The following is a 72,089-nucleotide window of genomic DNA, read 5'->3' on the forward strand; positions in this document are numbered from 1 at the left end:
CCATCCAAGATGCTCTCAGTTACCTAACCCTGGCAGGTGTCCACTCTGGTCTGGGTGAGTGTTCATCCTAGTGAATAGGGCCCAGGAAGTGGTGGGAGACACCAGGTGTGGAGATTGGCTGGGCTAGGAACCCCCCAGGACTGAGGAACCCCCCCTAATGGGGAAGGACTTGCATAAACGTCTGCACCTAGTGGGACCCTAATAAATTGGGGTTGGGTGAAGGAATGCATTCAGAGGTCACCCCAACCGCCATCTGATCCTGGCTCCGCCACTGTGCTGTTGTGGGTCCTTGGAAGTGTCACTTCTGCTCCCTGAGGGGTGTGTGTGTGTGTGTGTGTGTGTGTGTGTGTGTGTGTGTGTGTGTGTGTGTGTGAGAACAGGTGGGTAAGGCTCCATACACCTAATGAGGAAGAGTTAATAGGAAGCTCTTGCTGGCATCCTGCAGGCGGCTTTGAACCACTGCCACCTACTGGTCACTGCCTCTCATTACACCTCATGACTTGCAGGGGGATCTGTCTTGGAAATAACTCCTCAAATGCATGGTCCTTTCCAGGGTTCAAAACCCACCCATGTCAAGTAAGTTCTCTGAACCTTCAGAACAACCCTGTGAGAAAAGCATGTATACCTATATCCATGAGAACATTTGAGGGCCAGAGATGTTAAGTTACTAACTCAAGGACACACAAAATTTTCTTTCTTTCTTTTTTAAATTTTAGATTAATATGCGGGTATAAATGTATAGGTTGCAATGTTTGCGTTTGTTAGGTAAGGTGCCTGTTGCAGTGGCACACAGGATTTTCACGTGGATGTCTTGGGTCCCAGTTCAATGCCCTTTCTGCTCATTCCAAGTATCAATCCCCAGCCAGCTGGACAGCTAAAGGCCGGGAGAGTGGAGTAGGGATGAGGTCCTGGGACTGGTCAGAGGGGTAGCAGGTGGAGACAGCTTGTTTCAGTGGCTCTAAGAATTACTATGAAGTATAGCACAGTCCTGCTTTGGGCACTCAGGTAACCTAGGTAGAGAAGAGATTTCAAAGAATGATATTGTCTGGCCATTCTGCACGAGGTGTTTTGAAGATGTGACAATTGTCAAGCAATTTGATCTGTGTAGACAACAAAACTTTCTTGCTTAGACCCTGGCAGGACCTGATGTGTTTTCTTTCAATCAACAAACAGAGGTGGAATGAGATGGTGGCTAAAAGTCTGGTTCTGGTGTCATACTTCCTGGGTTCAAATCGCAGCTCTGCCATCTGATTCTCCATGCAACCTTGGGCAAATTACTTAAACTGTTGGTGAAATGGGGATTCTCAGTTCCTTGTCTGTAAAATGAGGATATCAATAATGCTTTATCTAATCAGCTGTTGTATGAATTAAAGGGCTAATATAGACAAGGCATTAGAGGTTGCCAGGAACATAGCAGGCACTTAATAAATATCAAGAATAGTTACACCAGCCTGGATTAAAATCCTGATTTTGTCACCATTTTTTGACCTTGGGCCATCCTTTCCTTTTCTAGGTCTTCCTCATCCAGGTCGCTATGCTACTCTGCTGGACTGTTTTGTGGCCCCTGTTCCCACTGCATGGTGATGGCTTCACTGTCCAAGCCTACATTCAAGGTCAGCAGGGCAGTGGGTTTGGCTGGTGGAGGGAGGGCTGGCCGGCTGGGACACATCTGTTCTCTTAGTTAGGACTGCGCTCTTCTTTCTTCCCCCACTTGGAACTATTTTATGCACCAAGGTCAAGCGAGCAGGACTACAAATCAATTTAAACAAAAGTGCTGAGGCAGATACCCTTGAACTCCAGTGACTTAAAATAGACTCATCGTCATCCTTAGTCCAACACCCAGTACCTGCCTGAGTTCACTTTGCCTGTCATCACCAACTAATAAACTGTCCCCCTCGTGGAAACAGAACAGAATGAAACCTTTGAGTCAAAGTGGATGTGAGGCCTGCTTGGATTAATAGAGCTGGGTCTGCCTGGGCTGATGCATTCTCAGGGAAATGAATATCTCATTCATTAATATCAGGAAGACCAGCCCAGCCATCTTAAGCATGACCCTGGCTGCTCCGAGAGTAGCCAAGCGCAGCGCAGCTTCCTTGTGGGATGCCTCAAAGTCCTACCTTAGAGACTGGAGTGGAATTGCTGAAAGAGGGCTGGTGGTGAGGGAGGAAAGGCTGGAATGGGGCAGTGGCTAAAAGGCTGGTTCTAGTGTCATACTCCTTGGTTTCAAATCCCATCTCTGCCATCTGACTCTCCATGCAACCTTGGGTAAATTCCTTAAATTGTTGGTGAAATGGGGATTCTCAGTTCCTTCATCTGTCAAAAGAGGATATTAATAATACTTTATCTCATTGGCTGTTGTATGAATTAAAGAGCTAATATTAAAAAAGCATTAGAGGTTGCTTTATTTATTTGGAAAGGAAAGAAAACGAAGACTTACCAATTACTTACTGGGTGCCTTTCGCTGTGCCAGGTACTTTATTCATTTCATCCCACAGCTATTCTGCAGGATAGATGTTTGACACCTGCTTTAAAAATAACAGCTTTACTGAGATGTAACACACAAAATGTCAATTCACCTTTTTAAATCATACAAGCCAGTGGTTGTACTATATTCACCACGTGGTGCAACCATTACCTAATTCACAATATTTTCATCACTCTGTGAAGAAACTTCACACCCCTTAACAGGCAATTCCCATTCCCCCTTCCCCTAGCCCCTGGCAACCACTAAGCTATTGTCTGTCTATGTGGATTTGTCAAATCTGGACATTCCATATAAGGAGAATCATATCACGTGTGGCCTTGTGCGACAGATCTCTTCCACATAGCATGTTTTCAAGGTGCTTCAATGTTGTAGTATGTATCAGTACCTCATTGCATTTTCTGGCTGAATAATATTTAGTTGTATGGGGAAATACATCTTACTTCTCCAGTGATCTATTGATGGTCAATGGAGGTTTTCATCTTTTTGTCTGTGATGAACAATGCTGTTATGAACATGCATGTAGATGTTTATGAACACAAATGTTTTCCATTCTTTTGAAATTGGGAGTGAAATTGCTGAGAATGGAATTGCTAGGTCATATGGTAACTCTATGTTTAGCCTTTCTTATTTAAATTTTTAAATTAAAAAAAATTTTTTAGAGACAGGGTCTTACTCTGTCGCTCAGGCTGGAGTGCAATGGTGCAATCATAGCTCACTGCAACCTCAAACTCCTGGGTACAAGTGATTCTCCTACTTCAGCCTTCCCGGTAGCTAGGATGACAGGCATGCACCACTGCGCCCAGGTAATTTATTTTAAATTTTTTGTAGAGGGTCTTGCTACGTTGCCCAGGCTGATCTTGAACTCCTGGGCTCAAGCAATCCTCCCACCTAGGCCTCCCAAAGTGCTGGGATTACAGGCAGGAGCCACTGTGCCCAGCCTCCTAAGTTTTGCCTTTTGAAGAATTGCCATACTGTTTTCCAAAGTGGCAGTACCATTGTATTCACCAGCAATTAATGAAGGTTCCAATTTCTTCACATCTTCACCAATCCTTGTTATTGCCCATGTTTTGATTGCGGCCATCCTAGTGGATGTGAAACTGTATCACACTGTAGATCTGATTTGCATTTCTCTAGTAACTAATGATGTTGAGCATCCTTCATGTGTTTATTGGTCATTTGTACATCTTCTTTGGAGAGATGTGTATGCATATCTTTGGATATTTAATTAAAAATTCAATTTTAATTGGATTTTTGGCTTTTTATTGAATACACTATTTCTTTATATATTCTTTGTACAGTTTTCTTTTTGTTGTTGTTGTTCTTTTTTTTTTTTTTTTTTGCAGTTTTTGGCCGGGGCTGGGTTTGAACCCGCCACCTCCGGCATATGGGGCCAGCGCCCTACCTCTTTGAGCCACAGGCGCCGCCCCTATACAATTTTCTTATCAGACACACAATTTGAAAATATTTTCTGCCATTCTCTTTGTCACTTTCTTCATAATATTTTTTTAATTAAAAATTAAAAACTTTTATTTTTTGATGAATTCCAATTCATCTGTTATCATGTAGTCACTTAAGTTTTTGCTGCCATGTCTAAGAAACTGTTGCCTAATCCAAAATCATGAAGATTCATGCCTATGTTTTTTTCTAAGAGTTCTATAGTTTTAGCTATAGATCTATGAGCCATTTCCAGTTAATTTTTTATAATATGTGAGGTAAGGGTCCAACTTCCTTCTTTTTATTTGTGGATAGGGAATTGTTGTGGCACCACTGATGACAAAGACTAATTATTTCCCCATTTAATTGTATCAGCATCCCTGTGGAACATCGATTGGCCACTGATGTCTGAGTTTATTTCTGTACTCTCAATTCTATGCCATTGATTCATAGGTCTACCCACGCCAGTACTATTAATACATTGTTTTTGTTACTGTAGTTTTGGAGAAAGTTTTGAAATTGGGGAGTGTGAGCTCTCCAACTTTTTCTTTTTCAAGATTGTTTTGGCTGTTTTCAGTTCCTTGCATTTCTGTGTGAATTTCGGATCAGCTTTTCAATTTCTGAAGAAAAATCAGTTGGAGATTTGTAGGAATTGCACTGACTACATTGATCAACTTGAGGAGCATTGTCATCTTAACAAGATGAAGTCTTCTATGAACACAGGTTGTCTTTCCATTTCTTTGGGTCTTCTTTAATTTCCTTCAACAATGTTTTTAGTTTTTGTGTGCAAGTCTTGTTAAATTTATTTAAATATTTTATTTTTTAAAGCTATTATAAATGGAATTTTTAAAAAATGTCCTTTTGGATTTTAAGTACTAGTGTATAGAAATATAATAGATTTTTGTATATTAATGTTGTATCTTGCAACATGGCCATTGATACTATTGCCCAGATCAGAAAATAGAATCAGACAAGAGTAAGTGATTAGGTTGAGATTACTTGGTTTTTGTCCTCCCAATCTCCCTTTATTTGCAGAAGCACTCTTCTCTGCTGCTTGGAAGTCCTGCTCAGCCTATGCACTTGGCTCATTCCACCTCCTTTCCCTCAACCCAGGGATAGGCCACCTCCATTTTCCCCACCGCTGGTGAAACCCTGCTGGAGAATGAATATAGAAGCTAAGAGTTGGAGAGAAAAAGAGGGATCGGTCACCATTGTGGAGCCCCTGCATTCAACCATACCTAAAACTATTAACACTAGAGTTTTCTGATACACAAGCTAAAATGTCTTTTTATGTTTTTTTTTTGAGTCAGAGTTTCACTATGTCACCCTTGGTAGAGTACCATGGCGTCACAGCTCACAGCAACCTCAAACTCTTGGGTTCAAGTGATTATCCTGCCTCAGCCTCTCAAGTAGCTTGGACTACAGGCACCTGCCACAATGCCTGGCTATTTTTGTTGTTGTTGTTGTTATTGTTGTTTAGCAGGTCCTGGCCAGGTTCGAACCTGCCAGCTCCGGTGTATGTGGCTGGCGCCCTAACTGCTGAGCTATGAGTGCTGAGTCATTTCTTTTTATCTTAAGCTCATTTGAATTGAGTTTCTGTCATAAGCAACAAAAGGATCCTGACTTACAAGCTAGAAAAGGCCAGACTATGAGTATGAAATCAGGCCTGTGTGATTTCAAAGTTGTTCCCACTCCACTGTTTCTGCATTACCCCTTCTTTATATTCACAATGGTTGAATGGATGTTTTAGAGGCTTCTAGGGCGAAGTAGAACTTGTAGTAGGTAAGCAACAGGGGGACTGGAGTCTAAGACCTCTAGGACCTGCAGGTGCAAGGAAAGGCTCAGGAAACCAGGCACAAGGACAACTGGGGTTGGAGGCAGACCCCAACTCTTACTACCTGCGGGATCTTGGCCAGTCTCGATGGCTTTGAGACATGGTTTCCTGGATTGGAGCAACCTTTCCTAGATGTGTTCTGGGCCCACCCCTGGCATACAGGCCCTAGGAGCAATCATAATAACTCCTGAAATGTACCTGCTCAACCATCTCATGCAATTCCCAGTGACTTATTTAAGGATTTCCAGCTCCTAAAAGACTCACTGGAACCTGGGTCTCATGTCTTTGTGTCTAATATTCTCACAGTAAAATGGGGAGGCAGCAGTGCCTCCTTGGGATTTGCCTGGGGCCTGAGACTTCCCATAATCCAATTAATAAATTGTCCAAGATGGAGGGCCAGCTCCCAATTAGTTCTCCTCCCTCCCTGGTGCCTCTTTGAGCTTGTGGATAGCAACTCCCTGGAAAGGGAAGAGGAGCCCCCACTCTGCATGCCCTCCTTGGGAATCAGGGGTCTAGAAATTAGCTGATTCTTGATAAGCCCTAATTATAAATTAGGTCTTATTATCTGTGGCTCCTGAAACTACGCTGGATGAATTAAAACTCTAGGAAAAGGAATATTTCAATTAACCATATGAACTCAGGTAATTGCCTACTGAGGAAAAGCCCTTACAGAACAAGTCTTGGAGCAGTTATGAGGACATCAGAAGGGGAAGGCAAGGGCCAAGGAGTGGGTGGTCTAAGTGAGATGGAAATGAGGGGTGGGCCCCCCTATGGCTGCTGCTTTCTGAGGAAACAGTCCTGGAAATGGCAGTGCTTGGGATGTGTCATCAGCAGCACCTCAGTCTTGAAATCAAGACCAGGGTCGGGCTCCTCTCTCTGCTACCTAGTGACCTGGAGACTCTATGCCTCAGTTTTCTCCCCTTAAAATGGGCAGATCAGATGAACTGATAGATATGAAAGGGCTTTTTTTCATATCAACTAGAGAGTGTAGCAAACACACCAGATGTCATAGTTTGGGTGCAATTAGATATTCAAATAAGGAAAAGAGAGAGGAAGAAAGGGACTGATTGAAAGCTATGTTGTAACTAACTTCAGGAGGTGAGAGGGAGTGGCATTTGTTCATTCATTCACAAACATTTCATGGGCACCTACCAAGTGCCAGGCACTGAGCTAGGCAGTATAGGGCACAGAGAGCAAAGTAGAGAAGCCACAGTCTGGTGGGAGACAGACAGGACAGTGAGTAGACAGGACATCCCTCCAAGACAGAGATGGCATCTTCCCTGCCTGCCAGCTCCGGCTCTCCCAGCCTTGGCCCTCAGTGGGGATGCTGGATGAGGGACGGCAGAGCCTGCGAGGGTACTGAGGCCCCTTGCACAGAGGTCAGCCTGGACTTTTCTAAAAAATGAGCCCTACTTACCTTGGTCATTCACTTATGCAGTCAGTGAACCACTGAGAACCCTGAAATTGCTTTGAGGAATTTCCAGAAATCCTTGGAGTGGTTTTCAAACAATCCAGCATTTGCTGGCAGTTGACTGCTGACATACAGAAGGAGGGAGAGATGGTACTCGGAGTTCAGGTCACTCTGTAGCAAACAGAAGGGATAGACGTCACAGAGTCCTTGCCAGGTCTCCGGTCCACATCCCTATGCCACTCTCTGGAGGCTCTTCTTAGAAACACTGAGGAAAGTTGTTGCCAAATTTCACTGAGCTTGGGAGGGCCCATCAGAAGAGCAACAAGTCTGAAGTTTAGAATTGGGGGAAAGAAGAGTCAGCTTTATTACTCTGAAGTATATACTCAGAAATGACTCAGAAAACTTCCTCACATTGCCATCCCTGCAGGAATTCATGACTGGAAAAGAACAGAATGGATGAGTCAACTAAGAGGAGCACATCACTGGTTACCAGGGAGGTGCCACTAAAGTTCTATAAATTGGTAACCCCCCCCATAACCTTCTTTTTATCCCATGCTAGAAGATGCTCCTGGGCAGGTTGTATCCTCTAATTCCTGTACCTTGAGAATAAGACATCCTTCTCTAACGCTAGAATTCCCTATATAGCTCCTCAGTTCATAAGCCATGCTTGAATACCACCAGCAATGGGGAACTCACCACCTCAAAAAGAAGTTTGACATATTGCCAGCTCATTGTAATCATCATAAAGTTCCTCATTGTAAATGGGCTGAAATCTGACTTGCACCATCGCTATGGGTAAAGCAATAGTAGCCATTTTAATTTTCAGGGCCAGGACTGATGTCAGATGAGTATGGGATGGTCCTTTCTTTCCATCCTAGGAAACTTCCTTCCTCTTATTTGCTGGTGCAACCAAACATTTAATTATAAAAGCTTCTCCAAGGCAATAGATGTAAAAAATGAAGATGAATACACTCATTTTGGCCAATAGCGCAGACTGCTATTACTCTGCTAGTCCCAATTCATTACTGTATATTGTAACGGAACATTAACACTTGCATAACGACCTCAGGACCTGTCTTGCATGCACAATCAGTAGGCCCTGCCTGAGCTCCTTTATACTCAGGAAAGAAAGAAAAAAAAAACAACAAAAAAAAAACAGATGCCCTGGGAAAATTGCCTTTCCAGTGAAAACATTGACAGACCTTTAATTACAATTGCTCACCAGGCCCAGTCTGATGCGACAACTCAATTCCTGCACCCACTCATGTGCGATGGGAATGGGGTGTGAAGCAGAGGGGGGATTTGGGGGCTCCAGGTTCTTCAAATCTCCCAACCCACCTGCAGCTCTCCAGATGCTGCACTCGCTCCATCCACCAGGGGGTGCCTAAGTCTCCCCCACCCCGAAATATCCGGGAGCGTTGGCTAAAGGTAGGCAGGTTTCCAGAGACTATTCTTCATGGACTGCTGTCCCCCACCAGGGACATCCAGGCACACTGGAGACCAAGAGTGGCCCTGAGTGGACTATGTCACCCTCTACTTGAAATCCTTCAATGGCTACTTGGTCTTTGGGATAAAATCCCCTCTTGCCTCTGGCCACCTCACTACCTGGCCCTTCCCTTCCTGCCCCCTGAACTATCCTCTCTCTGCCTCTCTGAGCGCCTTTCTAACGCAGCACCCTGGCCTGAATCCTGCTGTTCCCTCCACACCACTCTCACTCCTGAGCTGGCTCATCCCTCTGCTCTTCAGATCTCAGTTCAGAAGTCCCCCCTGGAGCTGAGGACCTTCCCATAGGCCCGAGTTCTTTTCCCACCTAACCTTTGGCACAACTGGTTACTACCTATTTTTTGGTTGTCATTTGTTGATTGTCTGGTTTCTTTGCCATCTCATACTGAATTATTCTCCTCTGTAGCCCCACAACTGGCATAAGCACAGTGCCTGGGCCCAAGGAGATGAGCAGAAATGATCTGCTGAATGAATAAATGAATGAAGGAATACATGTTCCATATAATATCAGATCATTCACAGAGCTCCTGAAACCTAAATATGGCCTTGACTGACTTTGGCTTTCTAATTCTGCCCCAGATTTCACATCTACCCACAGGCTTTTGGAACAAGGTTGTATAGGACTCATCCTGCAATAATCCCTGTCTTGAGAGGAGGACTGGGAGCTACTGAGAGAAAGGATAAATTAGTCAGGGTTCTCCAGACAGAGTCAACAGGATGGCTAAATAGGTGGTTGGAGATAGGGTAGGGGCAAAGATTTCTGCTAAGGAATTGGCTCACACAGTCGTGGAAGCTGGCAAGTCCGAAATCTGCAGGCTGGAGACACTGAGCATGCAGTGCTAAGCCTGTTCTATGAACTTCACCTGGCTTTTACCCAGTTACCCCTCCAATAACACTCTGGCCCATAGTACAGGTTCATTCTTTGATCACAATGCAAGAATTCGGAATGATCTTAAATATAAAGCATTTAGAATATAGGATAAGTTTTCAATAAATAGTGGCTATTGATAATAGCAATAGTATTACTGGATATAAAGGCCCTTTGTAAACTCTCAAGTGCTCTCTAGATATGGCAGTGGAGTCACCCTGATTTTCCTGGGACTTCCTCAGTGTTAGCATTGAAAGTGCCATGTCCCTGGAAACCCCCAAATCCCAAGCAAATCAGGTCAGTTCATCACACCAGAGGCCTCAGAGGCTCTGTTTCCTCACCTATAAAATAGGGATAATGTTCTAAGCCAATAGTACCTGAGCCAGCAGCATCAATATTGCTTGGGAAATTGGAAATGCAAAGGCTTGCACCCCAGCCCAGATCTACCAGGGTCAGAAACTCTAGGGGTGTTTTACATATCCTCTTGGTGAGTCCAATGCCTGCTAAAGTTCCCAAGGCACTGCGACAAAGCATCACAGGGGATACTTCAAAAGTGTAGTGGTGCTAAAACCAGGCCAGGCAAACACCCAGAAACCATTAACAGTCAGCAGCCAGGGGCTACTGGGGAGGCATCATTACTGTGAGCGTGGAAATCAGGGTGAACTATAGGATCTTCCAGCCCAAGACCTCTTTCCAACTTGGAGCCTACATCTGCTTGGGTTTTGCTGTCTGCAAGCTGGATTAACTTCCTGCTTTCCACAAACTCAATTCCTTCATTCTCATTGTGAACACAAGGCAGTTAAAGCCCTGATTCAATGCCTCCTAGTTGGGGCTCAGGGAATTTGGGGATGTGTAGTCACCCACATGGTGTTTCTTCTATGTTCTGTTCTGACCTCTTGAGTTAAATGGATGCAGTGATAATGATGACAACTATCATGGACCTAAACTATGTGCCGAGTACTATATAGTCATGGTGGGGCCTGGGTCTGCCTCTCCTTCTCGTAGACTCCCTTTGCCCAGTACACTGCCTGGCATGAATCATGGTGTCATAGCATTGGTTAGAGCTTATTATACACATTATCATATTAAACTCCCATGATATCTCAATGAATTAGGTACAATCATCATCCCTGTTTTTCAGATGAAGAAACTGGGGCCAGAAAGCTCCGATGACTTGCTTAAAGCCCCTAACCATAAAAAGCAGGCCTGGGATGAAAAGCTTAGTTTTCCTTTCAGGGTGGAGGGGGTATAGATCTACTGGGGGCCCAGCCAACATACCACCACCTCCAAGAAGCCTCCCTTGACTCCCTGCCCCCTCTCCTCCTTCCCTGATCACATATTTTGTGGTCCTCTCTTTGGACTTCCCTAGGCTGACACTGCTGTTCCATTGCCTGTTCAGGCATCCAGCTTTATGTCTCCAAGGCTGGTCTGTTTGTCTTTGGAGGTGTCTTTGTAGCTGAGTGGAGGCCCAGGCCCAGAAACTCTTGGTAAAGCTCAGGATGAATGAACCTGCAGCCTCTGAAAAGGAGCCAGAGTCTGGCCAGTAAGTCCAGAAAGTGAGCACTCAACTACCTAACTTCCTTGAAGGGAAGGCAAATTGAAATCTGGCCAATGAGCCCTCGGGTTTCATATGGGTAGAGGTCGTGAGGCACTGAGCTCTCAAGGTCACCTTTGCATGTTCTCAAAACTCACAATCCACCCAAGGCGCTGTGATACCCTTTATGACTTAGCTCTCCCAGAAGACATCAGAGCCAAGCACCAAATTGGCTTCCTTGGGTAACACTCCATCCACATGCTGTGTTTCCGATGATACATCACTTTACCTCTGACTTTTTAAAACAACGAGAACGTAAAAGTGAAGGGCCCAGCTGCAAGGGTAGAGGTGAACAATCAAGACTGCTAAGTTTGATTTGTATTCATTTCTAAGTAATTGGGGTCGTGCTGACATTACCCAGAGCGCCCTGGATGCAAATTCCTTTTCATTCCCAGGATTGCAGGGAGCAGAATGGCAGAACAGCCTCCACCAGCCCTCTCATGATTTACAGGTTTTCCAATCTGTAAACAAATATATTTAGAACAAGATCCCCAGTGGGAGAACTAAGTCAAATTCCTTTTTGTCAAGGAAACTCTGGTTCGACATAATTTTCCCTAAATTTCCAAAGCCAAACGCTTAACCTCAGCTATCAAGATAGTGGGCCTATAAAGGACTGTGAATGCTAATTTTTAAAAAGCCCAACCTTATCATCCTTGGGGAAGTTAGATTCGCCAGATGAAGAAACTGAGCCCAATTTCTCCAATTTCTCCCTTGTGTCATGGTTGTTACTGTACACGTGTTTCATATCTTTCTTGTAGATCGTCAGCCCTTTGAGGGAAGAGTCCATGAAAAACAATCCATCTTGGTCCTCTGTATTTCCCAGTGCTGACTGAGTCTGGAATGTAGTAGCATTAAAATAGCAGCTCCTTGCTGAGCAGGGTGGTCATAAAGAGTCAATGAAAACATCTACCCCCCATGCCTGGCAGTATGTGGCAGTAAGTGAAGATTAACTTGTATTATTTTGGCAATTGGTGATTAGTTAGGGTGACCAACTATCTTGGTTTGCCTGGAGTGAGGGGGTTCCCAGGATGGATGGTCCTGGGTACTCTGGGATGAGCTGGTCACTCTAGGGACAGTGGTGGTTTACTGATTGAATGTATGTCTTGTCAAGCATGGTTGGTCTTGGATAAATACACAGATTAGCTCATTTAAATCTTAAAATAGTCCTGTGAGCTAATTGCGATTATTCCCATTTTACAGAGTCATAAACTGAAGCCTTAAGTCATGTCCCTCCAGCTGCCAGTTCCTTCCCATCAAATGCTGATTTTTATTTTTATTTTTTTTTAATTTCAGGTTAATATGAGGGTACAAATGATTAGATTACATTGTGTGCATTTGTTAGGCAAAGTTCAAGTTGTAGTTGAGCACTTCACCCAGGGATGTGCTGTCTACCCTTTCTTTGTGCCCATTAGGTGAGAGCTTACCAATCTCCCTCTCTCCCCTCTCTCTGCTCTCCCCTCCCTGCCACTTGAATTTAATTTTTTTTTTCTCTTGTGTGGAAGTGTAGTTGTTTATTATTGGTCTCATATTAATATTGAGTACATTGGATACTTGATTTTCCATTTTTGTGATACTTTACTAAGAAGAATGCTCTTCAACTCCATCCAGGTAAATACAAAAAATGTAAAGTCTGTGTATAGCTATACCATCCTGAATGTACCCAATCTCCTCTGATCTCAAATACTGATTTTTATTTTATTTTTATTTATGTATTTATTTTTTGAGACAGAGTTTTACTATATCACTCTCAATAGAGTGCTGTGGCATCATAGCTCACAGCAACCTCAAACTCTTGGGCTTAAGCAATTCTCTTGCCTCAGCCTCCCAAGTAGCTGGGACTATAGGCACCCACCACAATGCCTGGCTACTTTTTTGTTGTAGTTGTCATTGTTGTTTGGCAGGCCTGGGCTGGGTTCAAACCCACCAGCCCCGGTATATGTGGCCTGTGCCCTAGCCGCTGAGCTACAGGCACTGAACCAAATACTGATTTTTAAACAAGAGCATGACTTCATTGTTGTCTTATCACACTGTGGTAACTTGAATGCCCTTCCCTCCCAATTATTCGCTCCCCCCTTGTATCCTCACCCTTGCCATGTGACTTGGGTTTGGTCATGAGACTAGGCAGGTGGCATGTGGCCAGAATTGATGCTGTGCAAGACCCAAACCTAGGCCTTCTTTGCATGTTTCTGCTTGCACTCCTGAGCCTCTGTCAGCTCCATCAGGAGATTCTATCCTGGGCAATCTGCTAGTGAGGGGCTTAAGAGACACAGGGAGTAGGGCTGCCAGGCGGAGCCACAGACCTGCAACGAGAAGAAGGGGCACCCAGCCCAGCCCAGCCCAGGTCAGCCAAGCTCCAGCTGACTAGCAGATGAGTGAGTGACAAAACACCATTGTTTTTAAGCGCCTGAGTTCTGAGGAGGTTTGTTACCCAGGCGTAGTTAACAGATACATCAACCAACTTGACATATGCTTTGGGTCAGTAGATTTTACTGCTAAAGACTTATGATGAGCCAAGCTTGTATATTATGTCTGGCCAAGTATTCCTAACTGCTGGGTTTCTAATTTAAAGAGTGGTTGCTATCCCTTTCAGGGTGTTTCTAAAGTTTAGAAGAAGGAAAGAGAAAGGAAAATGCTGACTGTGTTCCCAGTGCAGTGCTGGGGCCTCACATGTTCTCTTGTTTGGGTCGTGTCACATAGAATCTGTTGACCCTGAAGCCATCTCAGGTCTCCCTCTCCCTGGGAACAAGGATCTCAGAGCTAACAAAGCAGTTCCAGGGAAGATGGAGTCACCAGAGAAGTCGTTTTTTGGTGGTTTGCTCCAGGTATCACTTTCCATATACACCATAGGGTACAGTGGAAAGGGCCAAATGGTGACAAACCCGGACTCTAGGCCCCTCTCTGCTCTGGAGCTAGTGCATGGCCTTGAGCAAGCCCCTCCCTCTCCATACTTCTCTCTTCCCATTTCCTAATTTGTGTTTGGAGAGCTCTTGAGAGCTCTTCCAGGTAGCACACACAGAACAGTGTGCAAGGTGGCTTTGTGCAAAGGTTTTGGAATTTACATTCCTGCTGTGTGCCTTGTGAGCCATGCGGCCTTAAGCAAGCCATTTCTCCTCCTGGACCTCAGTTCCTCATCTCTGTGAAAAGGCCATTATGAGAACTGGATGCGGTAAAGTATGTAATGGAGTTGGCACAAGAGAAGCCCTCAGGAGGTGGCGTTTGTTATTACTAAGGTGGCACAACTAGTTAGTCTCCTGAAATCAGTCATCTCAAAATAGCAATCAGTTACTTTTAATAGAGTAAATATTTTTCTTCTTTTGCATCATTTCAAGCATTTCCTCTTTAATTTTACACTTGCATTTACAAAAGAGTTATTTACAGTGCAAAAGGACAGGATGGGCTGCCTCCTTGAAATGGTTTCACCAATTTTCTCCTCTTCCTGTTAACATATTAGCGCCCAGTAATTGTTGCTCTATATAAATGTGGAGTGTCGGCTGCAAATGTACGCCCTGTAGTAATTGTGAGTTGTCTTGACGCTAATTACATAGGGGAGCCTGTTTAATTGCCAGTTAAATTGACTGTGTGTGTTTTCTCTAATCTGTGTTTCCGGGCTAGTTGGATGACATCAGCTCCTCATTGGACTGAGCATGAATTTGGGAGACCCCAAGAGGCCACTGCAGGAGAAAGTGAGGCTTATGGAAGACAGGTGGGGGTATGGCAGCCAGTGACCATAGTATTGCATGTAATTCAATATGTGGCCATCATGGAATCCAATCTGGGATGTCCTGGAAGTTGAGGAAAGTGAGATTTAGCTTTAGCCAATGTGCAGAGATGACCTGGATGAAACTGGGGGTCTGGACAGGGCAGAAGTGATAGCTTGGGCCTATCATCTGAACTGTGCTCAACTAATCCCACCTGATGGCACCTCGAGCTGCCACAGCATCCCTGATCTGTGTGCTCCCTGCAGGTCCCCTCCAGACCTCTACTCCACTGATCTTTGGACTTGGAGTGTAGGTCCCAGTTCTTGCTCCCCCAGCTTCCTAACTCTACATCTGCATTGTCCGTCCATGTCCAGCTACAGTACACGCTTTCCATGTAGCCCGTCTTGATTTCCTCTCCGGAAGAAGGAGGCCCTTCTAGTTTAAACCCCTAGCTCTCTTCTGTATTCTCTTCAGGTCATACTCATTCCACCCTTGTCTTTGAACTGATTGTGAACCAGGGTATGGGTCTCTAAAGGGAGGTCAGGCCTCCTACAGAGTGGATGCTTGGTAGCAGAAGGTGGGAGTCAGAGGAGAGGAGGGAAGGAGGCAGCTCAAAGGGAGATAGGAAAGAAAGGAGGAAAAAAAATTGAGGGCTAACAATAGCAAGCAACACTTTTTGAGCATTGGCGGTATGTGTGTACACGCACACACATCAAGCACCAAGTATTAACACTCAAGCATACACCAAGTATTAACATTCCATTCTTGTCAATTCACTTAATCTTCCCTCATTCCTGGGATAGGCACCATTGTCGTCCCATTTCACAGATGAATAAACTGAGAACACAGAAAGACCAAGTAACCTGTCTCCACAGCCTTAAGCAGTAGATCCAGGAGTCCAAGTTTTCAACCACTGGGCTGAGCTGTCTTGAAGGAAAGAAGGGAGGAAGGGTGGGAGGGAAGAGGAGAGTTGAATTCCATAGCATGAGTTCTCCTGATGTTTAAAAACCTCTCCAGCCTTCCACACACGCTTTCTCCTTAGCTCAAAAGCTAAATTAGAGTGGATTGCACTCTCCTCACTTTAGTAATTTAGATAAAAGTAAAATTTTGTCTGAGAGCAGAAGCAATTATAGTGCGGGTTTTGTGATTAACTTGATTAACACTGTTTCACTCTAAAAGTGATCCCCCCCCTCCCTTGGCTGGTGACTGTAATCAGAGCCATGTCTTTCAACTGTGCTACAGCTGCTCTCTCCCCCCTTCCCCCGCTCCCCCAAAAAAGGATTTTGACATAAATACTTATTAGGGAGGACTCTAGTCTCTGGCTGGAACAGTTGAGCAAAGAGGAGGAAAATGTCTCTCTCTACATTAGCATCTGTAGCCGATTAAAAGGCTGTCGCCTGCTACCCCAGTTACTGACAAAGATCCCAATTATGCAGCAGTGAAATATACATACACGATACAGGAGGGTTTATACATTTTTAATTTTTTTCAAAAAGAAAACGTTTGGAGGAAACTCTAATTAGAGATTTCGTTTCTTTAAGAGGAAAACGATATGTGGTTTCAAGAAAGATTATTTGGGGCTTATCCTTGGGCAATCGTGAATATTTCCAACCCCTGGACTCTGCTCCTGAGCAAGGGACTGGCACCCACTGGGCACTTGTGGAAATGCCAAGGTCTTCTGTCCCACAGAGCTTTGAGATTTGAATTCCCAAAGGGTTGGGGTCTGAGCTGGCACCCTGAGGCCTCCCCCTGGACACTCCTCCAGGCTTCTGAAATTTATGTTCTTGTCTGTTCCTTCCATCCTTGAATAAACCTTCTTGATCAGCAGGACAGCCCTGCTCTTTCTGGAATCCCCACTCCAAGCCGGGCGCTCTAAAGAATCTCCTTGTTTAACCAAACCTACCAGCCTAGAGGGAGAACTTATCCCTACCCCATCGTGGCAGATGAAGAAATGAATTCCGAGAGGTCAGGTCACCCACCCAAAGTCACACAGCTGCTTAGTGGTGGAGCTGGATTAGAATCCTAAAAGATCAGCCTGGAGCCCCTGCCTGTTGGCCCTCACTATGCTGACAGATGCGGTGATTACAGAATGGCACGGCCAGAGGGACTGGGCAGAGAGGCACTCCAGCCACTCAGCAGACAAGGAAACCGAGGCCCCGGGGGCGGCGGGGGTTAGTCAGGCCTGCTCTGTCCAGGACCTCTGTACAGACTGCCAGGACTGACCAGCTTAAATGTCTGGTGCTCAACAAGCCAAAGAGGCATTTGGAATCCAGAACTTTTTCTTTTTCTTTCTTTTTTTTTTTTGTAGAGACAGAGTCTCACTTTATGGCCCTTGGTAAAGTGTCGTGGCATCACAGCTCACAGCAACCTCCAACTCCTGGGCTTAAACGATTCTCTTGCCTCAGCCTCCCGAGTAGCTGGGACTACAGGCGCCCGCCACAACGCCCGGCAATTTTTTGGTTGCAGTTCAGTCGGGCGGGGTTTGAACCCGCCACCCTCAGTATATGGGGCCGGTGCCTTACCGATTGAGCCACAGGCACCGCCTGGAATCCAGAACTTTTTACTAGAGATGTAATTGCTGTGGACAGCTCCTAGGTCCTCTTTTTTAGAACCTTTCTGGGGACTCCTGACATTTCTGTATGTGCAAAAGTCTCAAATACTACAATGCCCCCTTTTGATATCTCTAAATTATCTAGATTCACATTGAAATCAAATTCCATGTCATCCATGGGCTCAGATACTGCAATTCATCTCCTTCTCTCCCATTTACTTCACATGGGCAATGGCATCTGGAAATCTAGAGCCTTCTTTCTCCTGTGCATGGTGGCAGTGTCCTCCTGGGAAAGGTGACAGAAATGATGACATGGTATGTCATTGAGAGGCACTCTGGGGCTAGACTGAGTTGAGATACCAGCTCAGCACTTCCATACATTGGGGGGCCTCTAGCAGGTCCTCTGACTCTCTGGGCCTCAGTTTCTCCATCTGTAAAATGAAGATGATCATGATGGTACAGACCTTACAGGACTGAAGTTTAAAAGTGGCTATTTGTTGGAAGTGTGCAGACTAGAGCACATAGCAAACTCTCGGTGTTAGCGCTCGTGACCTTCATCAACACTTGCCTCTGGTCTCCTCTGAGCGATTCATGTTCCGACCTGGCATCTACTCAGCACTCACTGAGGGCAGATGCTGCACTTTGCACGTACAGGCCAGGCAGGTGCATATTGGTGCAGACGCCAGAGCAGAGCAGAGGTTGAAACCCAGGCTACCTTGCTCTCAATGTCCCAGACATGCAAGTGGTCGCTCAGCAGACTGAGTCGCATCTCTGAGCCCCAGCCCAGCTCTCTCTCCAGGGCACCTCCCTTTCGGTGCTCAGAGGGAGGCAGACAGCCTGCAGGTGGAGAGGCGGAGGCCGGCGGTGTTCATCTTCTTCCTCAACAACTCAGCAACCCGGAGGGCCTCACAGGGGTCCGTCTCCACGACCAGGGCCCTCTGGCCTCATCCGCCCCCTCCCCTCCGCCCTCAGCTGGCCTCCTGATTTCCCATCCTGTGCCACCAGCCTCCTTCCTGCCTTTCCTGGGGCGGGCTCAGGCCTGGCACCACTCCAGAACGGCTTAATCAGAATAAATCCTGAGAAAGCACATGTATTATTTATTCCAGCAAAGGTTAAATAATTTGATGAATTTCTCAGGATGCTGCCAGAATGCTGATGTCCTCCTAGAAAAAACACAAACACAAACAAACAAAAAAAAAAAAAGCCACACACGCGCAACAAATCTGTCTTCATACACACACTCACAGCAGCTATAGCCCCTTGGCCCACGAGGAGACCAAGTGGGCAGGCCTCGGGGACACTAGCACCAGGCCCAGGAGAAGACATAGATTTTCCCAATGGCTGAGTGGGGATGACAGCTCCCACTCCCTGGCCCCTCTTGCATGATGTATTTTCCAGAGCTGATGATGCCTTTCATTCTGCAAATGGCCATGGAACGCCTATTGATTTACGGGCTCAAACGATGACCTTGGCTTAAATGGATTTGTTTATGGAGCTCCTTATACTTGGGGCTCTGGGGGCTGTTGGGATGAAGGAGGGGGCTGTCATGGGGGGAATGGGGGAGAGAGAAGCCCCCACCTGGGAACTGTGGGTGACTGGGACCTTCTTGTCCTTGGCTCACAGCAGATTGGTTCACCTAAGCCAAGCGGAAGGCCAGAAATAAAGGCCAGTCAGAGCAGGCCATGGCTGACCACATTCCCTTCTTCCTCTTCTCCTCCTCCTTGTCTTCCTCCCCCTCCTCGCCATCGCCACTGCTGCTGTTCATTTAGCTCTTAACATGTGCCAGGCATGGGGCTGAGTGTTTTACCTACACTGTGTCCTGAAATCTCCCCAACAGCCCCAGTGAACTGAGTACTTGCATTTAAATCTCCATTTGAGTGACAAATAGTCCCAGAGAAGCTCAGTGAGTTGCCAAAGGCACAGAGCTATTAGGCCAAGCCAGGCTTCTAACTGCTTACCTGGGCACCAGGACTGTGTGTTCTTTCTGCCCTGCCATGTAGCCTGGAGTGGGAAAGAACTTGGGCCCTGAGGCAGATGGCCAGGTGTGGAAGCTGGTTCTGCATTTGCAGCTATAGGGTCCTGGGAAGGTCCCCTAACACCCTGTGACTCTGTTTCCCCACCTATACAATGAAGGCAATCATAGTCTATTCCTCCAGGTGATATGGTGATGATTGAATGGGTTCACATCATGAATGGTGCTCAGAGCAGTGCCTGGCCCTTAGGAGAGCTACACCAATGTTGTGGAGTTATGCTGCCTCTAACCAGCAGCCACACCCCCCAGACTTGCACAGTGCACCCCACTTGAAAAATGTTTCTTTGCCACACTGATTTATTCAACGCATTTTACAGACAAAGACGTTGACATTGATCCAGAGAGGTCTGATGGACGTGTGATATTTTCAGAGCACCCCTTGAGAGCAGCGGAGCTGGGGATGAAGGATACACTCTTTGGATCACTCAGACTTGGACAGCGGGGATGGCTCTGGCCAATTCATGGTAGGACAAGGGGCTTGAAACTCTGGCACTCTAACATTTAATCTTAACTTAAATGAAAAAAAATAGGGGAAATAAGCCCATTTTATAGTGTTCTTCTTTCCATGGACCTAGCACTGGGCTGAATGCTAGTCCAGCATTTTCAGACCTGATCTAGGGCACGTGGAGTGTCACACGTGAGTATGGCACTCAGTGCCCAGCAGCATTACTCTCTTCTGTCTCAAGGGTCCTCCCACCTACCCCAATTCTCTGGTGCTCCAAAATGTGGCTCCCTCCCTCCCTCTGCCTGCTTGCTTCTTTGGGCCCTGCCTCCCATTCAACTTCCTCATCCCTACCCTGCCAATGCCCTACCCCTGCCCCTGAAAATAACTTTGCTCTAATTTTTTGATCCAGTGTTTTCTCTGCATTTCTCTTTCTCCTTCAGCCCTTTGGACATGACCCTTGAGAAAGTCCTTTGTTTTGAAGGCTGCTGCCCTAACCCTGCCCTCTCTTCCCCTGCATTTAGTGCTCTGTTCCCTGTGCAAGGAGGGCAGGGTCTCCCTGCTGTTCACCTAGGTGGGTGGGCAAAGGATGTGGGGTCAATAGAGACACTTTGTGGATAGAGGCAGAGCATTCCTAAACCTTTTCCACACCGGGTGTTCCTCCAGGGCAGGGATGAGGTCCTTGTCATCTCTGGGCCCCCAGAACCCTCACAGGGCCCGACACACGGTAGGTGTACAGAATGTTTTCCAAGCCCCAAGCTAAGCTGCTGAGTGTGGTCCCCACAGCTGTTAATCTTCCCAATCAACATCCTGCCCTGAACTCAGGGGATGTGATTTATAGAATTGAAAGAATATGTTGGAGTAATTTGAGGATGAGGTTTTTCTGTGTATTTGTGTTAGAGTTCTCTGGGGGTGGTGGTGGGGAACTGATGTTAATCTGCTGATCATGCAATCAGAGCTGCAGCTCCCTGAGAAACATCCAGGTTCTTTGACACCCAGGAGGGCTCTTCTCCACACTCTCAGTCATCCATGAAAATTGAGAGGCAAGGGTGGGAAAAGCTACCAAGATGGATTTGGAACAGTCCCCAGAATAGTGATGTCCCTAACTCTGAGTGAATGGCATGTACACCCAGCTTTCCATCTGTCTGTTTATCCATCCATCCACCCACCCATCCCACCCACCCACCTGTCTACTCTTGTACCCATCTCCCTGTCCATCCGCCCAAACAACCACCCACCCATCCATCCATCCATCCATCCATTCATGCATCCATCTGTCCATCCACAGGATGGATAGTAGGTCAGACATAGTTTCTGCTTTGCCACCATGCATTGATCTTAATGCTTCAAACAGATTAGAAAAATACCATAGACTGGGTGACTTACCCAACAGAAATTTACTTTCTCACATTTCTAGAGCCTGGAAGCCCAAGCTCGGTGTGTCTGCTGGCTGTGTATTCACAGGGCCTTTCTTTGGTGGGTGTTCATGGACAGAGAGAGATCAAGACCAAGGTCCCCTCCTCCTCTTCTTATAGGGCCACCATTCCTATTGGATTAAGACCCTGTCCTATGACCTCATTTAATCCTAATTACCTCTTAACGGTTCTGTCTCCAAATACAGTCACATGTATTTGTGGATTAGGGCTTCAACATATGAATTTGGGGGGATACAATTCAATCCATAGCAACTCTCAAGAACAAGAGCATTTTATTGGGTCGTCTCTTCCTGCACCCATACTCTTAGCAAGATACAAATGGGAAATATTATTGGTCCACTATTTGGCCTTCAGATTTTCACAATTGGAAGTAAGAAATGCAGGATGGAATATTTGGAGACAGGTAGCTATGGATCTGATGCCAGGCTCTGCTTGGCATTTAGTCTCCAAGAGCCTCAGTTTCTCCATCTGTAAAATGAGGATAATTACAGAACAAGCTTCATAAGACGAAATCTCCCATGTCAAGCACGATTCCTAGAACAGAGTAGGTGTTTAACAAATGGAAAAGCTTACTAGGAGGGCCCAGGCTGGGAAAGGGGATTTCAGAAAGTGAGAGGCAATTGGTTAGAGCGCACTCCCCAAGTTTAACTTCTAGCTTCGTCTCTTAGCTGCAAGACTGTGGGTCTGGGCCTCAGTTTCCTTATCTGGAAAAACAGAGCTACCCGTGGTTGCTGTCTCATGGGGTTATTATGATTCAATGGCTATAAACATCTCACAACAGTGCCTGGAACATAGTAAAAATAAAAGACATTGGCTGTCATCATTTGAGAGCCAAGAAATTGTGACTAATCTCCAGGGGACAACGTTTTATCTCCTTGGCACACTTTGTTATTTTATGAAAATCTTTGTTAACTTACACAACTTCCTGGTGGAAGAGATGGATCACTAGCCAAGGTCCAGGGCTATATGTCCCTATCTTTTCTCCCTTCCTACTTCACCTTGGGAAACCTCTGTCCAGGGCAGGAGCAGGCCCCAGGGAAGACCCCCCAGAAGTTCCCCAGATCCTACCTGTCAGCGTCCCAGGCCTCAGAGGGAAGATACATTGGAGAGATTGCACGCTGTTCCCCCTTTTTAATTACCGCTTCCTTAATTGAGTCACAAGTGGTGTTTGTGTTGCCATCAAACCCATGAGGACCTCGTTGTTTATGTGAATGACTCTCAGTGGAGTGACAGTTTCGAAATGTGAGATGTTCTGTTTGTACCAATTTTAACAAAGTGGCTACAGATTTCCTTCTTAATGCGTGGCCTGGGAGCTAAAAAAAAAAAAAAAAGTGTGTGTGTTGGGGGTGTTGGCATTTCTCTTACATAGAATGATATGAAACATGGAATGGAACCCCGGTGTCACAAGACCCTGGAGCCATGGGACATTGGAGCCACAGAAAGTCTCCCATCTGCTGCTCTGAAGTTCCTAGAGATGATGAACCTTGTGTCTTATAAAGCAGCTCATTCCCTGAGGGAATCACTGGCTATTGGGAAAATCTTTCACACGCCACTAATGCTGGCTGAGACCTCTGGAGAGGCAGCTGGAATGGGAGCCAGTAGGAATGACCTTGACACATTGAGACTTCAGGCTGGCTTCCTTTCTCTAGATTTAAGTCAGTAGCTGTACAGAGACTTACTGGCCAGGGCTTGTGCTGGCTGCTGGAGAGGACAAGACAAGGTTCCAATAGGGCTTTGTCCTTGAGCAATTTGCGCCCAAGCTGGCAAAGGCCACCTGCATAGAACAATGGGGAATCACTTGAGAGAATTAAGAGCCAAGTCAGGTGGCTCATACTCTACAAGCAACCAGAAAAGGATGCAGTTAAGGAAGGCTTCCTGAAAGAGGAGTATTCAGGTGAGCTAGGCCTTGACGGATAAACATGATGTGGCAGGATGGGAGGGGGAGGAACAGAAGAACCAGCAATATCTCCTGCACTCTGTGGGGTCAAATCCAGCCCCAGCTCAGCCACCCTTCCCTCATGCACCTCCCTAGGACCCTTGGCCAGGCATTAGCCCAGGAAGACACTGTCTGGGGAACTTCCCAGTTAGTTAGTTATTTTTTCAGTTTATGAAAAGATAATTCAGGAGACATTATTTCAATCAGACCCCTCTACCGTTTAGGAATGCTAATGCTTCCTCTATTTAAAAGGTGTGGAATAATTAGGATGCTGATGAAGACGGAGCCAAACCATTACCCAGCGCTCGATGCTTTTCCCCGTCCCCTCTGTATCCCCAAGTGACAAATTAACACATAACAGAACAACGGCTGCTAACACTTAGGGCATATTTAGCTCAGACTAGAAGCTGGGATTTTTTTAAGAACAGGAAGGTTTTCCTGGCTCAAACTTGGAACAATTTGGGATCACAGAAAGGAGCTGGAAGAGTGTGAGCAGCATGTGGAAGGATCAGGCGGGAGGCCCCGAGCGGCAGGGCAGCAGGGACCCGGCCCTGGTTTCAGGGGAAGAGGTGGTGGTGGGGTTAATCCTGTGGACTCACAGTGTGACCTTGGGGTGCCACAGCCTCCTATTTGGGGACAGTGAAAGAGTGAGCCTCATTGGAGGGATGAAGAAAGGGGGAACTTGAAAGAACCCCCAAATAATAATAATCAACCTCTGCTGAACACTAATTAGAAGCCAGGCACTATAACCCTCACAGCTATTCCCCTGAGGTTAGTACTATTACTATCCCCATTTTAAAGATGAAGAAATTGAGGCACAGAGCAGATAAATGGCCTGTAAAAATTTGAACTCAGGCAAGAGGGACTTTACCTAACAATTGCAATCAGTGTAACCTGGCTTATTGTACCCTCAATGAATCCCCAACAATAAAAAAAAAAAAAATTTGAACTCAGATGTAACTCTGCCTGCTGGTGTAGGAGCCAGAACTGTGAAATCATAGGAATTATCTGGGGACAGAGAGTGAGGGCTCAGCCTATGAAGGATAAGGTCTCAGCCCTTAAAACACAGTCATCATGGGTTGAATTGTGTCCCCTCAAAAGATGTTAAAGTCCTGTCCCCCATCCAGTACCTGTGAATGCGGCCTTATTTGGAAATAGGGTCTTTGAAGATGATCAAGTTAGGATGAGGTCATTCGGGTGGCCTCAACCCAATAGGACCACCTCCTGAAGAAAAGGGGAGAATTTGGATGACACAGAGACAGACACACAGGGAGAAGGTGATGTGAAAGCACAAGGGGAAAGCCATGTGCTAGCTGAGGGGCTGGGGCTACCAGAAGGTAGGAGCAAGGAGTGGAACAGATGGTCCCTGTGAGGCAATAATACACGTCTGTTGTTTAAACCATCCAGTTTGTGGGAGCTTTGTTACAGCAGCCCCAAGAAACTAATGCAGCAGAGAAAGGAGATGGGTCCCCAAGGCCTAGGCAATAGGGAGCTATTGCAGATTTCTGAGTGGGGCATCACATGCAGTTGGTATTTTAAAAAGATCACTCTACTGGTATGTGTATCTGGGGCCCTGGAGGGCAGAAGAGCTACTATTAACGTGTGTGAGATGGTGTGGCAACCGACTGGGAGCTGGGCGGAGCTGTGTAAGGGGCAGGGCAGGAACTATGAAATTGCCAACAGAAAAGGGACAGTCCTCCCTATTTAGGCCTGCAATGATAATGACATTAAATAACTTTATTCACTAAATCAACTGGCTCTTTCATCGCTTCTTACCCAGGGGAGACTGAAATGCTCTCAGTTAATATCTAAAAAGGAAAAAAAAAAAAAAGAATTCAGGGATCAAACAACTTTTTTGATGAGGGAAATGTTATTTCTACCCAGCCAAGACATCAAAGCTGGAGAGTGGTGCTTTTTAGGTAATATTAAAGGGGAGTCTAAATAATGTTCGACTATTTCTCTGTTTTTCCCAGGGATCACAGCCACCTTTCCTAGACCAGTGATGTTGCCAGCCAGCCTCCTCTCCAGGAGGACATGTGGGGTCTCCTAGGAACTCAGCACTTGTGTAAATACAGCTTAAATTTCTCTTTGCATGTAGCAGCCCAAGCATTAAAATTCATTGTTCTAGGCATCATGTGCATTTCTGTAGATTAAACTGGCTAAAATCCAGGCAGACAATTCAGCTTTGTTTTGATAGTTCTATTCACACAGATGGCCCTTGAATCAGGAGATACATCTACATTTTGGCAAAGTCACCCATGAAGTGGGTTTCTGAAAAGAAAATTCCACTTACTTAGGTATCCTATTATTTCTATTTAGATAATTTTTTCAAATCTACTTGTAATAGTTAGCTTCTGCTGCATAACAAAGCAATCCCAAAACCTAGTGGCTGAAAACAGCAATCATTTTGTTATTCTTAAAAATCTGTGGTCAACCAAGCAATTCCACAGTCACCTGGTGGGTTGACTAGAGGCCAGCAGGTCTGGGATGGCCTCACTCACTTATTGGCTGGAGTGAACAGAATAACTAGCTGCTTGTCCTTCCCCATCCAGCAGGCTAGACCAGGCTCTCTCACAAGGTCAGTTTCAGGATTCCTAAGTGTACTTTTCAAGGCTCAGTTTGCGCCACATTTGCCAGTGCCTCATTGGCTAAAGCAATTCACGTGGTCACACCCAGAGACCCTAGTGGAGAGATAGATTCCACCTCTAAATGGGAGTAGAGTTCATGTCACTCTGAATGAGAACACTTACAGGACTGGGAGGAATTCTTGGTCAATTTTGTGACCATATTCCTCCTCCTTTACAAAAACAAACAAAGAAGGCTAGCATATTTTAATATACTCTGTGTCAGGCACTGTGCTGGGTCCTTTATAATACAAAGGGTGCCAAAGAATGTATACACATTTAAAGAAAGGAAAAAACTATGTTAAAATTGTAGTACTCAATATACCAATAACAAAAGATGATACAAGTTATACTGAGCACCTCTTGTAATTGCAGAAGGCAAATGTGACTTGAGCAATACAAATTTACTGATGTTTCTTCCTTTCTTAAATTGTGTATACACTTTTTTGGCACCCTCTGTATATATTTCATTTAATCAGAGAAGTTATGTAACTTCCTGAAGGTCACACAGCTATTTGTCACTGCAGCCAGGACTCCAAGACCTCAGTGACAGGGCTAAGTATCAGGGCTAAGTCTAAATCTTCTGCTATTTTTCACTATGCCTTCTTTTCTACTGTTTATGGAGTTGAATTTGTCATTTCTGGGTTCCTAGAGCCCACTGTTAAGACTTTTCATTCTATTATAGTCGGTGATTTCCTGCTCTGTTCTCCAACCTTCACTTGCCTACCTCCAGTAATGGGAAAGTTGCTGGCTATTTTGACAGCCTAATTCACAGCTGACAGCTCAATCGATTACAAATTTAAGTCAAAATGAGATTCTAAAAATCTTGAGTGGTAATGAAGGGAGTTGACAAGGCAAAGGTTTGTTTTGAGGTTTTTTCCCCTGCTCTAAAATCTAAAGTTTATCATTTTGAGTTGCCTAGTTTTGTGACTATGGTTATCTTCATTCTGCATCATTTGGAGATTGCAATTTGCATTGAAAAAAACCCAATGGAGAAAATTTTTGATTAGCTAGGTGAGTATTTTTTTTCCTTAAAGAAAATGAAGATAAGAAAATAAATGTTTAAAAAGCCTTATAAAACAGGAGCCATAAAAATGCAACAATAATTACTTGCCTGGACCTCCTAGGGCTATGCACATGTGGATGTCTCTGCTAAGCACAGAGAGCACCCACTCTGGGAAGTCAGTGGCTATGCACAGGGGATGATGTTCCTGGAATCATTCATTCATTCATTCATCACTATAGAGTTTGCTAAATTCAAGATACCTTACTGGGGTAGAGAGCAAGATGGCGGCCGAGTAACAGCTTCCCTGTAACTGGGCACTGTGAGTCTGGGGAGATAGGAGACAAGACTCCAGGCATCTCTGGCTGGTGGGATCTGCATATAATCATCCCTTTGAGGATACAGGGAGTCAGCAAGAGACTTCTGGACCCCAAGAGGAGGACAAAAACAGTGGAAAACTGGCAAGTGATTGCATGTGTGCGATTGGGCTAATCCCATCGGCAGCTGTAAGTACAGCAGCAGTGAGACTGCAAACTGGAAAGGCCTTACCTGTGAACTGTTTTGGTGTTTTTGGACTTGGCACTCAGTTGAACTGCCTTGGGGAGAGCTTGAGCAGGAGTGCGGAGATCTTTCGGCGTTGTCTAGGACCCCAGACTGAGCTGCTGAGCTGGATGGAGCTAATAGTGTTTGGCTGTGGGCCACAGGGAGCATTGTGAGAGAACTGCCCCAGCAAGCTCCGTCCTCAGGGTCGTGGAGCAAGGATCGGGCGGGATCTCGTAATCTCGTGACTGAGCAGCCTAAAGGCAGGGACTGAGCCGCCTTACAGCCTTAACCCTCACGGGCAGGGTGAGACAGGTTTTGGCACACTGGGTAAGTGGATAGCCACTTCAGCAGTGATTCCAGCGACAAGCACATTCCTGGGTTAGCCAAGTTTAGAAGTTTAAAGTGCCTTTTAAGAGGGCTGAAGAGAGATTTAGGGTCTTCGCTCTGTGGGGTTTGAGAAATCAGCGGAGGCCTCCAGTCATATCAACATTGTGATTAACATCTCATACCCCTGTTGCCCAAACCACCTGTTGCCCAGACAATATTCAACAAGATATATATACTGCTTTGTTTTTCGTTGGTTTTTTGTTTATTTGTTTGTTTTTTATTTTGTTGTTGTTTTGTTTTTTTAATTTCAACCTTTTCCATACAGATTTTTTCTTTTCTTTTCTTTTCTTTCTTATCTTTCTCCATTTTTCTAGTTTAAATACAATTTCCCATTGCTGCCTTTTTCAATAATTAGAACTTCATTTTTGCTAGTATTTCTACCCCTATTATTTGTTTTTTTACACAATTTTATTCCGTCAAGTTTTCTGTTTGCTTGTTTTCATTTGATTTATAGCGTTTTGGTCTTTCTTCTCCACTTGGTGGAGGTGGGGTGTTGTGTCTGATCAGGTTAGCAAAGAGCTGCTGACCTCAAGGGAACCACCCAACAAGGCACCCCTAGAGGTTGGGTTTTTTTTAAGGTTTTGTCAAAGTACCCTACTGTATACCTATATTGCTCTGTCTCCCTCTTTCTGTGCCTCTCTTCTTTTTGTCAATATTCCCTTTACCCACCCCCTCTCCTTTCTCTATTTTCTTTTCTTTCTTTCTTTCCTTTTCTTTCTTTTATCCCTTCTTGCTCTTCAACCTTCTCATCCTTCTGGTCCTGTACCAGAAGGACTCATCGAAACCTTAGTCCACAGGCACGGGAACTTAAAGAGCAAGAGGAAGTGAAAGAAAATTAGGGCAAGGAGACAGATGAAAGAAATCACTCATGAGGAAGAATCAGCAGAAAACTCCAGGCAACATGAAGAACCAGTCCAGAGCAACCCCTCCAAGGGACGATGAGGTAGCTACAGCAGAGGATTCCACCTGTAAAGAAATGTTAGGAATGATGACAGAAAGGGAATTTAGAAGACACACGATGAAAATAATGAAGGAAATGATGGAAACAATGAAGGAAACGGCTAAGAAAGTGGAAAATAACCAAAAGGAAATCCAAAAACAGAATCAAATAAGAGATGAATGATATGAAGAATATAGAAAAGATATAGCGGAGCTAAAGGAACTGAAGCAGTCAATTGGGAAACTTAAAGATGCAGTGGAAAGTATCAGCAACAGATTAGACCATGCAGAAGAAAGAATTTTGGAGGTAGAGGACAAAGTTCTTCAGATAACTCAGATAGTTAAAGAGGCAGAAAAGAAGAGAGAGAAAGCAGAACGTTCACTGTCAGAATTATGGGACTTTATGAAACATTCCAACATACGAGTTATAGGAATCCCAGAAAGGAAAGAAGAATGCCCCAGAGGAATGGAAGCCATACTAGAGAATATTATAAAAGAAAATTTCCCAAATATCACCAAAGATTCTGACACACTGCTTTCAGAGGGATATCGGACCCCAGGTTGCCTCAACTCTAACCGAGCTTCTCCAAGACACATTGTGATGAACCTGTCCAAAGTCAAGACAAAAGAAAAGATTCTGCAAGCTGCCAGGAGTAAGCACCAGTTGACCTACAGGGGAAAATCCATCAGAGTGATTGCGGAATTCTCTAATGAAACTTTCCAAACAAGAAGACAATGGTCATGTACCTTTAATCTACTTAAACAGAACAATTTCCAGCCCAGAATTCTGTACCCTGCTAAGCTAAGTTTGAAAATTGATGGAGAAATCAAGTCATTTACGGATACACAAACATTGAGGAAATTCACCACAACAAGACCAGCTCTACAGGAAATACTTCAACCTGTTCTACACACTGACCATCACAATGGATCAGCAGCAAAGTAAAAACTCAGAAATTAAAGGACAGAACCTAACCTCCACACTGATGCAAAAGATAAAACTGAGCAATGGACTCTCACAAAATAAGATGAATAGAACACTACCACACATATCAATTATCTCAATAAATGTTAATGGCTTGAATTCCCCACTGAAGAGACATAGACTGACTGACTGGATTAAAAAACACAAGCCATCCATTTGCTGTCTGCAGGAAACACACCTGGCTTCAAAAGACAAATTAAAACTCGGAGTCAAGGCTTGGAAGACAATTTTTCAGGCAAATGGAATTCAGAAGAAAAGAGGAGTTGCAATCTTATTTTCAGATACATGTGGACTTAAAGCAACTAAAGTCAAAGACAAGATGGTCACTTTACATTGGTCAAGGGAAAAATACAACAAGAAGATGTTTCAATTCTAAATATTTTGTGCACCCAATTTAAATGCTCCCAGATTCTTGAAACAGACCTTACTCAGTCTGAGCAATATGATATCCTATAATACCATACTAACAGGGGACTTTAACACCCCTCTTACAGAGCTGGACAGATCCTCTAAACAGAAATTAAACAAAGATATAAGAGATTTAAATGAGACCCTAGAACAACTGTGCTTGATAGACACATATAGAACACTCCATCCCAAAGATAAAGAATACACATTCTTCTCATCACACCATGTAACATTCTCTAAAATTGATCATATCTTGGGACACAAAACAAATATCAACAGAATCAAAAGAATTGAAATTTTACCTTGTATCTTCTCAGACCATAAGGCACTAAAGGTGGAACTCAACTCTAACAAAAACGTTCGACCCCACCCAAAGACATGGAAATTAAACAATCTTCTGTTGAATAACAGATGGGTGCAGAAAGAAATAAAACAGGAAATCATTAACTTCCTTGAGCATAACAACAATGAAGACACAAGCTACCAAAACCTGTGGGATACAGCAAAAGCAGTTTTGAGAGGAAAATTTATCGCTTTAGATGCCTACATTCGAAAAACAGAAAGAGAGCGCATCAACAAACTCACAAGCCATCTTATGAAGTTGGAAAAAGAAGAACAATCTCAGCCTAATGTCAGTAGAAGAAAAGAAATCTCCAAAATCAAATCAGAGATCAATGAAATTGAAAACAAAAGAATCATTCAGAAAATTAATGAAACAAGGAGTTGGTTTTTTTGAAAAAAATTAATAAAATAGATAAACCATTGGCCAGACTAATGAGAAATAGAAAAGTAAAATCGCTAGTAACCTCAATCAGAAATGATAAAGGGGAAATAACAACTGATCCCACAGAGATACAAGAGATCATCTCTGAATACTACCAGAAACTCTATGCCCAGAAATTTGACAATGTGAAGGAAATGGATCAATATTTGGAATCACATCCTCTCCGTAGACTTAGCCAGGAAGAAATAGAGCTCCTGAACAGACCAATTTCAAGCACTGAGATTAAAGAAACAATAAAAAAATCTTCTAACCAAAAAATGCCCTGGTCCAGATGGCTTCACTCCAGAATTCTATCAAACCTTCAAGGAAGAGCTTATTCCTGTATTGCAGAAATTATTCCAAAAAATCAAGGAAGAAGGAATCTTTCCCAACACATTCTATGAAGCAAACATCACCCTGATACCAAAACCAGGAAAAGACCCAACCAAAAAGGAGAATTTCAGACCAATCTCACTCATGAATATAGATGCAAAAATTCTCAACAAAATCCTAGCCAATAGATTACAGCTTATCATCAAAAAAGTCATTCATCATGATCAAGTAGGTTTCATCTCAGGGATGCAAGACTGGTTTAACATACGCAATTCCATAAACGTTATTCACTGTATTAACAGAGGCAAAAATAAAGATCATATGATCCTCTCAATAGATGCAGAAGAAGCATTTGATAAAATCCAGCATCCTTTTCTAATTAGAACACTGAAGATTATAGGCATAGGGGGCACATTTCTAAAACTGATTGAAGCTATCTATGACAAACCCACAGCTAATGTTTTACTGAATGGAGTAAAACTGAAAGCTTTTCCTCTTAGAACTGGAACCAGACAAGGTTGTCCTCTGTCACCTTTACTATTCAACATAGTGCTGGAAGTTCTAGCCAATACAATTAGGCAATACAAGGAAATAAAGGGAATCCAAATGGGAGCAGAGGAGGTCAAACTCTCCCTCTTTGCTGACGAAATGATCTTATACTTAGAGAATCCCAAAGACTCAACCACAAGACTCCTAGAAGTCATCAAAAAATATAGTAATGTTTCAGGATATAAAATCAATGTCCACAAGTCAGTAGCCTTTGTATATGCCAATAACAGTCAAGATGAGAAGCTAATTAAGGACACAACTCCCTTCACCATAGCTTCAAAGAAAATGAAATACCTAGGAATATACCTAACGAAGGAGGTGAAGGACCTCTATAAAGAAAATTATGAAATCCTCAGAAAGGAAATAGCAGAGGATATTAACAAATGGAAGAACATACCATGCTCATGGATGGGAAGAATCAACATTGTTAAAATGTCTATACTTCCCAAAGCAATCTACCTATTCAATGCCATTCCTATTAAAATACCAACATCGTACTTTCAAGATTTGGAAAAAATGATTCTGCATTTTGTATGGAACCGAAAAAAACCCGTATAGCTAAGGCAGTTCTTAGTAATAAAAATAAAGCTGGGGGCAACACCATACCAGATTTTAGGCTGTACTACAAAGCCATAACAGTCAAGACAGCATGGTACTGGCACAAAAATAGAGACATAGACACTTGGAATTGAATAGAAAACCAGGACATGAAACTAACATCTTACAACCACCTAATCTTTGATAAACCAAACAAGAACATACCTTGGGGGAAAGACTCCCTATTCAATAAATGGTGTTGGGAGAACTGGATATTCACATGTAAAAGACTGAAACTGGACCCACACCTTTCCCCACTCACAAAAATTGATTCAAGATGGATAAAGGACTTAAACTTAAGGCATGAAACAATAAAAATCCTCCAAGAAAGCATAGGAAAAACACTGGAAGATATTGGCCTAGGGAAAGACTTCATGAAGAAGACTGCCATTGCAACAACAACAAAGATAAACAAATGGGACTTCATTAAACTGAAAAGCTTCTGTACAGCCGAGGAGATAACAACCAAAGCAAAGAGACAACCTACACAATGGGAAAGGATATTTGCATATTTTCAATCAGACAAAAGCTTGATAACTAGGATCTATAGAGAACTCAATTTAATCCACATGAAAAAAGCCAACAATCCTATATATCAATGGGCAAGAGACATGAATAGAACTTTCTCTAAAGAAGACAAATGAATGGCTAACAAACATATGAAAAAATGTTCATCATCCCTATCTATTAGAGAAATACAAATCAATACCACCCTGAGATACCTTCTAACCCCAGTGAGAATGGCCCACATCACAAAATCTCAAGACTGCAGATGCTGGCATGGATGTGGAGAGAGGGGAACACTTTTACACTGCTGGTGGGACTGCAAACTAGTACAACCTTTCTGGAAGGAAGTATGGAGAAACCTCAAAGCACTCAAGCTAGAACTCCCTTTGATCCTGCAATCCCATTACTGGGCATCTACCCAAAAGGAAAAAAATCCTTTTATCATAAAGACACTTGTACTAGACTGTTTATTGCAGCTCAATGTACAATCGCCAAAATGTGGAAACAGCCTAAATGCCCAGCAACCCAGGAATGGATTAACAAGTTGTGGTATATGTATACCATGGACATATATATGTATGTATAATACTATTCAGACATTAAAAAAATGGAGACTTTACATCCTTCGTATTAACCTGGATGGAAGTGGAAGACATTATTCTTAGCATCACAAGAATGGAGAAGCATGAATCCTATGTACTCAATTTTGATATGAGGACAATTAATGACAATTGAGGTCATGGTGGGGGTGGGGGAAGGGGAGAGCAGAGAGAGAAAGAAGGAGGGAGGGGTGGGGAAAGGAAGAGCAGAGAGAGGGAAGGAGGGAGCGGGTGGGGCCTTGGTGTGTGCCACACCTTCTGGGGGCAAGACATGATTGCAAGAGGGACTTTACCTAACAAATGCAATCAGTGTAACCTGGCTTATTGTACCCTCAATGAACCCCCAACAATTAAAAAAAAAAACTAAACTGTAACCTGGTTGCTTTGGGCTCATTTTCTTAGGGCCTCTTGAGACTGGGCTACAGTGACTCACATTGGCTCAGAATAAACGTGTTTAAATTAAAAAAAAAAAAAGATACCTTACTGGTTAAACTTGGGAGAATAACAAATTGTGCAAAGCATTCACTCAAGGCTTTCAGAGTCTAGAAGGGAATGAAAGCAGATGAACCTGAACTGAGGGGAGAATGTGCCAGAGGTCTGTTAAAGGTGCAAAGTGCAGCAGGAGCTCTGAGGAGGGAAGGCTCACAGTCAGAGGGATCAGGTCTGTGTCCTTTCTCCCTATCTGAAGGCAGAAAAACAGTAACTCAGCATCTTCTGCCTGGGTTCACTAATATGTTGCATCAGAAATCATTAAATCTAACTCTTTAGAGTTAGCCCCAGATCCTCACAACAACAACAAAAAAAGCGCACAATAGGAAATCTCAAGTCAAGGCTTTTCTTATGCAAATTCCAAAGTCCAAAGGACTCAAAGATGAGCAGTCCTCTGCAGGAGGATGGAAGGAGCTGTTCTGGGTGGTGGAGATGTCAGAAAAATCAGTAACAGAGCTGGGGCACTCTCCATGGGTTGCTTCAACTTCCTCCCTGCAGATGGTTTCAGATGTTCCCTCAATAAAAATTTACCACTGGGCAAACACAAATAAACTTAACGGATTTAACTGACAGAGTTAAACAAGCAGAAGATAGGATTTCTCTTAATGAGAATAAACTACTTGCATATGAAAAGGATTTAAAACTGAGTATCCAATAACTCACCAGAAACTTGGAACAGATTCCCAGAATTGGGGGGCGGGGATCACCAGGCAGGGAAAACTCTGTCTGGAAGCTGGGCACAGCTGAAGGGCAACACAAGGCAGATGGTCCTCCCATGGAACCTACCCTCTGTGATGGTAGCTGCCAGCTGCCACCAGTAAAGGGTTAGAAGCAAGGGGTGATTGAATTTAGTTTGTATTTTTTAGGTCACTGTTGTTCCCTGCATGGGTAGCGGTAAGGAGACCAGTTGGAGGGGGCCATCAGATAGACAGATGACACAGCACCAGGGGCTTAAAAGTCTGGGCACACTTAAGCCCTTACCTTACCATTTGGAGAGTCCAATAATAATTCTACCTTATCATATTTGTGTGGGAATGTTTGGATGTAATACTCATTTACAATGTAATACTCATATACAATATTTAACAAATATTTCCTGAGAAACTAATATTATGGGCCAGGGACAGTTTCTACACCAGGAATAAAGTAGTGAATAAGGTTGACATGGCTCTGCTCTTGAACAGTTAGGTTCTAATAAATCTTAATTTTTGATGTAATTTCTGAATTTTTTGGTTGCAAGCAACAGAATCCCAACTTGCTGAAGGGGGAAAGGGGAGTGATTAGCTCCTATGGTTCAGAGCGTAATGAGGTCGCCCATTGAAATGGAGGGGTCAGAGCCACAGCCCGTAGAACAGAGAACTAGATCCTGGACCGCCATGACTATCTCTCTGCATCTGTCTCTTGTCCCTGCTTGTCCCTGCTTGTCTCTGCCTTTCTGTGTGTTGGCTTCTTTCCCTCCTGCTATGTACAGGCCTTTCCCATCTAATAGGGACAGGCACAGCAGCACTTGTGAACACCAAGGAAGTGCTTCCTTCAGCCTCTACTTGGCAATTCCAGAGAAGTTTCCTCTAAGGCCCTGCTCAGGTCATTTGCCCACTTCTTGAACTAGTCACCATTGCCAGAAAGATGGAGAACTGTGACTGTCCAGACTTCAATCATGTTTGAGTCATGTGGCTTCACCAGAAACACCTGGAGGGAAGTGCTCCTTAATGGGAGGGAAGCAGGAACAGAAACCGGCAGATGTCCCACCTTGAAAGGCACTGGTGGGTTTAATAAAGTGAGCAATAAGGAGTAGCTTAAATTGGTGATGGCACTGAACAAGCCCCAGGAGAAACTGTCCACCCCTTCATTTGTCACCTTTTTTTGCTACTCTTGACTCTAAGACTATGCCCAGCAGGTAAAAACCACTAATTCTCAAAGCCAGGAAACTCTTTCCTTGGTTGATGAGAACTATGAGCTTCCTTCCAAGTTGGGTGAATTTCAGGAGCTTCAGTGGTGCCTGCAGCCCCATCACACCCCAGAGTGGAAGTTCTTTACATTTCATATCCTCACTTGAGGATAAATGTATCAAGACAGTTATTTGGGGGGTGAAATTAGGTTTCCTTCTTCCCCGTGTTGAGCTAATAGTCACTAGAGCAATGACACTCCATGTTCATAATCAGAGCCACCCACTCACACCTAAGATCCTGACCATTTGCAGGTTAAAGAGAATTCTTGATAACACAATGAAGGTCTTCATGGAAATGGGTGTAGCTGTGAGCAAAGGGAGCTCAGTTACAGGGGTGAATCTTTGTGTTTATTGTTCCTTTATCCTCTAACACCTCTACAACTGGACCACAGTTTTGGACCCAGCTCCAAATATGACTTTGAGTGCTGTGGCGTGCGCTCTCTCTCTCTCTCTTTCCCACTTTTTCCCTCCTTCCTTCTCATTTCCCTTTTTCTTCATTCCTTTAAATTATATTAAAAAATTTAAAGCAGGAAAGTTCAGAAAATGACCAAAAAAAATCCCATGTACTCACTGTCCAGAATCAACAGATGCTACTACTTTGTTGGATTTACTTCAGTTTGTTTTTCTTTAAGTTCTTTGTTGCGGATAAAGTTCAAGGTCCTTTGTACTCCATCTCCTCCTGTCCCCTGCCTTCCTAACCAGAGGCCACCATTGTTATGAATTTAATGTGCATCTTTCTGGTTTACATGTACATATCTTAATACTTCAACAGGCATCTGTGAACAAGACAGAGAATTTGGGGTGAGTTTTTAAAATTTACTTCAATGTCATCCTACTGTGTTTGTTCTACAAATTGCCTTTGTCATTCAATATTGTCTGCAAGATCAGCCTATGTTGCCTCTCTCTCTCACACACAAACACACTCACTCACACACACACAGAGTGAATTCTTTTTAAATGTCGCATAACTTTTCATCCTATGATTATACACTCTGCTCTCTTATCTGTGGGCATTTGAGTCATTCCCAATTCCTTACTACTGCAGGCAACACTTTGGCATTATCTTCTGGCATATGGGTTAAAAACTAGTCTAAAAATCTACTGATTCTCCTTGACAGAAGATTCAAAGAATTCTGTGCTTTTTTGTATTACTATCGTTGCATTGTAATAAGGGTCCTTCATATGTGATTCCACCAAACTTTACAGGACATGAGCTACCTTTTCACCCATGATTTCATAATTTTCACAAAATCTGAAAGTTGTAGATGGGATGGGTTTTCTTTACCTGTTTTGCTGGTGGGAAAAGTGAGGCCCAGAGGCAAAAGGGACTTATCTCAGAAATACAAAAAAAAAAAAAAAAAAAAAGAAACAGGGACGTAGCTTTCTTTGGAGAATCCACTTCCTAATCTCAGATTTTTCTCTTTAATCAGCCCAGTTACCTACAGTAAGCTGCCACCCTCTGAGTTTTTTTCTATGTCATCCCCAGATGGGGCCTGTAGTAGCGTCCTGATGATACTCACATGGTCACCACAGGATTAAGTAAAATGGTGACTACAGCACATAAATATAAGGCAGAAACTGAGTACTGGCAGCTGGGGCTGAGTATGGTCCACAGATGTTTTGTTTGGCTCAGCCAATGTTTTCAAAGAATTGAGCCAATATTTAATAATTGGGACATTTTACATTAAAAAAATGAAGATTTCTGGCTTCTCTTGAAAAAAAAAAATCAAGAGATCTGACAACCACAGATCTAAATTTTTACATAACAACAACCAGCTATATTGACTAGCAAGCACGCCTTTAGACAGGGCCAATGCTCTGCAATTTGCCCTAGTCCTCACCACTCCCTATTGTCCCTGACACTGAGGTCATGGCACAGTCACGATCTATCTCTGTGCTTGCACTGATGTTTCTGCTATTGTGGAGAAATACTTTCCTGTGTTCATTTCTCTTCCCAAATGGAAAATCAAATAGATTTGAAGGAGCCACACAATTTTTCTTATACACAGCTCACTTCTATTCTCAATCCCTCGAGGCATTTCAGTTTATGAGTATTGTTGCAGGGGATTATTATTTTTATTAGATCATTATTTCCCAGCCAAGAGAACAATAGGCAGGCATGGTAGTGACCTTTCTGGAAATAACAATAGCAAGCCGTTTCACAACACTGGCTCTGCTTTAGATACTGGGTTAAGCCCCCTACATGTGGCAATCTAGAGAATTTTCCAAACCCTATGAAGTAGGTAATATTACTATTCTTATTTTACAAAAAAGAAACTAAGGTGTGGAGAGGTTAAGTAACTTGGCCAAGATTAGCATTGAAAGGACTCGAACCCTGACAGTCTAACTCTACAGTCCAGGATTTCAAGCCCTATGCTCTACTAAGATTGCAGGTGCATGTGTGCGTCTGGGTGTACACAGACCAGCATGCTGTGCGCACACACCCGGACAAGCCACGATGCTGGGTTTGTAAGGACAGGCTTACAGGATGACTGAACAGAAAGAGCTAAGACATTGTGGGTTAAGGACTGAACGCTGCCCTGGAAGGCAGAATGGCTAGATCTTAGTCATTCCCCTCTTGGTTGAACTCAGTTTTCCATCTTGAAAATCAGGTGGAGACAAGTGGACTTCAGTGATCGCTAAACTGCCTGCCAGCTCCACTGTTCTATAGTCCTCTCACAGACAGCCTCTGGCAGCAAGGGGATTGGGGCCTACAGCCAAGACGATCTGAATTGAGCCAACAACCTGAACAGGCAGAATTTTCCCTCAAGTTTCCAGGTAAGAGCCCAGCCCAGCCAACACCTTATGAGATCTTGAGCAAAAGACCCAGCTGAGTGCTGGGTCCTTCTTTTAAGCCACCACGTTTGTGGTAATTTGTTATAGCAGCAATAGAAAATAAAAACAGATCTCTTGTGGCAGGTTGAGTCCAATGACAGAAAATGGCAGCATGTGGTTTCTTGAGGTTCTGAGTTGTGTGAAGAAGTGGGTTTGGGAAAGGAAAGCAGTGAGTCTGGCTTCCTGGGGGCGCAGTTCCTGAGAATCAGACCTAGAGCATTGGTCAGATTTGGATGTGGAAGAGGAGGAGCTCCCTCTGGGCCGAAGATGAGGGGATCTTCACTGGTCCCCATAAAACACTCATGCTAGTGCCAAGAAGAGTGTTTGGGGCTTGCAAACACGCTGCTGAGGAGGTGGGGGTGTGTGTCAGGGAGAGCAAGCTTTACATTCTGGGAGCATCCCAGGTTCATGAGCATTGCAGAGAATCAATACCCCTCTTCAATGAAAATGATAAATGGTTATACTAGTATTTCACATTTTCATCCTGTGACATATTTCCTGTGCTTCTGTAAAGCTATAGAATCCAAATTGAGAATGTAAATGGCCAGTTAAAGAAGGAGTTGTTTGTAGGATGAAATTCTTCCTTCATAATCACAAAATTGTGATAAATTAAGCCCCTCTGTTGATTTTGCCTTTGTTGCATTTTTACCCCACAAGTCTAGGTGGCTTTGAAGGCAGAGCAGGGTTATGGACCTCTGCGCTGATTCAGTTCTGTTCAACATTTATTACATATCTACTGTGTGCTATGCACTATCCAAGTAAAGAGTGTAGGTAGTCACGGGGGAGCTGAGGTTTTATGGCTGAACAGGAGATAGTTCCCTCTCTGACTTCATCTCCTTGTGGGCAGTGTGGACTGAAGTGCTGTTTCGCTGTGTTTAAAGCAGATCAGCAGAGCCGGGACACACGCTGTATTCCCCGGCGCTCGGGCCTTGATTTGCCCTGTGCCACTCCTTCCCATACATTTCCTCTATTCCTGCCTTCAGCTCTGGCTGAAATCTGATCTGTTGGAACTTGACAATTTCTAGTTTTAAAAAATCCTAATATAACACATACCTTCGGACTCTGCAATTTGCCTTCTGGGAATTGATTCTTTAGAAATAACTATGAATGTGCACACTGATGCATGTTTAAAGTTACTCATCCCCGGGTTGGAAACACTTGGGTATTCGCCAATGGAAAATTAGTTACACAAATTATCACATATCCAAACATAGAATATCTATGCAACTACTCAAAATAATGTAAGTGCATGTTTATTGTTTTGGAAAGAAAATCAACTTATGATGCTGGAAGGAATCTAGTTTATAGAATCATATAATAATACCACAGTTTGGTAAAATAGTCTATGTAGAGAGCATGTCTAGATTTGTGTATTCCTAATTATTAACAGTTTTTTCTCTTTAGATGTTCTTTTCTAAATTGAAACAGCGAAATTGGATTGTTTTAAAATTATAATCACCAAAAAAAACTAGATTTAAAAACTCCTCTCCAACCTTCAATGCCCATCCAGGGGCACTTCAATGGCATTCAGCTCCAGGAAGCTGTCCCTGCTGCCTTAACTGTGACTTCCCTGGCACTGGCCTCACATAATATTCATGGGTCTCTATTTTGGCAATGATCATGTATTTGCCCTGTGTTTGGTTTTATTCTTTTCCTTTGAAAGACTTCAGTATCCTTTAGGATGGTGTCTATGTCTTGTCCTATTGGAAGAAGACAAGCATGGCCTTGGTATGTCACACACGTTAACAGTTATTCGTGAAACTGTTGATTGGAGTCATGGAAATATCTGTTCCTATATCCCCCAGTGTCCTGGGGCTGGTCCAATTCACTTTGTCCTGAGGCCTGAACTGTGATCAAGGACCAGGCCAGGAGCTCTATATGACAAAGTAGCATCTTTATTTCTCTGTCTGTCCTGACATCATCGATTTGAGCCAAAGAGCTGATTTACAGGCACCTTTCCTGGAAACCAGTTTCTAGGCCACACAAGCAAGGCTAGTGCAGGATTAATGTTTCTCCAGCAAATTGAAACAGTGTGAGTGGTCAAAAAAAAAACAACAACAACAACAACAAACACTCACATGCTTGTGTGATTCTTAACTATTTATTAAATTTCTACTTCATCCTTTAAGATTTAAATGAACTTTAGTTCAAACCACATCTGAGATATGTGTGGTAGATGGTAGGATCACCTACCATCATTAGCATCTCCTCTGTGGCAGCAAATACATGTCACCCAGTGTAACTCGGGCAGGGACAGGTGACTTTCTTTGACCTATTAGACACAATTAGAAATTTCATTACTAGGGTGGCGCCTGTGGCTCAGTGAGTAGGACGCCGGCCCCATATACTGAGAGTGGTGGGTTCAAACCCAGCCCCTGTCAAACTGCAACAAAAAAATAGCCAGGCGTTGTGGTGGGCGCCTGTAGTCCCAGCTACTTGGGAGGCTGAGGCAGGAGAATTGCCTAAGCCCAGGAGTTGGAAGTTGCTGTGAGCTGTGTGACGCCAGCACTCTACCGAGGGTGATAAAGTGAAAAAAAAAAGAAAAAAGAAATTCCATTACTGAGCAGAAACTTTAAAAGTGGTTCATTATCTTCCCCTTTTCCTATGTCTTGCTGATCAGCCACAACCCCCATCGGAGCTACTCCAGCAGCCTGAATCCCAAAGTGGAGATATTATAGCTAAATGAAGAACATCGGACAGAGAAGCATTTGTGCTTGGGCTCAGATTGTGGGTTGGGTTCTTTTGTTCCCACAGCATTCATGTCCTTATCCTGACTAATAATCCAGCGTCCCTCCCAATATCTTCAGGGATTTTCAGAGGATCCCTCCTCTGGTTTTGTATTTTGCCCTTTACCTAATTAAGTCTTATCTTGAGTGACAAAGAGCTCCATTTTCTTGATGTCACCCAAAACACCTAAATAGGTTATTTATGTATTTAGAAGACTTTTTAAAATTTTGCTTTTTAATATTTTTCTCAAACAGGATTTCAGGATATAGACAGGAGTCTGACTTACGGCTTGGGTGTGAAGGAGGTTATTCACACTGTAGCATCACAAAGTACTTCCTACTGAAAACTGATATTCCTGGTCATCTGATATCTTTTGGCCACTTTGCCACTAGGATTTTTTCATGGGTCACTATTATCTATCGCAGGGGTTCTCAAACTGCGACCCATGGGCCACCTGAAGCAATGTGATTGTATTTGTTCCCGTTTTGTTTTTTTACTTCAAAATAAGACATGTGCAATGTGCATAGGAATTTGTTCATAGTTTTTTTTTTTTAAACTATAGTCCGGCCCTCCAACGGTCTGAGGGACAGTGAATTGGCCCCCTGTTTAAAAAGTTTGAGGACACCTGATCTATAGTTTCTAGCCTTTTGTCTTGATGCCTGGGTTCTCCTCTTTCTTCTTCTCTCTTTCTCCTTCTCATTTTTATTCCTTCTCTGCTCTCTGTCACCTCAAGATTCTTGTTCCCTTGTTACACAGAATGTTTAGCTTTTCAAGGTCTCCTTCCAGCTAATGCTCTCATAGCTGCAACTTCTCCCAAGCAGTGTTCCAATGAATTTTTCAAAATAAAGACTGTTCCTTTCCTGAGATGAACTCCAGATCCCACTGTTAAAATTATTTTTTCCCAGCACACACATAGAGATAAATAGAATGACCCTTATTCTCAAGGTACTACAGGTCTAGAAGTGAGACACACTTTCCAAGACCCAGTGATAATTTATCCACAGCTGAGACTATCTCCAAGATATTGAGCTGGAAGCTTCTCCTCCATGAAGAAACATCTCTAAGCAGGTTCTGGTTTAGAATACCCCATGTTGCTCTTGACTCTGAGTACCTAGAATTTTCACTTCTCTCACAATATTAAAGATATATATTATTCAAACACAGTTTTAAATAATCCTATTTTCAAAATGAAAGGAAGTCTTTAAGCTAAGTTTGCAGGGCCAGGCAAAAGTACAATTACAGATAGCACTGTGAACGTGGGAGAGGAGAGCTGCCTTCCCTGTGCTTCTGAGTTTATCAATGAAGAGAAAGGCAAAGGATGGTGGGATTTCTGATAGAGGAAAAGCCACAAATGGAGGTCCCCAGACTAAGTGCATCTTCAGGGAAGACAATAGACTCAATTAAGAGTTGGAATTGTAAAAGAATGCAAATATCCCAAACAAAACATAATTGAGCGGAGAGATGAGACCTGATCCCATAAATAACCCACCATAATTAGAACTTATCAACAGTTCCTATTAAAGAAACATCAGGCAGTCAAGTACTAGAAGCCTGGGAAAACTGAGTCTTAATTAAACCCTCACCAGAATTAGTGGTACCCATATCCTCCACATCCCATTTCCCCAAGTCTCAAGTGTAGGGACACCAGGAAATGGCTTTGTTCCATGTAATCACATAAAAGGAATTTGTCCCCTTCACAAGGACTGATACAGAGGGGCTGGGCTCTAATTCTTCAAACACCACCTTCAGAGAAACCTGGCTGAATTTCAGTAATCCCATGGAGAAGCCACACCCACAATCTTCTTAGAAAGAAATGGTTATATTTTCTTAATTACATTCCTCTGCTCAACACCTGCTTTGGTTCCCTAATGCCTCCAGAATATAGTCCAACCTCCTGAACTTGGACTTCCAGGAGGAATTCAATCTCAATCCTCTCTTCTCCATTCTCTAAGTAGGGCACATTCTTTGTTGGCTCCCTTTTTTGCTGAGCCAGCCTCCCCAGCCTGGGAATGTCCTTTCTCTTATTTTCTGATCACCAAAAATCTCACTAGAATCCCACTATTTCACCAGAAATGTTCTTATGAAGGTCACCATCTATGTTGACTCTTCAGCCCTTCTCAGGAGTGTTTGATCTGTGTGTCTGTTACCCCTTCTAGGGAAAGACTCTGCCCCTAGTTTCTGTGACTCCATACTCTCTTGGTTTTCCTCCTAATTTCTCTGACCACCTCTCCTCGGTCTTTTTTTCAACTCTTCTTTCCCTCACCCCATCTAAAGCTGTGACTTCTCTGGTTTCTTACCTTTTCACTGCCCCAGAGATCTCTTCCACACCGCATCTCTATGCTAATGACTCCCAGTCCTACCTCCAACCCTGATCTCTCTCTGCAGCTCATGATCCATATACCCAACTGCCTAATGACGTTGCCAACTGGATATTCGATAGCATGTCAAACTCAGCACACCCAGAATCTTCTAGAACTACCTCCCTGTCCCTCCACTCCCTCTACCACAGTTGCTCTGCCTCCTGCATGCTCTAGCTCCATGAACACCCTCCATTTCATTCCATGACTCAAACTCAAACCCTGGACGTCTTTCCTCCTACTTCCCTCATCCCATCTCTTGGGTCGGCAAACTTTTTCCTAAAGGGCCAGATAGTAAATATTTTAGGTTTGGAGAGCCATGTGGTCTCTGTCACTACTCGACACCATGTCCTCTTTCTCCTGTTTTAAACACAGGCACTGCTCTGCTAGTGCACAATGGCTGTGTGGTATGATTTCTCAGCAAGTCAACAGAGATCCTTAAGTCATTTCCAAACATTTTATTTTTCAAAGAAATAGATGACAGATGGGTTGGATATGATGCAAAATTTAAAAGATTAAAAAAAACTGAAAACCTTGCCCCCCAGACACTCAGCCACCTTGATGAAAGGATGCACTATTACCAGCTCCAAGTGTATCTTTCCAGAGATAATTTATGCACACACAAGCATATACAAATGCCAGCATATTATATGCTTGATTTGAAAACTTGCTGCCAATGTATTTCTCTTCTTTAATCCTCACTATCTATATTGCAATCTCATGTGAACATTCTACATTCTTATTATAAAAATTTAAGATTTTTTTCTCTTTTATTGTGTAAATTTTAAAATGTATATGCAATATCCAAGACCTACAAAAAGGTTTAAAAATAATGCCTTGTATATTCACATACCTGCCACCCAGCTTAAGAAATTAAACACTGCAAACACAGGTAAATGTCCTTTGCATACATCCTCTGGAGTACCCTCTCCCCACTCCTTTCTATAGGTAATCACTATTCCGATCCCCAAACATTTTTTCATACATTTGTTATATATGTTCTGTCTCTGAGCATAACCAGCATGATTTTGCATGTTTTAAAGCTTCATCGTATATCATTCTATGTATGTTCTGCCCTGTTGTCATCTTAAAACTATGTTTGTCAGATTCATCCTTATATATGACATCCTTATATATGACATGCTATGGAATGTCCAGTTGGCAATATATATACAACTCCTGATTCTCTAATATCCACTATGGTATAGTATTATGTTGTATGACTGACCAGCCTACAATTTAACCTTTTTCTCTTGTTAGGTGTTTTTAGATTGTTTCTAACACCATTGCTGTGAAGACCATCCTTATACATGTTTGCTAACATACAGAAGCAGTTATTGTAGGCTTATATAATGGCAAAGCTGGTTCATGGAGTATGCACTACTCCAAGTTTCTAAATATTGTCCACTTATTTTCCAAAGGGCTTTCACACTCTCATAACTGTATATGGGCTACTGTATATGGGCTCCTATTGTTTCACCTTCATTTTTTTTTTAATTTGCACAAATTTATGGGGTGCCTGTGCAATTTTTTTTTTACATACATAGACTGTGTAGTAGTTCTCAGGATTTTTAGGGTATCCATCACCTAAATAATGTACCTTGTACTTATTAATGAATTTCTGATCATCTACCCTCTGCCCCCACCCTTCTGAATCTCCATTACCTAGCATTCTACTCTCTACGCCCACATGAACACATGTTTCAGCACTCATTTATGAGTGAAAAATGTGATGTCTGTCTTTCTGTGCCTGGCTTATCATGACCTCTCATTCCATCCATGTTTTTGGAAAAGACATGATTTCATTCTTTTTTTAATGCCTGAATAGTATTCCATTGCATGTGTGTTTATACACACACACACACACACACACTTTCTTTGTCCATTCATCTGCTGATGGACACAGGTTGATTCCATATGTTTGTTATCATGAACAGTGCAATGATAAATATATCAGTATAGATATCTTTTTGATATATTGATTTCTTTTGCTTTGGATAGATACCCAGTAGTAGAATCATTGGATCAAATGGTAGTATTATTTTTAGTTCTTTGAGACATCTCCACAGCATTTTCTGTAGAGGGTATTCTAATTTACTTTACCACCAACAGTGTATGAGTTCCCTTTTCTCCACATCCTCACCAATGTGTTTGTTTGTCTTTTTAGTAATAGCCATTTGACTGGGATAAGAAGATATTTTATTGTGATTTTGATGTGCATTTCTCTGGTGAGTAGTGACATTGAGCATTTTTTCTTTTTTTGTGTGTGTGGTTTTTGGCCAGGGCTGGGTTTGAACCCGCCACCTCCGGCATATGGGACCGGCACCCTACTCCTTGAGCCACAGGCACCGCCCCAACATTGAGCATTTTTTCATACACCATTTCTAGGTCTTCTTTTGAAAAATATCGGTTCATGTCCTTTGCCTACTTCTTAATGTGATTATTTACGTTTGTTGTTATTGTTGTTGCTGAATTATTTGAGTTTCTTGTATATTCTGGATATTAATCTGTTGAATGAATAGTTTGCAAATATTTTCTCACATTTGATTGGGTTTCTCTTCACTCTGTTGATTATTTCTTTTGCCATGCAAAAGCCTTTTAAGTTCAATATAGTCTCATTTGTCTATTTTTGTTTCTGTTGCTTCTACTTTTAAGGTCTTAGTTACAGATTCTTTGCCTACTAGACCAGTGTCCAGAAGTTTTCTCCTAGTATTGTTATGCTTACATCTTTAAACCATCTTGAGTTAATTTTTTTATTTGGTAAGAAACACAGGTCCAATTTCATTCTTCTGCATAGGGCTTTCTGATTGTCTCAGCACCACTTATTGAAGAGAGTATTCTTTCTTCAATGTATGTTCTTGTTGGCTTTATCATAGATTAGTTGGCTACAACTATGTGGCTTTATTTCTGGGTTCTGTACATGTCATTGATCCATGTGTTTATTTTTATGCTAATGCAATGCTGTTTTGATAACTATAGCCTTGTATCATAATTTAAAGTCAGGGAATGTGATACCTCTAGCTTTGTTGGGGTTTTGGTTTATTTATTTATTTAGTTGGGTTTTTGTGTTTGGTTGGTTGGTTGGTTCAGGATTTCTTTGTCTATTTGGGCTGTTTTGGTTTATTTATTTATTTAGTTGGGGTTTTTGTGTTTGGTTGGTTGGTTGGTTGTTTGGTTCAGGATTTCTTTGTCTATCTGGGCTGTTGTTATTGCTGTTGTTCCATTAGAATTTTAAGATTGCTCTTTCCTAATTCCATATTGTTTGGGCAGTATGGGAATGTTCATGATATCAATTTCTTCCAATCCATGAATATGGGATATTTTTCTGTTTGTTGAGTCATTGACAATTTCTTTCATCAGTGTTTTGTAGTTTCCCTTGAAAAGATCTGTCCCCCTCTTGGTTAAATTTACTCCTAAGTATTTCATATTATTTTGTAGCTATTCTAAGTGGGATTGCCTTCTTTATTTCTTTCTCAGCAAGATTGTTATTTGTGTTAGAAAAGCTACTGATTTTGGTATATTGATTTCTGTATCCTGAAACCTTATTGAATTCATTTATAAAATCTAAGAGTTTTTTTGTGGACTCCTTAGGTTTTTTTAAGATAGAAAATCACATCATCAGCAAACAGGGATAATTTGACATTCTCTTTTGGAATAGGTATCCCTTTTATTTCTTTCTCTTGCCTGATTGTTTCACCTTCTTTACAGTGCTTTAGTATATAAGGCAGTCTTGGCAGGAAAGATGACATACTTAAATGGAATAATTAAAGGGAGTTTAAGAAAGAGATTTTTCTCATACTCATGAACTGGAAATAAAGGGAACAACTATAGTTGGTAAAGAATCCACAATAGAGAGCCACTGGTTCCCTCAGGCTTGAAGGGGTAGACATGGAAGTGTTACTAGAACTCTAGAAAACTGTACCTGTAGAAGATGCTCAATAAAAGAGGTCACCTTCAGTAGAACAACACAGCCATAGTCAATGCTAGGCAGAGCATAGAGAGAACCAGGGAAATAAATCTCAAGCTCACAGTCTTCACACACTTCATTTTCTGGATGGCAAACAGTGCAGAGTGGACTGGAGCAAAATAGAGACTACCTGGCACTTGGTATTATTAGTTTTTAAAATTATTCCTAAACTGATAGTGTAAAATTGTATCTTATTGTGGTTTTATTTTGCATTTTTCCAATATCTAAAGAAGTTGGCATCTTCTTACGTGTTTATTGTCCATTTAACATCTTCCTCTATAAATTGCCTCTTCCTTTGCATGTTTTATTCTACTGAGTTGTTTTGACAATTGATTTGTAGATGTTCTTTATATATTCTGAATAATAATTCTTTGATGGGCATATATTCATTGTCTTTACCTTTTCACAGAGTTTTTGATGAAGAAAGTTTTAAATTTCAATGTAGTGAAATTAATTACCTCTTTGATAGGTTGTGCTTTGTTCATTTTGTTTAGGAAATCCATCTTTATTCTGAGTTCATAAAAATATTCTATTTGTTCTTATAACACTTTCAATTTTTAATTTTTTATATTAGTTTGTTAATCCCCCTGGAATTTATTTTTTTATGTGGTGTAAGATAGAGGTCAGATATTTTTTTCATATGCACTACCAATTGTCCTAAACAGTTACCCTATTATTCTCTGTTAATTGCACTTTCAGCTCTGTTATTTCACAGAATGATGGATCTGTTTCTGAAATCTCAATTTTGTCCCACTAATTTATTTCTCTATGCTGATTGTAAACACAATTTTAATTGCTAAAACTATGAAAATAGACTAGATATCCACTGGAGCATTCCCCTTCTTTGTTCTTCTTTTTCAAACTTGTACTTATCATGACTCTTTTCTTTTCCCTATACATTTTTAGAATCAACTTGTCAATCTCCACAAAACAATCTATAAAGTTTTAACTGGAAGTACACTAACTTTATGAATTAATTTTAGGGAATTTACAATATTATATTGAGACTTCTTATCCATGGACATGGTATTTCTCTCCACTTAAGTTATATCTGTCTCTAACTCTTTTCAATAAAAGATTAACTATTTCCCTACAAATGCTATGCACATATTTGGTTAGATTTATTCCTATGCTTCTTGAGTCCTGTAAACTATCACAAACTTTAAAATTTTATTTTCTAATGTCTGTGGCTGGTGCACAGGATATGACTAATTTTATGTCCTTACATCCTGAAATCTTGCAAAACTTAATTATAATAGTTTATTTAAAGATTTTCTTAAGTTTTCTTAATTAAAAAAGAATTGACTCTGGAGAGGCACCTGTGGCTCAAAGGAGTAGGACATGGGCCCTATATACCGGAGGTGGCGGGTTCAAACCCAGCCCTGGCCAAAAATAGCAAAAAAATAAAAATAAAAATTGACTCTGCAAAAAATGATGGCTTTATTTCATCCTTTCCAAATATATTACTTTTTATTTCTTTGCCCATCTTAACGGGTTGGCTAGGGTCTTTAGTACAATACTAAATGAAAGTTGTGTTACCGGGTTCCTTGCTTTTTCCTCAATGTAAATGGATTGCTTCTAACACTTTGTCACTAAATATGATGCTTGCCTCTATGTTTCTCATTCCTTTATCAGGTTAAGAAAGTTGCCTCTGCATGGGGACTGGTCGGGAAGATATATTTTCCTGCATAACTCAATCTGTACCAAGGATTGTAGTTTCCTCCTTGCCTTCCCTTCTGTGTGACCCTTTACCCTCCCTCCAAAAAAAGGTTAAAAAAAAAATACCCTGTTCTGAGTTTTTCCTCCCTTTAGTTCAACCCCTAACCCTCACCCCCGGTGTCCTTCTTAGAGATAAATAATAAGAAAACATCTTTCAGAGCCACATTAAATAAGAGAAACTGGTATACATTATTTTTTCTTTCTTTTTAAAGATGACTTTTAGAACCCTGAAATACATATAGGTGAGACAATAGATATAAAAGATCTTTAGCCAGGCCTTTCTGAAGGAGTCCTCTGCAAAAAATGGTTCTAGTTGTCTGACAAGCCAACTATTGAACATCTTTACAACAATATCATGCTGACTTCTCCTGGTTCATTTTGTGTAAGAAGTCATTGATAACTGCTGCGGGGTCTATACATTAGTTGTAACTGGTTTAAAAAAACAAAGACTGTAAGTCTGTGTGTATCACTCTTTGCTTCAATGATATATATCATACTAACAAGCCTCACCTATCCAATGAGTTTTAGCTGTAAATCTCATTCCCTTCTTCCTTCCATATCTTTTTTCTTTTCTTTTCCTTTTTATTTCTCTTAAAAAAATTTTTTTGTATTATTAACAGAAACTCATATTTGGTGTGGCTTAACTGTATTTCAGAAGGTCATCAGATTGTGAGACTGCTTCCTTGAAACATTTTTGTGCTATTGTTTTAAAAAAATAATAATTAAAAAATGGTTGGCATTAATAAAAATGTCAATGTGAAAAAAAAAAAAAGAAAGTTGCCTCTATTCTTTCTTTCCCCAATTTTATTTATTTATTTATTTATTTATTTTGTAGAGACAGAGTCTCACTGTACCGCCCTCGGGTAGAGTGCCGTGGCGTCACACGGCTCACAGCAACCTCTAACTCTTGGGCTTACGCGATTCTCTTGCCTCAGCCTCCCGAGCAGCTGGGACTACAGGCACCCACCACAACGCCCGGCTATCTGTCCCCAATTTTTTATATGAGTAAGTGTTAAGTGTTTGGAAATAACTTCTGTATCTATTGAGATAATCCCATAATTTTTCTCCTTTAATGTTAGCCATCTTTATATTTCTGAGATATAACCAATTTAATAATGCTTATATAAATTTACAGTTATATTTGTTTACAAATATTTTTATAGTTTTGCATTTAAATTTATGAGTGTGAGTGATGTGTGATTTACATTCCTCATCATGTGCACATCTATTTTGCACCAAAGTCTGAGTAGCCTCATAAAATGAGTTGGGGAGCATTCCTTCATCTAGTAATCTCTCACAGAGTTCTGTGGAAGGCTGGATTATTTGTTACTTGACAAAGTGTTAGAACTCATTACTAAAAGTGTGCAGCCTAGTATTTTGAAGGCAAATATATTTTGAACTACTGATCCACTTTCTTCAAAAGCAATAAACTATTTAGGTTTTCTATTTCTTCTTCACTCAGTGATGATAGATACCAGAAAATTCTCCATTGCATTTAAGCATTCAAATTTCTTTGCATAAAAGTTTTCATAGTACTCATTGTTATATTGGTGGCTGCTCCCCTTTTTTGTTTATAATGTATCTTTATTTTCTCTCTTTCCACTTTATCAGCATTGTCAGAGGTTTTTCTATACAATTAGTCTCTTCAATAATCTTCTTCATTATATATGTGTTATTTCTTCTCAATTTAAAAAATTTCTATACTTAGATTAATTTTTTTCTTTCTCTCATCTTGCGTTTTATCATTTTTAATATTTCATCTTTCCTATATAAACACTGCAGTTATAAATCACCACCATACTCATTTTCAGCTGTTTTATATGATATGCCTAGATATGGTTTTCTTCATATTCATGCTAATTGTAGTTCACTGAGATTCTTAAATCTGTAAATTTCTTTCACCAAGTTTCTAAAAATTCTAGCCATTATTTCTTCAAAATTTTTTCTACCCAATTCTCTCCTTTCTCTTTATGAGACTCTAATTACACTATGTTACACCTAATAGAGTCCCGTAGGTCCCTGGGGTGCTGTTCGATTTTTTAAATAATAAATTTTAGCTTTTCGAGTAGTTTTAGACTTATAGAAAAATTATGACAACAATACAGAGAGTTCTTATATACTCCACACTCAGTATTCCCTATTATTAACACTAAAAAGTCCATGCTTTATTCAGATTTTCTCACTTTTTACCTTTTTCTATTTCAGGATCTCCTTCAGAATACTTCATTACATTTAGTCATCATGTCTTCTTGGGCTCCTCTGGATTATGGCAATTTCTCAGACTTTCTTTGTTTCTGAAGACCTTGGAAGGTTAGAGGAAGACTAGTTAGATATTTCGTAGAATGTCCCTCAATGGGGATTCATCTGATTTTTCCTGTCATGATTAGACTAGAGTTTTGGTTTCAGGGGAGGAAAACCACAGAGCAAAAGTGACATTTTCATCACATCATATTAAAGGTACATACACCAACATGACTTGTCACTACTGACTTAATAACCTGCCTAAACTAATGTTTTCCATGTTTCTCCCAGGGAAAGTTGTTTGTTTCTCCCCTCTTCACATTACACTTTTTGTGAGGAAGTCACTATGCACAGCCCACACATAAGGTGGGGGAGTTAAGCTTCACTTCCTGAAGAGTGAAATATCTATATAAATTAGAATTCTTCTATACAGGAGATTTTTATTTCCTCACATTTATTTTCATATTCACTGATCTATATAAGAAAAGATTCATAGATTTTTATTTCATACTTTGGGTTATAATACAATATTACTTATCCATTTTGTTTCTCAGATTGCTCCAGTTTGGGCCATTGAGAGCTCTGTCAGTTGGCTCCTGTGTCCCTTTGACATACCCCCGTTATTGTGGAGCCTTGTTTTTATTGCTTCAATTTTTACTTTTCAGTATTGTAAGATGCTCCAGGACACAGCAAGAAGGTCCTGCCTATGAGTCAGAAACGGGCTCTGATCAGACATCAAATCTGCCTTCATCTTGGCCTTCCCAGCCTCTAGAACCGTGAGAAATAAATTTCTGTTGCTTATAGGCTTCCATGTTTATGGTATTTTGTAATAGCAGCCCAAATGGGCTAAGACAACCCACTTGGAGATCTAGTTGAAAGACCAAGGATATTTAATCTCTGTAGCCTCAGTTTCTTTACATATAAAATGGGTGATAATTCCAGTCTCACAGTATTATTGCATAATGAAATAATATATATTCAGCTTAGGCTCTGACTCAGCATACATGCTCAAGAAAACATTAAGAAACTATCATTATTTACTCTACATTGGGGTAAAACAGGTGTTGATAATTTGGCCATTTTATACATTCTGGATTGCTTTATTTGTAACTGTTTTGGTAAAATTCCTGGGTGTCAAAATAATGGTGAAGAATTTTCGATAGAACCTGAGATTATGTTTTAATCAAGCACACTATCAACTTGAAAAAAATTCAAGACTATTTGTGAAGATAGGATCAATTTTATAAGGGTCGAAGTGTAAGTGAAAGTGCTTTTATCAAAGCTACTACAAAATATGAGGGCTTTGATAGCTATTGCATTATCCACTAATGATACTTTACCCAGAAGTGTTTTCTACTAGATTTTTTTCAGTGTGTTGGTGAGGCCAAATAAAAAAAAAAAAGGCAACTTTTGCCAGAAATAGCATAGCTTGATTCATCATCATTTTAGACAAATATGTAATGAAACAGGAAGTAACTTTGAAAGCCCTCTTAACTACACTGATACACATTTGTTTTAGCTACAGCAGAGGGAGGTTCCTAGATTTGAAAAGAGAAACACCACAGGTATTTCTTCCTAAAAGGACAGTGGGAGAAAGCATTCCAGAAGTTCTGATGCTTATAAAAGGAGAAATCTGGATTCTTAAAATATTATGACTCTAAGACAGAAGACAAACGGCCTGGGTCCCAGCCCAAGGCAACATCATTGCTTTCTGCTTCCACCTTTTACCCTAGCACTGGTGAACTTGGAACTGTAAAGTGTATGGTTTACATGCCTGGGCTGAGGAGTCACACAGGAGTCATTTTGAGTTCTACATTGCAACTTTCCAGTCATGTGACCTTGGGCAGTGTACTTTCTCTCAATAAAAAAAAACATTGGCAAGCTGTTGGTACTATACCTAGTTTAGAGGAAGTATTAAGTATCAGCTATTGTTTTTATCAAGCAGCTCCCTCATGAACCCATGAGTTAGGCAGAAAATCTTTTGTTGTTCTCCAGTTGGGAATCATTTTAAGCTCTTTTACATTAAAGACAGAATAGTATGCAGTAGGATACAACTCTCATTAATTTTTAGCCTCAAATATAAGACTTCAAAGCATTTTCCATTTTGTGATCACTGTGGTGGGTATTGCCCCCCACTCCCAGGTAGAGGATGGAGAGGGCATCTGTATAGGTCAAGTTCTTTCTCACTTTCTTCTACTGTTAGGGAGGTTTGGGAGGGCAAGTCTGCAGAGCACAGATGGAATCCTTATGGCACCTCCATTCTTAAAGACCTGGAAAGAAAAGGACAGGCCAAGATCAACCAGCAAGCAGGAAAGCCAGAACTCCAAACCCTGTGGGTGCATCCCACAGCCCAGCACTTTTCCCTCTATACAGTGAGTGGATCCTTGGTTACCCCTGCCAGGGCCAGGGTCAAAGGTGATTCTTTGGTCAACATTTACAAAACGCATTCTTAGTGCATCTGAGATTTTTAAATCACACCTCCCCCCTCTCTTCAACATTCATTTCTTTCCTGCAAATAAGCAAAACACACTCTTTTCCTTGAAATTCTGCATGTTCAGCGGGATATTTTTGGGCATTGAGGTGGATTGTAATGCAAATGCCCTTGATTTTCTTGGGACTCTCTTTCTCCTGTGAATTTCAGTGAGTGATAGGCCCCCTTGAAATAAATGTGCTTTTGATAGATGAAAATTCTCCTTTCCCTTGTGAAATGTGCTTGGTGGCAGATACTTCCATTTGGTGGAATTTGTTTAATAACTCAGTGTCATGAGGGGCTCAGCTGAGCAAATGTGTAAGATGAAGTGAGGACTCAGGGCGAGGGCAATCTGCCTCTGCAGTCTGCCAAGATACAGTAAGCCAAAAACTGGGTCACCATATCAACCAAGAACTAGGAACTGGAGTGACTGGAGGTAACTACGTATTATTAGGTACAAAGAGCATAAGCCAAGAGTCAAGGTCAGCAAGGGTAGGAGGGGTGGATGCAGTTGGGCACACTCAGGAGTGGGACCAGTGTCCCAGCAGCCGCTATTGATTTGGTCCTTTGTGTTGAAGCAGCAGCTGCCACAAAAACCACTCTATTTAGAACCAAGCATGCTTATTTGTTAGTGTCCTCTGTGGTGAGCAGTCTGCTGTGTTGTCCACTGGAACCCCTGAGGGTTCAAAAGAGTTCTGTGCAGTGGTTCCCACTCTCAAGAGAAGCTTGTTTAAGCTGACTTGTGGGAGGATCAGCAGCACCTTCCAGCATCATGACCTCTAACATCACTGTCATAGCCAAAGGTCTTGGTGGATGTTAGCCCAGAGATGGATAATAGCAGAAGAAAAAGCAGTTGTTCAGAGGGGACACTACAGCTTTTGGCTATCATCATATGGAAGAATTGTCTTCCAATCAGAGCAACCCAGCAACAAAGGCTGTCTAAGAGAGCTTCCCATCACTAGAGGTATGTGACTTCCAGAGGGCTTCCAGTGCAGAGTGGTGGTTGAACTGGACTGTGGCAAGGTCTCTTCTGCACTCAGATGCTGTGATTCACATCAGCCCTGGGGAGAACACTCTGGCCTGGCTCCCCATTGCCTTCTGCATCACGCAGCCTGACTCTTGGCATGTGGCCCTCTGTAGTCTAACCCCAGTCTCACCTCTTGCCATTCCACCATGCAGCTAGCTCCCTGGGTTCTGTCTTGAAGCCCCTGGGATTATCTCAGTAGGCTTTGTTCCCTCTCACATCTGGGCACTTCCGTAACACTCTCCCTGTTACACCATCTTTCCTATGTCCATCATCTGGTTAACTCCTGCTCATCCTTCAACTCCCTTCCTCCTAGAATGCTGCATTCCTAGGCACTGAGAATGGTTCAGCTGTACTTTCCATTTCATAACATATGACATGGTCTATCTGTGGTGACTTCAAGCACTGAGAGCACACAGAAGGCAAGGAAATGTCCATCTTACTCAATTTTGAATCCCCACTGTCCAGTGCCCTGCCCATCACCTAGTAAATCCTCAGTGCAAATCAATTGATTTGAAAGTGGTTGAATGTCTGGAGCCCCTAGACCATGGCTACCCTGTCCCCAGATCTCTGCTGGTCAGTTCCTTAGGCCACTGGCTGAGCACAGAATTTGGTTTCTTGGCTGACTTTGGAAGTTTGAAGTTTAGGTAGTTAATTTTCTTGAAATCAAGTTTTCCCCACATTAGTTCTATGAGTAAGGACATTTTTTAGAAGGTTAACTAAGGCAAAAATAAGCGAGAACATCTATCTTCTTCCCCCAGTGAGAGAGGATGGCATTCTCCATGCTAAGGCAAAGTTGCTAATAAATGGAGCAGTCAACATGGAGAGACCAGGATTCTAATTCTGGATCCTTCATTAACTGCTGTGTGACCCTGGGCTAACTGCCTATCCTCTCTGGACATATTTCATTTAGCAAATATTTATTGCAGTCCTACCATGTCCAGCACACTGGCATGGTTGAGTATCGAAATAATTGAACACAGATGTGATCTTTGTACTCATAGAATTTACAGTCTAATGGAGAGAAACACAATACATTAGAAAGCAAATAAATAAATATCTGAATGTAAGTTACGACAAGAGTTACCAAGGAGCTAAACAAGGTATAGTAACATAAAAGTGAAAGAAACAGAGGGAATTCTGGGAAGATGGCCGACTGGTAGCATCCCTCAGCAGAGGCTCCTGAGCAGAGGAAGGAAAACTGGACAGAATCAGACTCTATGAAGCCAAAGGTGGGGAGCTGAGCCAAGAAAGAAGTTCAGCAAGCTGTAACTCCAAGGAAGAGCATTTAAGAAAACAAATTTCAAGTACAAAGCCTATCAACTAGAGGATGGGAGACCCCTCCCCCAAGCAGGAGGCCTGCCGCAGGCTATCTGTGAACGATCAGGGAACAAAAGACCTCTCATTTTACCTTGCTAGAGAGAGCCGCTAAACTCCAGGTCTTTTTCTCTAGGAAGGTCCCACTTATGAACCTAGACACCACCCCAACAGGCATAAAATTGAACACATATTTTCCCCCACAAGTCCAAACTCCCAGTCCACCCTTCTCCCTCACATGGCTCATGTGGTGGTCTGAAGTTCTGCCCCCTGAAGAACACAGAGTGTTTGGTCTTGTCTTGAGAGATCTGGGCATAGTGTGGATCACCAGCCATCAGGATGGAATTTGTGACTAATGGGGAAGAAAGAGGGTGTGGGAAGAAAGGGACACTTGACAGGAGGAGGAGCAGTCCCCTGGTTATGACTATGCCCAGCCAGTGGTGGTGTTGACCCTCAGTTTGGGCTGTGTCTGGCAGGATGGGGTGCAGAACCCCTGGCTCTGACAGCCCTCACAGTGGGAGAGTGGTTGTCCCATGTGGACTGAATTTGGCAGACAGGGCTGTTCTCCAGCCCCTGCTGGGCCTTTGAGCAGAGGCTTGCTAGGCATGGACTGAGACCTGAGAGCAAGGGTGTGGTCCCCTGACTTCAACAGACCCCTGGAGCAGTGGCTTGCTGGGTGCGAACCAAGACCTGAGGACTAAGGCATGGTCCCCTGTCTCCAGTGGGGCTGGTGAGCAGAGGCTTACTGGGTGAGGACTGAGACCTGTGTGAGGGATGCAGTGCCCTAACTCTAACAGAGTCTATGAACTGAGGCTTGCCAGGCAGTGGACTGAGACTGGCAGGCAGGGATATGGCTCCCTGACTCCAAATGGTCTGGCAAGCAGAGGCTAGCTGGGTTGAACTGAGACCAGAGGGTGGGGCCGGTGCCCTGATTCCAACAGAGCCTGTGAACAGAGGCTTGCCAGGCAGTGGACTGAAACTGGCAGGTGGGAGCATGGTCCCCTGACTCCAACTGCTCTGGCAAGCAGAGGCTAGCTGGGTGTGGACTGAGACTGGTGGGCGGGGGCATGGCCCCTGGCTCCAACTGGGCCTGTGAGCAGAGAAGCGGACAACAGTGTGGACTGACTCTGGTGGGCAGGAGTGTGGATCCCTGGCTCCAATTATGCTATTGGAGACCCTTGAGCCCCTCTCTGTTGAGCAGGGTTTGCACTGCCTGAGACAATTTAATTGGAACCCGTGTCTGGGGCTGTCCAGATAGGGACATTCTGAGGTTGATCATCGAAGTTCTGTAGTGGAAAATAACTGAAGGGTGGAGGCTGGGCACCACAGCTGTTTGTATCTCTTCACAGTTGAGATTTAAACCTAATACTGTGGCTTCTTAGGATAGGGTAGAGGTTGACTGATATCAAAACAGAGCTAGCTTGCACTATCTCACCTAGTAGGTCCTCAGAGTCTCTGGTGAAAACTCTGAAAGGGGCCTTTGTAAGGTTGTAGGAGATAAGCCATGATTACAAAGCCCAGTGCTTTGGTAAGGGGCTATCTCTACTACCTGTGAAACCCAATTCAACCTCACCCTACAAGTTCAAATAACCAAACAGTGGAAAATAAACATGGTGCGGACCCAACAGAAGAACTCTGGCAACATGAATAACCAGAGTAGATCGATTCCCCCAAGAAATGACAAAGGAGATATAACTGAAGATCCCACACACAGACAAATGGCAGCAATGTCAGAAGTCGAATTCAGAATATGGATTGCAAATAAGATAAATAGAATGGAAGAAAAGATAGAAATTGAATTCCAAAGAGTAGTTCTAAAGTTGTCTCAAGAAATTAATGAATTCAAAGCCCAAGTCACCAAAGATATGGACATAATGAGAAAAGAGATAGCAGAGCTCAAGGAAACGAAAAATTTAGTTGAGGAACTCCAAAATACAGTAGAATCCCTCAGTAATAGGGTTGACCAGGCAGAAGAAAGGATCTCTGAAACTGAAGACAAAACTTTCGAATGCCCCCAAACACTCAAAGAGGCAGACAAATGGAGAGCAAAAACTGATCATTCTCTGAGAGAGTTGTGGGATCACTCCAAAAGATCAATGTTCACCATATAGGAATTCCCAAAGGAGAAGAGGAAGGCCCTAAAGGTACAGATGCTCTACTCCAAGAGATTTTGGAGGAGAATTTCCCAAGCATTGCAAAAGATACAGAACTTCAGACAGCAGACAGTTTCAGCACCCCAGCAAGACTCAATCCAAATAGAGCATCTCCTAGACACATTGTGATTAACTTTGCCAAAGTTAAGACAGAGGAGAAAATTCTGCAAGCAGCCAGACATAAGAAAAGCATCACCTACAAAGGGAGAAATATCAGAATGACTGCAGATCTCTCAGCCAAAATGTTTCAAGCCAGAAAATGGTCATCAACCTTCAGTCTCTTAAACAAAACAACTGAGGAGGCGGAGCAAGATGGCAGCCGAGTAACAGCTTCCTTGCATCTGGGCACCGGGAGTCTGGGGAGATAGGACTCCAGGCATCTCTGGCTGGTGGGAACTGCCTATCATCACTCCTATGAAGATACAGGGAGTCAGCGAGAGACTTCTGGACCCCAAGAGGAGGACTAAAACAGTGGAAAACCGGCAAGTGGTCGCGTGTGTTCAATCCGTCTAAACCCGCCCACAACTGTAAGTTCAGTAGCAGCGAGACTGCAAACCAGAAAGGCCTTACCTGGAAACTGTTTTGATGTCCTTGGACTTGGCACTGAGTTGAACTGCCTTGGGGAAGGCCTGAGCGGGAGTGCGGAGAACTTTGGCCGTTGTCTAGGGCCCCAGTCTGAGCCGCTGAGCCAGATGGAGCTAATAGTGTTTGGCGGTGGGTCACACGGATCCATTGTCAGTGATCTGCCCCGGCAAGCTCCGCCCTCAGGGTCGCAGAGCTAGAAACGGGTGGGAGCTGGTAACCCAGCAACCAAGTAGCCTAAGGGTGGGGTTTGAGCAGCCTTGCAGCCCTAACCCTCAGGGGCAGAGTGAGACCGGTTTTGGCACACTGAGTAAGTGGATAGCCACTTCAGCAGCGATTCCAGCGAGAAAGCTGGGAAAGCTTCTGCTCAGAAAGTCTACAAGTTCAAAGTGACTTTTAAGTAGGCTGAAGAGAGATTTACGGTGTCTACCTGCTGGGGTTTGAGAAATCAGCAGCCTCCAGTCGTATCAGAACTGTGACTAACATCTCATACCCCAGAAGACCACGTGTTGCCCAGACAATATTCAATAACATATACAAACTGCTTTGTTTTTGGTTGTGTATTTTTTTCTTCTTTTTTTTTTTGGTTTGGTTGTTTTTTTTTGTTTGTTTGTTTGTTTGTTTATTTTCACGTTGCTGATGTTCTTTTGTTTTTTTAATTTCAATCTTTTCCACACAGATCCCTTTTTCTTTCTCAATTTTCCTAGTTCAATTATAATTTGCCATTGCTGCCTTTTTTAATAACTTCAACTTCATTTTTGCTAGTGTTTCTACCGATATAATTTGGGTTTTCACCCAATTTTATCCCCGTAAAGTTTTCTGTTTGCTTCTTTTGGTTTGATTTATAGCATTTTTGTCTTTCCTCTCTACTTCGTGGAGGTGGGGTACTGTGTCTGATCAGGTTAGCAAAGAGCTGCTGACCTCAAGGGAACCACGCAACTGGGCACCCCCAGAAGGTGGGTTTTTTTAAGGTTGTGTCAAAGTACCCTACTGTACACCTATATTGCCCTGTCTCCCTCTTTCTGTGCCTCTCTTCTTTTTGTCAATATTCCTTATACCCACCCCCTCTCCTTTCTCTATCTTTCTTTTTTTCTTATCACTCGGTCCTCCTTTCTTTCATCCCCTTTTTTTGCTCTTCAACCTTCTCACCCTTCTGGTCCTGTAACCCTTAGTCCACAGGCACAAGAACTTAAAGAGCAAGAGGAAGTGAAAGGAAAATTAGGGCAAGGAAACAGATAAAAGAAATCACTCATGAGGAAGAATCAGCAGAAAACTCCAGGCAACATGAAGAACCAGTCTAGAACAACCCCACCAAGGGACCATGAGGTAGCTACTGCAGATGATTCCACCTGTAAAGAAATGTTAGGAATGACAGAAAGGGAATTTAGAATACACATGTTGAAAACAATGAAAGAAATGATGGAAACAATGAAGGAAATTGCTAATAAAGTGGAAAATAACCAAAAGGAAATCCAAAAACAGAATCAAATAAGAGATGAACGATATAAAGAATATAAAAAGGATATAGCAGACCTGAAGGAACTGAAACAGTCAATTAGGGAACTTAAAGATACAATGGAAAGTATCAGCAACAGGTTAGACCATGCAGAAGAAAGAATTTCAGAGGTAGAAGACAAAGTTCTTGAGATAACTCAGACAGCAAAAGAGGCAGAAAAGAAGAGAGAGAAAGCAGAACGTTCACTGTCAGAATTATGGGACTTTATGAAGCGTTCCAACATACGAGTTATACGAATTCCAGAAGGGGAAGAAGAATGCCCCAGAGGAATGGAAGCCATACTAGAGAATATTATAAAAGAAAATTTCCCAAACATCACCAAAGAGTCTGACACACTGCTTTCAGAGGGATATCGGACCCCAGGTCGCCTCAACTCTAACCGAGCTTCTCCAAGACACATTGTGATGAACCTGTCCAAAGTCAAGACAAAAGAAAAGATTCTGCAAGCTGCCAGGAGTAAGCGCCAGTTGACCTACAGGGGCAAATCCATCAGAGTGACCGCAGACTTATCTAATGAAACTTTCCAAGCAAGAAGACAATGGTCATCTACCTTTAATCTACTTAAACAGAACAATTTTCAGCCCAGAATTCTGTACCCTGCTAAGCTAAGCTTCAAAATTGACGGAGAAATCAAATCATTTATGGATATACAAACATTGAGGAAATTCGCCACAACAAGACCAGCTCTACAGGAAATAATTCAACCTATTCTGCACACTGACCACCACAATGGATCAGCAGCAAAGTAAGAACTCAGAAATTAAAGGACAGAACCTAACCTCCACACTGATGCAAAAGATAAAACTAAGCAATGGACTCTCACCAAATAAGACGAATAGAATACTACCACACTTATCAATTATCTCAATAAATGTTAATGGCTTGAATTCCCCACTGAAGAGACATAGATTGGCTGACTGGATTAAAAAACACAAGCCATCCATTTGCTGTCTGCAAGAAACACACCTGGCCTCAAAAGACAAATTAAAGCTCCGAGTCAAGGGTTGGAAGACAATTTTTCAGGCAAACGGAATTCAGAAGAAAAGAGGAGTTGCAATCTTATTTTCAGATACATGTGGATTTAAAGCAACTAAAGTCAAAAAAGACAAAGATGGTCACTTTATATTGGTCAAGGGAAAACTACAACAAGAAGACATTTCCATTCTAAATATTTATGCACCCAATTTAAATGCTCCCAGATTCTTTAAGCAGACCTTACTCAGTCTGAGCAATATGATATCTGATAATACCATCATAACAGGGGACTTTAACACACCTCTTACAGAGCTGGACAGATCCTCTAAACAGAAATTAAACAAAGATGTAAGAGATTTAAATGAGACCTTAGAACAACTATGCTTGATAGATGCATATAGAACACTCCACCCCAAAGATAAAGAATATACATTCTTCTCATCACCCCATGGAACATTCTCCAAAATTGATCATATCCTGGGACACAAAACAAATATCAACAGAATCAAAAGAATTGAAATTTTACCTTGTATCTTTTCAGACCATAAGGCACTAAAGGTGGAACTCAACTCTAACAAAAATGCTCGACCCCACCCAAAGACATGGAAATTAAACAATCTTCTGTTGAATAACAGATGGGTGCAGGAAGAAATAAAACAGGAAATCATTAACTTCCTTGAGCATAACAACAATGAAGACACAAGCTACCAAAACCTGTGGGATCCTGCAAAAGCAGTTTTGAGGGGAAAATTCATCGCTTTAGATGCCTACATTCGAAAAACAGAAAGAGAGCACATCAACAATCTCACAAGAGATCTTATGGAATTGGAAAAAGAAGAACAATCTAAGCCTAAACTCGGTAGAAGAAAAGAAATATCCAAAATCAGGGCGGTGCCTGTGGCTCAAGGAGTAGGGCACCGGTCCCATATGCCAGAGGTGGTGGGTTCAAACCCAGCCCCGGCCAAAAACCAAAAAAAAAAAAAAAAAAAGAAATATCCAAAATCAAATCAGAGATCAATGAAATTGAAAACAAAAGAATCATTCAGAAAATTAATGAAACAAGGAGTTGGTTTTTTGAAACAATAAATAAAATAGATAAACCATTAGCCAGACTAACTAGAAATAGAAAAGTAAAATCTCTAATAACCTCAATCAGAAACGATAAAGGGGAAATAACAACTGATCCCACAGAGATACAAGAGATCATCTCTGAATACTACCAGAAACTCTATGCCCAGAAATTTGACAATGTGAAGGAAATGGATCTATATTTGGAATCACACCCTCTCCCTAGACTTAGCCAGGATGAAATAGACCTCCTGAACAGACCAATTTCAAGCACTGAGATCAAAGAAACAATAAAAAAAGCTTCCAACTAAAAAATGCACTGGTCCAGATGGCTTCACTCCAGAATTCTATCAAACCTTCAAGGAAGAGCTTATTCCTGTACTGCAGAAATTATTCCAAAAAACTGAGGAAGAAGGAATCTTCCCCAACACATTCTATGAGGCAAACATCACCCTGATACCAAAACTAGGAAAAGACCCAAACAAAAAGGAGAATTTCAGACCAATCTCACTCATGAACATAGACGCAAAAATTCTCAACAAAATCCTAGCCAATAGATTACAGCTTATCATCAAAAAAGTCATTCATCATGATCAAGTAGGCTTCATCCCAGGGATGCAAGGCTGGTTTAACATACGCAAGTCTATAAACGTTATCCACCATATTAACAGAGGCAAAAATAAAGATCACATGATCCTCTCAATAGATGCAGAAAAAGCATTTGATAAAATCCAGCATCCTTTTCTAATTAGAACTCTGAAGAGTATAGGCATAGGTGGCACATTTCTAAAACTGATTGAAGCTATCTATGACAAACCCTCAGCCAATATTTTACTGAATGGAGTAAAACTGAAAGCTTTTCCTCTTAGAACTGAAACCAGACAAGGTTGTCCTCTGTCACCTTTACTATTCAACGTAGTGCTGGAAGTTCTAGCCAATACAATTAGGCAAGACAAGGAAATAAAGGGAATCCAAATGGGAGCAGAGGAGGTCAAACTCTCCCTCTTTGCTGACGACATGATCTTATACTTAGAGAACCCCAAAGACTCAACCACAAGACTCCTAGAAGTCATCAAAAAATACAGTAATGTTTCAGGATATAAAATCAATGTCCACAAGTCAGTAGCCTTTGTATACACCAATAACAGTCAAGATGAGAAGCTAATTAAGGACACAACTCCCTTCACCATAGTTTCAAAGAAAATGAAATACCTAGGAATATACCTAACGAAGGAGGTGAAGGACCTCTATAAAGAAAACTATGAAATCCTCAGAAAGGAAATAGCAGAGGATATTAACAAATGGAAGAACATACCATGCTCATGGATGGGAAGAATCAACATTGTTAAAATGTCTATACTTCCCAAAGCTATCTACCTATTCAATGGCATTCCTATCAAAGTACCTACATCGTACTTTCAAGATTTGGAAAAAATGATTCTGTGTTTTGTATGGAACCGGAAAAAACCCCGTATAGCTAAGGCAGTTCTTAGTAACAAAAATAAAGCTGGGGGCATCAGCATACCAGATTTTAGTCTGTACTACAAAGCCATAGTGGTCAAGACAGCATGGTACTGGCACAAAAACAGAGACATAGACACTTGGAATCGAATTGAACACCAAGAAATGAAACTAACATCTTACAACCACCTAATCTTTGATAAACCAAACAAGAACTTACCTTGGGGGAAAGACTCCCTATTCAATAAATGGTGTTGGGAGAACTGGATGTCTACATGTAAAAGACTGAAACTGGACCCACACCTTTCCCCACTCGCAAAAATTGATTCAAGATGGATAAAGGACTTAAACTTAAGGCATGAAACAATAAAAATCCTCAAAGAAAGCATAGGAAAAACACTGGAAGATATTGGCCTGGGGGAAGACTTCATGAAGAAGACTGCCATGGCAATTGCAACAACAACAAAAATAAACAAATGGGACTTCATTAAACTGAAAAGCTTCTGTACAGCTAAGGAGACAATAACCAAAGCAAAGAGACAACCTACACAATGGGAAAGGATATTTGCATATTTTCAATCAGACAAAAGCTTGATAACTAGGATCTATAGAGAACTCAAATTAATCCACATGAAAAAAGCCAACAATCCCATATATCAATGGGCAAGAGACATGAATAGAACTTTCTCTAAAGATGACAGACGAATGGCTAACAAACATGTGAAAAAATGTTCATCATCTCTATATATTAGAGAAATGCAAATCAAAACAACCCTGAGATATCATCTAACCCCAGTGAGAATGGCCCACATCACAAAATCTCAAAACCGCAGATGCTGGCGTGGATGTGGAGAGAAGGGAACACTTTTACACTGCTGGTGGGACTGCAAACTAGTACAACCTTTCTAGAAGGAAGTATGGAGAAACCTCAAAGCACTCAACCTAGACCTCCCATTTGATCCTGCAATCCCATTACTGGGCATCTACCCAGAAGGAAAAAAATCCTTTTATCATAAGGACACTTGTACTAGACTGTTTATGGCAGCTCAATTTACCATTGCCAAAATGTGGAAACAGCCTAAATACCCACCAACCCAGGAATGGATTAACAAGCTGTGGTATATGTATACCATGGAATACTATTCAGCTATTAAAAAAAATGGAGACTTTACATCCTTCGTATTAACCTGGATGGAAGTGGAAGACATTATTCTTAGTAAAGCATCACAAAAATGGAGAAGCATGAATCCTATGTACTCAATCTTGATATGAGGACAATTAATGACAATTAAGTTTATGGGGGGGGGAAGCAGAAAGAGGGATGGAGGGAGGAGGGTGGGGCCTTAGTGTGTGTCACACTTTATGGGGGCAAGACATGATTGCAAGAGGGACTTTACCTAACAATTGCAATCAGTGTAACTGGCTTATTGTACCCTCAATGAATCCCCAACAATAAAAAAAAAAAAAAAAAACTTCCAGCCCAGGATCCTGTATCCAGCTGAACTGAGTTTCATTTGTGATGGAGAAATCAAATACTTTAATGACATAGAGATGTTGAAGAAATTTGCCATAACTAAACTAGCTCTCCAGGATATTCTGAGACCCATCCTCTACAACAACCAGCGCGATGTTCTACCTCTAAAGTAAACTCACCGAAAAATTTTTGAACAAAACCCAACTTCCACAGTGGTAAAAGGATGAAAAATGTCCACTGGGCATCTGAAAATCATGACACCCAAAACACAACCAGGTTTATCAATTCTCTCAATTAATGTGAATGGTTTAAATCGTCCTCTAAAGAGGCATAGGCTGGCTGACTGGATACATAAACTCAACCGTGTATCTGCTTATACAAGAATCTCACCTTACCTTAAAGGATAAAAATAGACTTATGGTGACAGGATAGAGTTGTATAATATAGGCAAATAGAAACCAGAAAAAAGCAGGGGTTGCGATTTTAGTAGCAGATACTATTGGCTTTAAACCAACATAGATAAAGAAAGATAAGGAAGGTCACTACATATTTGTAAAGGGGAAAACCCAATATGAAGAGATTTAGATAATGAACACTTATGCACCCTACCAGAATGCTCCTCAATTGATAAAGCAGACCCTAATGGATATGAATAACCTGATATCTTCTGGCACTATAATAGTTGACGATTTTAATACCCCTTTGACAGTTTTGGATAGATTCTCCAAGAAGAAACTAAGCAAAGAAATATTAGACTTCAACCTGACACTAGAACAAATGGACTTCACAGACCTCTACAGAACATTTCACCCTAATAAAACTGAATATACATTGTTCTCATCAGCCCACAGGTCATCCTCCAAAATAGATCATATCCTAGGACACAAGTCTAACCTCAGCATATTTAAAAGTATAGATATTATTCCTTGTATCTTCTCAGACTGCCATGGAATAAAAGTTGAACTCAATAGCAATGGGAATCCTCATACTCAAAGTCATAGAAACTAAATAATCTTAGGCTGAATGATAAGTGGTCAAAGATGAGATTAAGAAGGAAATCACCAAATTTTTGGAACAAAATGATAATGAAGGGCATCACCTGTGGCTTAAAGGGGTAGGATGCCGATTCCATATGCTGGAGGTGGTGGGTTCAAACCCAGCCCTGGCCAAAAACTACAAAAAAAGGAAAATGATAAGACACAAATTATCAAAACATGTGGGATACTGCAAAGGCAATCCTAACAGGGAAATTTATAGCATTAGAAGCCTTCATCAAGAAAACAGAAAGAGAGGAAGCCAACAACTTAATGGATCATCTCAAGCAACTGGAAAAGGAAGAACATTCCAACCCCAAATCCAGCAGAAGAAAAGAAATAAGCAAAATTAGGACAGAATGAAATGAAATTGAAAACAAAAGAATCATTCAGAAGATCAATGAAACAAAAAGTTGGTTTTTTTAAAAAAAATTAACAAAATTGATGAACCTTTGGCCAACCTAACCAGAAATAGAAAAGTAAAATCTCTAATATCATCTATAAGAAATGATAAAGGAGAAATAACAACAGACACTTCAGAAATTTAAAAAAAAAAATCCTCAATGATTACTACAAAAATCTCTATTCCCAGAAATATGAAAATCTGAAGGAGATGGACCAATACCTGGAAGCACGCCACCTTCCTAGACTCAACCAGAAAGAATTAGAAATCTTGAATAGACCTATATAAATCACTGAAATAGCATCAACCATAGGAAATCTCCCAAAAAAGAAAAGTCTTGGACCAGATGGCTTCACATCCAAATTCTAGAAAAAGAAAGAAATAGAAATAGAAAAAGAGGGAATATTTCCAACATATTCTATGAAGCAAATATCACCCTGATACCCAAACCAGGAAAGGATCCAACAAAGAAAGAAAATTATAGATCAATATCATTAATGAATATTAATGCAAAAATATTCAATAAGATCTTAGCAAACAGAATTCAACAACACATCAAAAAAATTATACACCATGATCAAGTTGGTTTTATTCCAGGGTTACAGGGTTGGTTCAACGTACATAAATCTATAAATATAATACATCACATCAATAACATAAAACATGAAGACCATATGATTCTCTCAATTGAAAAACCCTTTGATAATATCCAGCATCCTTTCATGATCAGAACACTTAAGAAAATAGACATAGAAGGGACATTTCTTAAACTGATAGAGGCCATCTACAACAAACCCACAGCCAATAACATATTGAATGGTGTAAAATTGAAAACATTTCCACTCAGATCAGGAATGAGGCAAGGATGCCCACTGTCTCCACTGCTATTCAACATAGTAATGGAAGTCTTAGCCATCGCAATCAGGCAAGAGAAGGTGATTAAGGGTATACAAATAGGGTCAGAGGAGATCAAACTCTCACTCTTCACTGATGATATGATCCTATACCTGGAAAATCCCAGGGATTCAACTTCAAAACTCTTAGAAGTGATCAAGGAATACAGCAGTGTCTCAGGATACAAAATCAATACTTACAAGTCAGTAGCTTTTATATATGCCAACAATAGTCAAGCCGAAAAAACAATCAAGGACTGTATTCCTTTTACAATAATGCCAAAGAAGATGAAATATCTGGGAATTTACCTAACAAAGGACGTCAAAGGTCTGTATAAGGAGAACTATGAAACTCTAAGAAAAGAAATAGCTGAAGATGTTAACAAATAGAAAAACATACCATGTTCATGGCTGGGAAGAACCAACATTGTTAAAATGTCCATACTACCCAAAGCAATCTACAGATTTAATGCAATACCCATTAAAGCACCATTGTAATACTTTAAAGATCTTGTACTTCATTTTATATGAAATCAGAAAAAACTTTAAATAGCCAAGACATTACTCAGAAATAAGAACAAATCAGGAGGTATCACATTACCAGACTTCAGGCTGTACTGTAAAGCTATAGTGATCAAAACAGATGGTACTGGCACAAAAACAGGGCAGTAGATTTATAGAGAACCAAGAGACGAACCCAGCTACTTATTGTCATTTGATCTTCAACAAGCCTATCAAAAATATTTGGTGGGGGAAAGACTCCCTATTTAACAAATGAGGTGCTGGGTGAACTGGTTGGCAACCTGTAGGAGACTGAAACTGGATCCCTACCTTTCATCATTAACAAAAATTGATTCTCACTGGATAAAAGATTTAAACTTAAAACATGAAAACTATAAAAATACTAGAAGAGAGTGCAGGGAAAACACTTGAAGAAATTAGCCTGGAAGAATATTTTATGAGGAGGACTCCCCGGGCAATTGAAGTGACACCAAAAATACATTACTGGTATCTGATCAAACTAAAAAGCTTTTACATAGCCAAGAGCACAGTAAGTAAAGGAAACAGACAACCTTCAGAATGGGAGATTTTTTCAGGTTATGCCTCTGACAAAGGCCTGATAACTAGAATCTACAAAGAACTCAAACTAATCAATAAGAAAAGAACAAATAACCCCATTTCTATGTGGGCAAGAGACTTGAATAGAAACTTCTCTGATGAAGACAGGCGCATGGCCTGCAAACACATGAAAAAATGCTCATTATTCTTAATCATCAGAGAAACGCAAATCAAAATCACTTTGAGATATCATCTAACTCCAGTAAGATTAGCCCACATCACAAAATCCCAAAACTACAGATGTTGGCATGGATCAAAGAGAAGAGAACACTTCTACACTGCTGGTGGGAATGCAAGTTAATATGAACTTTATGGAAAGAAGTTTGGAGAACACTGAAGGAACTAAAAATAGACCAACCATTCGATCCTGCAATTCCTCTACTAGGTATATACCCAGATGATCAAAAATTATTTTACAACAAAGACATTTGCACCAGAATGTTTATTGCAGCCCAATTCATAATAGCCAAGATATGGAAACAGCCCAAGTGCCCATTGACCTATGAATGGATTAACAAATTGTGGTATATGTACACCATGGAATACTATGCAACCATAAAAAGATGGAGACTTCACATCTTTTATGTTCAGCTGGATAGAGCTGAAATATATTCTTCTTAGTAAAGTTATCTCAAGAATGGAAAAAAAAGTATCCAGTGTACTCAATACCACTATTAAATCAATATATAATCACCTACACATTCATATGAATGGCAAAACATAACTATAGTCCAGAAAGTAGAAGGGAAGAGGACAGAGAGAAGAAGAGGGGGGAATATGGGAGGAGGGGGGATATTTGGGGGGGACATCACCTAATGTGCATGATGCAATGGTATATTTCAAAACTATTAAGAAAAGAGTATAATTGTGATGGATGTGTTACTCAGTTTGATGTAAGCATTTCACATTGTATATTGAAGCATTACCCTGAACCCCATAAATGCATCAATGTACAAAGTTATGATTTAACAAAAAATGAAAGAAACAAAAACAGCCAGTGGTAATAAATAATATTGATACCCAACCTGACACATATTGTACAAAAAATAAAGATACAGACCAATCTCATTTGTCAATAACTATACAAAAATCTTAATAAAATATTATTCAGAAATCTAACAGTACATTGAAAATAATACATATGACCAAGTTTTATTACAATAGTCCAAGGATGGTTCAATATTAGGAAATTAATGTAACTCTAATTATTGTAATTCTAAGAAGAAAAATAATGTGATCATCTCCATAAGTACATGTCTTAGATAATACATTTTAATATACCTCCAAAATAATAAATAGGTAAATAATAAATGTAGCCCAATCACAGTAAAAATGCCAACATCTTTTTTCCTAATATTACAAAACTTGATTCTAAAGTTCATGTGGAAACAAGCAAGAGCAGCCAAGAAAATGACAAAACTCGGAGAAATAGCCAAGGGAACTAGTTCTCTCAGATCTTCAAATTTATAAGAAAGCCTCTAAAATTAAAATAATATAGTAGTAACACATAATTTGACAGATATATCAATGGAACAAATGTTTTTTAATTAGAAATAAACTCAGTGCACATGGAAAGTTGATATGAAAGGAGGAATTTCTTGGGATGGGTGCGGTGGCTGATGCCTGTAATTTCAGCACTTTGGGAGGCCGGGGCAGGTGGATTGCCTGAGCTCAGAAGTTTGGGACCAGCCTGAGCAAAAGTGAGACCCTGTCTATAGTCCCAGCTACTCAGGAGGCTGAGGCAAGAGAATAGCTTGAGCTCAAGAGTTTGAGGTTGCTGTAAGCTAGACAAATGCCACAGCACTCTATTGAGGTGACAAAGTGAGGTTCTGTCTCAAAAAAAAGTGGGGGGCAGGGGGGAGAAATCTCAAATTCTTGGAGAAATACAGACTTTAAGATAAAAGATGTAGGACAACTAAATAGTCACTTGGGAAAACATAGAATTGGATCCTTGCATCATACCTAGATGAATTCATGAATGGACACAGGGATGGATAGAATTAAAAAATCCTAAGTCCTGAGCGAATACTTAAAGAGACAGAATAATGGGGGTTGGGAGTGGGGCAGGCAGAGAGACAGAGACAGTCAGGGAAGAGGAAACTGATGCCAACACTGGAAGAGACCATTACTCCAACTCCTGGCTCTGAAACCTGGTAATGAAAGAGAAAAATTAAGCCCTCACTTTACCATTTTAGGAGGATTTATAGTCTATGCCAACTAGTTGATGAAAAATGTAAGAGATAGAGGAAAACAGTAAATTATGCCACTAGGAAACAGTCAGATGACTCCAACATGTGAAACATTCTCTGACAACCTAATATTTCCAAAAGTCAGTAAAGGCCTGTGAGAGATGTTCCAGATTAAATGTAACAACCGAATGCCATATATGAACCTTGATGGGATCATGTTTGGGGGCAAACTATAAAAGACATTTTAGGGGTAGTTGCGGGATTTTAATGAGGACTGGATATTAGATGATAACATGGAATTGTTAATGTTTTTAGGTGCAAAATGGCATTTGGGTATGTAAGAGAGAATATTCTTATTTTTTAGACACACGAGGGCTGAAGAATTATTAAATATGCAACTTCTTTCAAGTACTTCAGCCAAAGAGAGAAAGAGAGAGATGGTTCTATAGATCTAGACAGATAGATAATAGCTAAATGAACAGATAGACATAGGAAGAGAAAGCATATATTTGGCCAAATGTTAACAACTATTGAATCTAGGTGGTGAGTCTACAGGTGTTTCAAACACACTTAAGCAACTGAATATACAAATATTGCTTCAGCCCTAGATTTCACGATTATTAAAGTCCTGCTATATGCCAGGCCGATTATCAGCAGTTTCACATGT

At 41.7% G+C, this 72,089-nt stretch overlaps 1 long non-coding RNA gene across 2 annotated transcripts; it reads right to left on the minus strand.

Annotated features, from left to right (window-relative positions):
• Positions 1 to 21,818: 21,818 nt before the first annotated feature.
• LOC128576829 (uncharacterized) lies at positions 21,819 to 59,331 on the minus strand. Of its 2 annotated transcripts, none has more exons than XR_008377493.1 (5): positions 59,279 to 59,331; positions 53,932 to 54,014; positions 51,694 to 51,805; positions 36,470 to 36,674; positions 21,819 to 22,601 (listed from the first exon to the last, which is right to left on the minus strand). It is a non-coding gene; the product is annotated as an uncharacterized LOC128576829 (long non-coding RNA). The 2 variants fall into 2 exon arrangements; XR_008377492.1 differs by having other exon boundaries at positions 53,642 to 54,014.
• Between the last annotated feature and the right edge of the window lie 12,758 nt (positions 59,332 to 72,089).

The sequence above is a fragment of the Nycticebus coucang genome, chromosome 2 (assembly GCF_027406575.1).
Source record: "Nycticebus coucang isolate mNycCou1 chromosome 2, mNycCou1.pri, whole genome shotgun sequence".
Classification (NCBI taxonomy): Eukaryota; Metazoa; Chordata; class Mammalia; order Primates; family Lorisidae; genus Nycticebus; species Nycticebus coucang.